This window comes from Eschrichtius robustus, chromosome 4 (assembly GCF_028021215.1).
Source record: "Eschrichtius robustus isolate mEscRob2 chromosome 4, mEscRob2.pri, whole genome shotgun sequence".
Lineage (NCBI taxonomy): Eukaryota > Metazoa > Chordata > Mammalia > Artiodactyla > Eschrichtiidae > Eschrichtius > Eschrichtius robustus.
The window spans coordinates 149465277-149529967 of NC_090827.1; the positions used below are offsets into that span (position 1 = coordinate 149465277).

General features: G+C 55.6%; 1 protein-coding gene across 2 annotated transcripts; it reads right to left on the minus strand.

Annotated features, from left to right (window-relative positions):
• Positions 1-14798: 14798 nt before the first annotated feature.
• On the minus strand, positions 14799-60584 carry ACOX3 (acyl-CoA oxidase 3, pristanoyl). 2 transcript variants are annotated; one of them, XM_068543497.1, is made up of 18 exons: positions 60468-60584; positions 53583-53738; positions 53026-53256; positions 52031-52105; positions 51449-51538; positions 50408-50551; positions 45822-45910; positions 40567-40663; positions 38560-38742; positions 36742-36864; positions 35096-35216; positions 32896-33018; positions 32542-32655; positions 27669-27784; positions 22079-22253; positions 20861-20928; positions 18462-18548; positions 14799-15402 (listed from the first exon to the last, which is right to left on the minus strand). In XM_068543497.1, the coding sequence occupies exons 2-18, from the start codon at positions 53724-53726 to the stop codon at positions 15283-15285; spliced, it is 2100 nt and encodes a 699-aa protein (XP_068399598.1). In that variant the 5' UTR covers positions 53727-53738; positions 60468-60584; the 3' UTR covers positions 14799-15282. The 2 variants fall into 2 exon arrangements, with proteins under 2 accessions (XP_068399598.1, XP_068399599.1); XM_068543498.1 differs by lacking the exon at positions 36742-36864.
• Positions 60585-64691: the final 4107 nt, after the last annotated feature.

Consider the following 64691-nt stretch of genomic DNA (forward strand, 5'->3'; position numbering starts at 1 on the left):
AGGCAGACAGGAGGAGGGGACACAGTCTGCCTCCCTCGGAGGGTCGCCTGCAGCATCGGGGGCCTCATGTGCTCCCCACTCCACCCCGAGTTGGGAGAGATGCACACCGTCAGCTACCTGAAGGGCCGTGGGGACCCGGGAGGCGGCTGATGTAGAGGTGGCTGGGCCAGGTGGGCGCTCCCGCGGGTGCATGGGAGGAGGATGCAGGTGCCCTGGTGCAGGGGATGATGGTGCTGGACGCTCCCCCTGCCAACGGCCACGGCGTGCCGGGCACTCCACGCAGCGTCCGCGGCCAGTTCTACAGCACACAGACCCACAGGAGTAAGATTCGTGACAATAAGGTTCACCCCCCCACCCTCACATCACAGTGCCCACTGGCTCCACACTAGATGGAACATAAAGCCAAGATTTACTCCTGAGATTAATCTGGGGCGTGAAGTCAGCTCCCCCGGACATATGTAAAACCAAGACTTGCTTTTGTCTGTTTGAAAGATGCAGGCGTGAGGGCCAAATGAGAGCATTCACAATTATTTTTTTAAATTACTTTAATTTTTGAATAAGTTAATAGAAGAGAAAAAGGTCACACGTGAAGTATTAGGGATCAGGATGGCTTTGGACTTGACAATGGTTATACCAGCAACTAGAAGATGATAGAGAAATTCCTGCAAAATTGGCCTCTGACCACCCTTTTCTATAGGGAAATGATTTCCAAATTAGAATTTTATACCCACTGCGATAGACTGAATGTTTGTGTCCCCCACCCCCAAATTCACAGGTTGAAATCCTAACCCCCAATGCGATGGTGTCGGGAGGTGGGGTCTCTGTGAGGTGACTGGGCCACGAGGGTGGAGCCCTCATGAGTGGGATTAGTGGTCTTATAAAAGAGACCCCAGAGAGCTCACACACCCCTTCCTCCACATGAGGTCACAGCAAAAAGATGGCATCTACGAACTGGGAAGCTGGTGTCACCGGACACTGAGTCTGCTGGTGCTTTGATCTTGCACTTCCAGGCTCCGAAACTGTGAGAGATAAGTGCCTGTTGTTTCTACGCCGCCCAGTCAACGGCATTCTGCTGTAGCAGCACGGACGCCCTGGGACAGCCAGCCAAGCTATCAATCAAGTGTAGGATGGCATGGACCTTTCCAGACAGTTGAACTCTCCCCTGCACTCTTGTTGGAAAGCCAGCAGACTACAAGCTCCCAAGACAAGGGAGTAAACCCAGACCAAGGAAGATGCAGAACACTCAATGTGTCTGAGGTCTCAAGATTTAGACAAGAGGCAGAGGGTCTGAAGCTGGATTAACAATAAGCACATGAAGAAAAAAAAAAAAAAACAGATAAAACAACATAGCGATTGATAACTGTAGGGGAAAAAGGTAAGGCAGGAAAAGTAATGATAGTATATTACCTGGCTCTGCCGTAGGCTCCATTTACATGATCGTGTAAATGTAACTGAAACCACGCTCTCTGCATCGCTGGGCTGGTGCTGGGAAGGAGGTGGTAGGGGTAGGGGCAGTGGATGAGGGGAAATTTATGCCTCTTCTCCATAAGGGAAGTCAGTAGATCCTAATTCAGCTGAAAAAACAAGAAGGAGCAATACAAGAATGTTATTTAGGAATACAGACAGAAATACCAAAAGAATTACTTTTTTAGAAAAGAGGAAGTGGCTGCCTCTGGGGAAGAATAACTGGGGTGGGTGGGGTGGGGGGTAGGGGACTGCTGTTTTTTTATAAGAAGCCCTGGGAATGACTTAACTCCTTAGATTATATGCACATACAACTGTGATTTTAAAAGACTTTAAAAAAAGGTTTTCCTGTGAGCTGTGGATAAGCGAGAGCTCAGACTGCAGCTCAAGGGAAGTAGGCCCAGGGAGGCGGATGGAGACCCTGACTTGCCTGAGAGGCACGGGGGAGGGAAGACAAGTGAGAGCCAAGGGCCCTGGGTTCCCTGGTGGAGACAGGGATCTGATCTCAGAGACCACCAGGCAGTGTGGCGGGTACCCGCTCCGTGGGGCATGTCCACCTCCCGTTGCAGGTCCGGAGGAAGACCCTCGGCAGCAGGGCCCCGAGATGCTCGGGGAAGTCACAGCGGACAGGCCGTGAGGGGTGGGACCCAGGTCTTCCCCACCTGGTCTTGCCTCCCCTTAGATCCTATCTGGAGACCCTTAGGGGTGGGGACACAGGCTTGGGTGACACTGGTGCCCCGTACTGAGCTGACTTGGCCGCCCTCAGGCCATTCCGGGGACTCTGTCCTCCCGTTTCCAGATGCAAAACCAACACTGGATTTTTGCCATTTGAAGGACGCGGAAGTGAGGGCCGAGATTCCTTTGTGTTCTGAGAAAAATACAACATCTGGCCCCTCTGCCCCCAGCGTGGGAACAAACAACCCTCAAAATGTGTGGGCGTGCGTGCGTGTATGTGTGCAGAATCACACTCCTAGGCCCCATCTGTCCTTTGGGCTTCAGGATAGTTTCCTCCACGTTGCTGACAAATTCTGCAGTTCTGACAACAGCTGTGAATACTCCGCTTAGTCTCTGTGAGCCCCATGGCCACACAAAGGGTTCAGTCTGCTGGCCCCTAAACCTGCCCCCAGCAGTGTGCCGGGCAGTGACATGGGGGGTGAGGGGCCAGCTCGGGGGCCTCGATATGCTGGGCCCGTGTCCTTGCTGCTTAGAGTGTGACCGCAGTTGGGCAGCTGGGTGTCACTCGAGAGCTTGTTGGACAGGGGGCTCGCCAGTGGCACCCCCAGATCTACCCACTCGGGACTCGCGTTCAAGCAGATACCTGGGAGGTTAAAGTTCAGGGCTACCTGGTTTATAGGACTTAATGCTCACTCCAATCATGCAAGGTTGGGGTGTCACCTGCGGGTGAGAAAAGTGAGGTTCAGTGAAGCTGGGTGACTGACCCCCCTCACCCAGCCATGAGTAAACGCACTGGCCTTGACCCCAGGGCCGGGCCAGCTGGGCTCAGAAGGGCTGCCGGCTGGTCTGGACATGACCTCTGGTGACATACAAGGGACACCAACTGTCTGGGGCTGTTTCCTCAGCTGGAAGGTGGGGAGGATTGGATCTTAGGGCACCTGCATTTCACACACCGTTATGAACCCCACTCCGCTGTGGGCCAGGCAGGCCCGGCCAGAGCCTCCGAGGGGCCAGACACAGTCACGGGGCAGACAGGCGGTGGGCGGGCAAGGACCCAGGCAGCCAGATGCACGCACCAGGTGCCTATCTGCATCCTGACTCTGCTCCCGGCGGGCTGTGTGACACTAGGCAAGCGACCTGCCCTCTCTGTGCTTCAGGTTCCTCCTCTGTGAATGGAGAGTAACTGGAGATGAAATACTTTACTACCTGTAGGGTGCTTCCAACGGAGCCTGGCTTGACAAGCACTCTATAGACTTGTTTCTTAAACAGATATTAAAATAAAAAGCGCTAGGCCAAGTTCAGCTCAGGGGCAAGAAGGAGTGGGGGGTGAGGGGGTGGTACGTAACAGCCAGAAGGGAGGTGGGATCAGGGGAGGCTTCTGGGAGGAGGAGACCCCCAGGCTGAGATCACCTGGGACAGAAGGAGCAGGGGTGAGGGTCCAGTGGAGACAAAGGAGACCAGGGGCCCCTCGGGGATGGGATGCACCCCCGGGAGCTGGCTGGTCCCAGTGGGGTGGGAACAGGCTCCCGGGCAGGTGAGGAGAGATGAGGGAAGGCGGGCCTGCTGGACCCAGTGCCCACCTGGTGGGTGAGATACCAGGTCCTCAAAGTCAGAAACGATGCCCGACCCCTAAGTGAGATGTTTCCAAAGAGCTTCCTTTGTCTTGTAGAAAGAGCTGAATGAAGGACGTTGCCAGGAGTGAACGCTGGGCTTGGGTTTGGACTGCTGACGGCTGCAGCCCAGGGCGCAGCTCACGGGAAGGATCCCAGGCCACTGTGGGCACAGGACCACACTCCATTACGGGCACCCTCTCTTTGGGCACCCCTCCCAGCCTCTCTTCCTTCCCAGGTGGGGCAGGTGTGGACCGGGAGATGCCCAGGTGAAGGGTCCCGAGGTCCAGGGACACAAGCTCCGGACTGGGCAGGGGCAGGGAGGTCATGCAGGAGCAAGCTGGGCCGCGGTGGTGGAGCTGGGGGACCAGAGTGACCCCTGGGAGCTCCAGGAAACGGTGCCCAGGGATGGGGCAGATGACCAGCCTTCAGAGGAACGGCACCAAGCACGGACGTGTAGGTGAAAGGCTTCCCGCGCAGGGGATGCGCCCAGACCTGTCCAGCGGCACGTGTGTCTCCTGAACTGTCAGGAAGCAGACTCAGGACTTGTCACCTGTCCCAAGTCACAAGGTAACAAACGGCTGGGCTCAGGTCCATCCGAATCTGCCTCCTGGCCACCTTCAAAATCAATCTATCCCTTTAGGGTCTACCTCCTGGAGACTGTCATCTGACCGGCTGTCACCCCTCTGTCTACCACCATCTCAAGCAGCTGACCAGCAAGTCCCAAAGGCCTTACCACCCGCAGACCTAGAACTTTCCCACCACCTCGCTCGGAGCCACCATCAGCTGGTGCCTGGCTGCCTGTCTCTGCCTGTCTCCCTGCTTCCGCCCTTGCTGCCCGCGGCCTAGCCCTGCCCCGCCTTTACTTTCCCCAGAGCACATGGCGTGCTCTGTTTACTGTTTACGCTTTAATCTAATTCTCCCCATGGGGATGTCAGCGCCATGGGAGCAGTGCTCTCTGCTTTCTCCCTTTGTGCCCCCATCCTACAACAGCATCAGAGAGGGCGCAGGCGCAGGCAGGGAGGCCAGCTGGGGGGCTGCAGTTCTGATGGAGAGAGTAGGGGTGCTGACCCAGGGGCCCAGGAGGGCTCCCTGGAGGAGGTGTGACTCAGTCGAGTGGGCTTGGCTGTGCACGCTCAGTGACTTACATCAGCAGAGGCTCAGGAAGGACGCCTCACCTCCCTGCTAATCAGGACGCAGCTTTGAAGGAGCATCTGCAGAGGCCCGGCCCTGGCCACTCAGCTTTGTGCCTCAGGAGTCAGCAGGTACCCAATGCGGTAGGACTCCGTCCCGCAAATATTAAATGGACTCTGTCATTTATATGAGAGGCTAGAAGAACCTGGAGGGGAACCACAAAGCCGACTTCCGCGAGAGAGCACGTCTTCCGTGCGAGAGCATGTTTCCGCGCGAGAGCACGTTTCCACGAGAGAGCACGCCTTCCGCGAGAGAGCTCGTCTTCCGCGCGAGAGCACGTTTCCGTGAGGGAGCACGCCTTCCACGCGAGAGCACGTTTCCGCGCGAGAGCACGTTTCCGCGAGAGAGCACGCCTTCCGCGAGAGTACGTTTCCACGAGAGAGCACGGCTTCCGCAAGAGAGCCGTCTCTGGAACGCAGGCAGGCCACCTGGGGCACAGAGACGGGGAGGCAGAGTGAGGGTCGGTCTGGGAAGGGGAGCTGCTGGGAGAACAACGAAGGGAATGGTGTTGGAGGCAGAGGGAACAGCCTGTACAAAGGCTCTGAGCAGGAGGCCCCAGCTGCCTCTCTGTCCTCCCAGGGACCTGGCGGGATTGTGGGAGGACAGCGCTGGGCCCGCCATACCGCAGTTGCAGCTCTAGGGGTGGGTGCAGGGCCCTGTCAGGTGGACTTTCTCCAGCACAGCTGTTGGCTTTGCTCACGTGTCCGCCAGCAGCCTGGCAAACGTGCTGCTGAAACCCCACTTGGTTGTTCTGGTTTGGGTTTGTGTTTTTCTTTTTAAGGAAAAACAGCTGCAAGGCCAGGAGAGAATGGCCGTTTTGGAGAAACTTCCGATGCCACGGGCCCGGCTTATACACTCAGGGCCAGGCCCCAGAGCCACCCCCTCCCGCAGGCCTGGGCACCGGGCTCCCCCGTCCAGCAGGATGCCAGCCCTGCTCCCTCAGGCCTCGGGCTCAGGCCGGCACGACATCGATCTCCCTTCAGCTTTCTCAGACGAGGGCCTCCCTCCGGGCGGAGCCCAGATCAGCTGCTCAGCGTGCTCTCTGAAGCCCAGCTCGCCAGGCCGGGCGGAGCCCAGATCAGCTGCTCAGCGTGCTCTCTGAAGCCCAGCTCGCCAGGCCGGGCTGAGCCCAGGGCCCGTGCGCAGCTGCCCCAGCCGGGGCGCCACCCTGAGCACCTGCCAGGCCTGGGGCCGCCCTCCATGCCCCCAGAGCCCCAGACGGCGCCGTCCTCCCCGCCGTGACCCTGCACAGCAGCAGGCGGTCACCACCTGCTAGACGTCTCATGGGAGCCCGGCCCACTATCTCCTCAAACCCTCACAGGAGCCCTGCCATGTAGGCGGGCCGCCCCATCTTACAGGTGTGGAAAATGAGGCACCAGCAGTTTGTGTCGCTCGCTTGATCCCGGGAGTGGGGGTCGGGACCCCTGATGTCAACACACAGGTTATCTCTCCTCTGGGTATCTGGGTCCAGCCTAGAAAAGGGACGAGAAGCGGCGGGATTTGGGAAGAGGCACGGCCCCGGAAGTCCGAGCCTGGGATTGCAGGCTGGGCTCTGACGTCACTGCCGCCCGGAGAGGCTGGGGATGGAGTCCCCACCTCCCTCACCCTCCACCTCTGCCGTCCCACGACCAGTGCGGGGGAAAAAGGGTCCCCACGTGCCTCTGAGGTGAAGCAGAGAGGGAGGGGCTATGGTGGCCCTGGGGGCGGAGGCAGGGGAAGGTCTCAGAGAGGGTCCAAGCCGAGGCTGGCCAAGGGCTTGGTGAGTGGCCTGAGGTGACTGGTGCTGGGCTGCAGGGGCAAGAAGGGGAGCAGGTGGGGGGTGGGGGGCGTGGAGGCTGCCATGAAGGGCCCTGAATGCCGTCCAAGGAGCTCCCCCCTGGCCCCCAGGGGCGGGGAGCACGGGGAGGCCTCTCCATCGGGCCCAGGTGATGGGCGCTGGCTCAGAGAGGTGCATGGGCGGGCACGGAGAAGAGGGGCTTCTGAGGGAGGGGGCACCCCGGGGCCTTGTCAGGACCAGGTCGCTAGGGGCCAGCGGTGACCCCAGGGTGTCTGGCTGGGGCTCCCACAGCTGTGCCCTTCCCTGGGGCAGGACCTGGGGAGCAGAGGCGTAAGCCGACCATAGCCATCGAGGTGGGTGAGATGGGACCCCGGGGCTCCCGGCCTGCCCAGCGCTCTCCACGTCCACCCTGCCTCCCTCTAGTCCTGGCCCACCTACTAAATTTAAATGTCCTGCAGTAGCAGTGCCTGCACTGGGGGGTAAGCTGACAGCCGCATCCCCAAGCCTCACTGTTGACTTGACAAATTGGGGTTTAACAAGTGTGAAAAGCAAACTTATATGAGCCGGTAAACATCAAAAATGTGCATGGACCTCGACCCAGAAGTCCCACTCTGGGAGGGCACCGTATAATCCCAAATACACAGGGGAGGACACGCACATGACCTTGTCCACCCCTCGCTGGGCCATTTGTCATAGCGGGAATCAGAAAACGGCCTTCACATCCAACCACCGGGAAATGGCTACAGCAGCCGTGGCCCTGCTCACTCGATGGAATATCATGCAGCCACTTGAAAAGATGGGTGTGAGCGCTGTACGGTGCCACGGAGAATACTTAGAATCGAATATTAACAGAGGAAACAAGAAAAACCACGTGAGCCCAGGAGTGTAATGACGTCCAGAAAACCCACTGCAGGTGAAGGTGCGGGGTAGAGCTCCCCACGATGAAGGATTTGCTGTTTGGAGGCGTGTGGCTCAGGCTGTGGGTGATTCTCTTCCTTGAGCTGAGAATTTTATATGATGTGTTTATGTTGTTTTTCTGATTTTAAAAAGAACCCTTAACAGAAGAGAGATGATGTCAGCTCAAAGGCTTAGGGTGGAGCTTTGAGTTCACACTCGCTCCTTTGGTAGACGGGGAAGCTGGGGTGCAGAGGGGAGGGGAGGTCCGCCCAGGCCGGGGGTGCTGCCGCAGCACCAGGGCCCCCCTCTCGCCCCCCGCCCTCCGCTGGGCCAGGAGCTCTGGGGGCCTCCAGGGGGCCCGACCCGGAGGCAGGGATGGGGTGGGGGAGATGAGCGCTCCCGGGGACCCACTCTCCTCCACCCGGAACCACATGCTTCCCCGACGCTGACAGGCAGGCAGGTGGGCTAGGCAGAGGGGCTTCCCAGAGTCTATCCCTCTCTTAAAACGTCCCCCAGAAACCCCACCCCCAAACTTCTGATTACACCTCACCGCCCAGACCCACCAGGCACGGTGTGCTGGTTTCCTGGGGCCCCCGTAACACAGGACCAGACTGAAGTTTATTTCCTCACAGTCCTGGAGGCTGGAAGTCCGAGATCAAGGTGTGGGCAGGGTTGTTCCTTCTGAGGCCTCTCTCCCTGGCTTGCAGACGGCCACCTTCTCCCTGTGTCCGCACAGGCTCGTCCCTCTGTCCCTGTCTGTGTCCTGATCTCTTCTTACAAGGACACCAGTCATACTGGACTCAGGCCCACCCTCAGGACCTCATTTTCCCTTAATTGCCTCTTTAAAGGCCCTAACTCCAAATGCAGTCACTCTGAGGTATTGGGGCTGGGGCTTCAACATATGGATTTGGGGGCAGAATTCAGCCCGAAACACACCGCCATCCCCAGCTGCAAGGGAGGCTGGGAAAGTAGGCCTGTCAAGCCCAGCCGCAGAGAGGAGACAACAGCTGTAAATCACGCACACGTGGGACTGCGAACCAGCCCTGAGTCTGGTGAAAGGCACACGAGAATCAAGAAGGGGGCCGCGGCCCCGCGTGTCTGTGTGACCCTCGTGCCCAAGGCTTACTGTTGATCCATTTAGGCTAAGATTTCTGTTACGATGCCGTGGTTTCAGCTGGACCATATTCGTGGGCTCTGCCGCGGTGGGAAGTTTGCACAAAGGTAGCAAGTCGTGAAATTCCATCGGCTTCCTTCACAGCCAGAGCTTCTGAAACTCCGCTGCTGTTGACGGAGCCCGTAGCTTGTGCCCGGCACGGCGGAGCGCTGGGAGCACAGAGGAGGGTCCCCGAGAGTGGCTTTCGCGAAGGTCCAGGGTAAGCGGGAGCTGTCCTGAGGCAGCGGGAAGGGTGTTCCAGGCAGGGGGAGCAGCCCGTGCAAACAGTCTGCGGAGGGGCTGGAAGGGGCGTTGGCTTGAGGGCAGGGGGAGCCCTGGGGAGATGGGAATCGGGCTAGGTGGGGGGGGGGCGGGGCGAGGTCTGGACAGAGGTGCCGTGGGGAGTGGAGGCGTGAGGCTGGGACAGAGGGACACTGGGCAAGAACCATGAGCGGCTGCAGTGAGAAGGGAGGCAGTGGGGGTTCGCCCGGACATCTGGCGTGAGTGGACGCACGGTCATCGTGGCTTAGTTAAATTTTTAAAAATTGCTTTAAGAGGCCCCATGGTGCTAGCCCTGCAGGGCAGTGGCGCTCCCTGCAGGTCCCCGTCCTGCTGCGTGGGGTCCTCTGTCTGCCTCTGCAGGCTCCCGGGGTGGAGGCACACCTGCCCACTCACCACCGTCCTCCATCCTTCTGGTGCTAGGAGGGAGGGAGACCCAGGCTGCCCGGCCCTGCCCACCCCGTCCTGACGCTGGCTTTGGGCTGAGCACCCGGCAGGTCTGCCCAGGCTGCTGAGTAGGGGACCCGAGGCAGCAGGCCTTGTCACGTGACCTGGGGTGAGTCTCGTGACCTTGCTGAGCATACCTACTGAAATCTGGGGGAGTGGGGGGTTCAAGCGGTCACTTAGCTCGGGGGTCTGGCACAGCCTCGGCGTGCCAGGTGGCAGACCGACTGCTGCAGTTCAGCTCTGGACCGGAGCTCGGTGGCACCTGAGTGGTTAATGTACTGCCTGGCAGGAGGCTGGGAATTCGCCAAAGGAGTTGTCAAAGAGTTTACCTGGGGCCTCTCTTCCCAAGACGCTCGCCCTGGGGGCCTGGGCAGTCTTAGAAGCTCCCCCCTGCAGGCGCCCTGCCCAGCTCCCAGGGTTGGACCTGACCCACGGTCGGGCCGATTAGCTGGACAGCCGTGACCTCACAGGGCGGCTCCGCACAGTGCCCAGGGCTCGGTGATAAGGGACGGACAGGGTCCCGCATCTGGGATGGATCAGCCACCCTGAACAGGCCGCGGGCCCCGGGTCAGGCCGTGCAGAGACCGCCGGGGCTTGGAGAGCGGATGCCGCAGTGCAGGAGTGCGCGGCACAGCCGAGGGGAGCCGGGCACGGAGGAGTAGCCTCCCCTGGCCGCCCTGGGTCAAGGGCTGTGTGTGGCTCTGCTAGATTTGGAAGTGCCAGGCGACCGTGCCGGTGGCAGATATGCTGCATCTCCTCCACGCCCACTGCTTGGGTGCACACTCTGCGTCCCAGACTTTGTCCCCACAGCACCCAAGAGCCAGTCAGCGGAGATGCGGAGCTGCAGCAAAGAGCGCTACAGCGGCCAGCCCCCTGCTGGGCAGTTCCAAGCACGGTGACCACGGAGCACCTCCACTTCCTCACCTGCTCAGAGGCCAGCACACAGCAAACGCTTAGTGGGTGTTTGTTAAATAAATGCTTGGTAGTGCAAGGGGCGGGGCTGGGTGGGTGTTGGGGAGGGGCTGGATGGAGGTGGGGGTGGGGCTAGGGGAGGTGGGGGAGGGGCTGGGTGGATGATGGGGAGGGCCTGGGTGGAGGTGGAGGTGGGGGCTGGCAGGTGAGGTGCCTATGGCTGTTGGCTGCCCCAGTCCCGCTCATGCCTCTCGGAGCCCATCACCCTGGAGTTTTCAAGGTTGCTTCAGGGAAGCGTGGGACCTGGTCTAAGGCTGAGATTTGTTGAAACCACTGTGGTCCTGGAGCAGAGCAAGGAAAGGAAACCTCTTCCTGGTGACCGGACTGCGGGGGTGCTTCTCCAGCCTGGCTGTAGGAAGACGTCGTGCAAACACAGACCAGACACCGTCTGAGGCCAGCAGCTGGGCAGGATGCCCGCACCTTCTTCCCTCCCGTCCCCACAAAGGGCTCTTGTGTCCCCCTGGCTGGGCCGGTGTCACCGCTTTCTGAGCGGTGTTGTCTCTGCTGCCTCTGGCGCCTGCGGGCCAGCCAGGCAGGGGTGGGGCAGGCACCGTCAGCAGAGCTGTCACCGTCATCGTGGCTGCAGACGGAGAGGTGAGGGTCCTGCAGAGGCGCCACCAGGCCCCCAGGCCTCCCGCCTCCCCGAGGGCATCCCTGGGAGCAGGGCTTCTTCCTGGAAATGCGCACACTCTCTGGGAGGATGTTTGCCTGGCCCCAGACCTGGGCTCCTCACGTGCGGCTCTCCCGACCTCAGGCTGCGAGCACGCCCTGGGGACCGGCCGGATGCCCGTGGTTCCTCGCCATCCTGGGGAGGATCAATCATCCCGAACCCCTCTGCTTTCCACTCCTAACATGGTCACTAGCGTGACTCTGAACACCCGCCCACCCAGCGCTCCAGACAGAACCAGCACACTGGTCCTGAGGCCCCTGCTATGGACGAAGGAACCTTCTGGAAGGACGATTTCACCGCAGACCACCTGGACAGAACGCAAGGCAGCCGGTTTCCTCTTCCACACTCTTCTTAGCACACGACGGTTCTGCCGCCACCTTTGGACTCACAAAGTTAGCCCTGGAGGGGCTGCAGCCCCCAGCCCGGGAGCCCCTCCCCGAGGGACGGTGGAAGCACTTGGGACTGCAGGCTGGTCACTTGAGCTCTCGAGCAGCAGTGTCCTCACCTGGAAAATGGGGACGATCCCTACCTCTGGCATCAGATGTACACGGCCTGCAGTTTCTCCCCAGTGGCAGGCCAGTGCGCTCTGGAGCCGGGGAACCTGAGTCTGCATCCCGGCCCCTGACTGTGGGCTGCCTGACCCGAGAGCCCACTTCCTCGCTGTGGCCACCACCCCCGGGGCTGGTGGAAGAGAAGGGCAGGCAGGGGAACACCGGCTGTGAGGTGCCACCTGGACACGGGTCCCCAGGCCAGCCCTGCACACGTCTCCTCCTGGCTTCCCTTTCAATGTCCCACGCCAGCCAGCGCCCACATGCCCACGATTTCCCCGGAAACACACACGTAGTCCCTGTCCCCTTAGCCTTTTCCCTCTGGGCGCTGGAAACACAGGTTGAAATCTGCCCACTCTGGGTGCAGAGTGCCCGCTGTCGGAGGAGCCCTGGACCAGCCACCAGGCCACCCGCTGCAGCAGGTGGAATCTTCTGGCCCCTGGCTGGGCTCGCAGAGATCATACGGGAATGGGTCCTGTGCATTTCCTTGCTTGGGCTTCCGAGCCACAGAAACTGATTTCCTCGCAGCCCGGGAGGCTGGAAGTCCAAGATCAAGGCGTGGGCAGGGCAGATTTCTTCTGAGGCCTCTCTCCCTGGCTTGTGGACGGCCGTCTTCTCCCTGGGTCCTCACGTGGTTACCCCTCTGTGTGTGTCTTGTGTGCTGATCCCTGCTTCTCATTAGGACACCAGTCTTACTGGATCAGGACCCACGTGTATGACCTCATGTTACCTTAATCGCCTCTTTAAAGGCCCGTCTTCAAGTACAGTCACATTCTGAGGTGCTGGGGGTAGGACTTTGGCATATGGATGTGGGGGGACACAGTTCAGCCATAACATCTTGTGTGGTCGTTACTGTGGGGAAGAAGGACATCAAATCCAAGGTGCCGTAGCACTGTGGTCACAAGGGAAACCCCCGGACTCCAAGTCCTCCCTGCTGAGCTCCCCTAATTCAGAAGATGCCAAGGATGCTCCTTCCCTGGGCTTGCTCTTCCCACCTGGACCTCCCTTCTGCTTTTCCCTTCCTGTAAGTTCTCGTGGAAGGTCAGCATCCGCTCGCTGAATGACCAAGCCCGAGCATGACCACTGCTGCTTCCCTGGCCAAGTCGAGTTCGTGTTCACAAAGCCTTTATCCAGCATTCTGTCATTTGATACATGATTTTCTACATAGGAGTAGAAATACGCTCGTTAAAAAAACGCTTGGTTACTGAGACAGGCAAGTGAGTAGCTCTGGAAGTAGCATTTGTTCATTTAATAGGGCTGGAGGGGAGCAGTGGCTTTGGCTTTTTTTTCCTTGTGATGATTTTTAAAGAATTTCAACTGCAATGATATTGCAAGATGAAAAATGGATTTTTCGCTGGCTGGTGGGCTCCGTCTGGTCACACTGTACTCCAGCATTATTTCCATGGCGGTTCACACATCCTGCCTGCTGTAGACGGGATGCCATTGGTCTCCAGTGTGAAGGACGTGTCCACCCCTCTGCTCACCTCTCCCTCCACGGAGCACCTCATTGGTGGGCGCCCTGTGAGGGGCAGAGCTAGGAGACCATCCCTGGTCCCAGGGATCCAGAGGGGAGGCAGCCCCACCCAGGGTAGAGACCCCTGGCTACTGCCTTGGAATGGGGCTGACCAGGAGCTGCAGCCAGTACTGGAGCTGGAAAGGTGGGCGGGGGTCAGCATGGGCTCAAAGCAACAGCACAAGCCCAGGGTGGAGACAGGAAGGCCCGAATCTCACACAAGAAGGCGAGCAGCCCCACTTGATGGAGTGATTGGGACCACAGCTGTACCTGCCATCACTGGGCACTGGGGCCAAAATGGTCCTTCCTTCAGCAGCATCTAAATCCACCCAAATCATTCTTGTACTCATTCATTCGTTCGTTCACTCATTCATACGTGAGTTTTTTCATGCAACTCATTCACTCATTCGTTCATCCATCCACCCACTCATCCACCCATCCACCCATCCACGCCTCCCTCCAGCACTTGCCAAGTACTTCCCCTGTGTGTGGCCTCGAGCTGGGAACTGGAAACAGGTGATTCAGACCTGGTCCCTGACCTCAAAGAGCTTCCAGACCAATGGGAAGACTGACTACAAGCCAGTCAGTGCTGTGCTGTCCAGGGAATTGGGCTACTCGTGTGGTAATGGCAGCATGTCACATAATTCCTTCTGGCACACGAGTGACAGCTCAGCAGGGCAAGGGACAGGCTCCCCCTGGCTCAGATACCAGGTGGGAAGGGAGTCCGCTGCCAACACCACATCCGTGTCCACACAGAGGCCGTTGGTCGGTCAGGGAAGGGGGACACGCCAAGGAAGGACGGAGGGAGCCGGGGTTGGGACGCCCCATGGTCAGCCCCGAGACAGAGCAGATCGTCCGTGGGGCCCCTGGCCCTCGACAGCCAGGTGTTGAGGGCGCTCACAGACAAAGACCACGTGACCAGGACTCCCCCGGAGGGCAGGCTTCTGTGCAGCCCAGTATTTGCAGAGAAGGGCCAGCCTGGAGCCACCTGAAGCTCCTCCTGTGGCCCCACTGGTCCCTGGTCCTCAGACAAGACCCTCCGCCCAGGCAAGAGGGCTGGAGGCCGAGGGCAGAGCCGGTCCCGGGCACATGCAGGAGGTGAGGGGGCCGCACCTGGTCAGCCTCCATCCTCCATCTCAGCCTCTTCGTACGGCCACAGGACGGCCCCTCCCCTGCCCCAGAGGCCAGGGGGAACGGAGACGGGGTGTCAAGTGAGAACCCACCCACCAGCCATCGTCCTGACCTGGGACACTCGAGTGACAGGTGGAGACGCCCATCAACCTCTTCCATCTGTCTCCCCCCACCACCCCATCAGGGCGCTCAGGACCGCGGAGCAAACGCCCCCCCAGCGGAGCCAGGCAGCAATGGTTGTTCCATTGCCTGTAGGAACAAACCGATTCATGTAACAAAGTGACAAAGTACACAACTGGGAGGTCAGAACTTAAGGGTGACCAGACGTTCAAATCATTATGCATTTTTTTTTCCTTTGGAAACATTTCTTTGATGGAAGCTTCCAGTTCCACACAACAAAGTAATAAAACTGATTTTCTTTTCCTTCAAAATCTTCAACTATGTCATTCGGGTGGTCCATGGTGCAAATTAGTAAGGTTATAATTTAATTACATGAGAAAGTCAAACCAGAGTGAACAAAGAATCAGACTGGCATCGTATAGGGCTTACTGAAGCAGAGCCTTGTAAGAAATCTCAGATGAAGGCAGAATATTGCCCAACGCGAATTACCAGCGGCCAGTTTCATAATTAGCATATGAAAATAGAACGTACAAAGCTCTAATTATCAAAAAGTGCTCAGTCCATCAGGAAGAAATGATCTTACAGGTTTTCTTTTCACCCAGCAAATCAGGATGGACCCAAATCAGCCCTGCCCTTCAGGCTTTACCCATCCTGCTGGGACTCAGGGTGGGGGGCAGGCCGGGATGAGCGAGTCCCACCTTGGGCTCGACAGGACGAGCAGCCGGGCAAGGGCAGAGCTGTGGGTTCGGAGAGCGGCAGCCATCTCTGGGGGCTCCGGAACTTGAACTCGAGGTCCATGTCTTCACGGCTTCATCATAGTTAGCCAGCGCGACTACAGCTTTGATTTCAAACTTCCTATGACGGGCTTGTTGGCAGAGAATTCCGACCACCACGATGCCCTCTCTAGCACCTTGCTCTCCTGAAGCACAGCGCTCCAGAGGTTTTTATAGAGCTGCAAAAAATACATACAGAACACACACGTATGTAATAAGAAAGATTTTGAGCGTGCCAGTGCAACTGTGAAAACCCAGGAAGTTCTCTCCTGTCACTTCATGGAAACATTTTAAGATGATTTAAATTTAATTTACGTAAACCAGTCTTTGTCAGTAGAGAACAATTGTGAAAATGCAACTATAAAGGACCATAATGTACACTTAATGATGAAGACATTCTGCTTGCCCTTTGCTTTGGAAATTCTCGTGGAAGGTGGGTTCTGCAAGTCGACGTTTCTCTCGCACCCACGTGGCTGCTGGCTGGCCGGCGGCGGTGCAGCCAAGCAGCAGGATGACGGCTTGTCTCCTGGGCCACAGGGCCTGGGCACGCACTGTCCCCTCTCTGCCTGCCCCGTCAGACTGCGCCGACTGGGCCAGCTGGCCGTCGCCTCAGGGCCCCCCAGGCGGAACTGCTCTCAGTTGTTATCTTAGAGGAAGGTCCCGAGCGTGGCAGGCAGCCGCCTGACACCTCCCTGCTCCCAGCACGGCCAGCGTCCAGGCTGAGGTCCGTGGAGACAGGGAAGGGGCCGGTTTTGTATCTGGCTGATGTTGACAAATGTTACTTTTAAGAAGCCACCCTCCCCTGCACCTGCTAAACACACTCAGCAATTCCGCCCAGGTTCTGCTATTCTTGGCTCCCAGGGAGACACAGAGACAGGCTTTGTCTCCACAGGTCATCAATCCGAGGCGACACTGCACGGCCTGGAGCGTTATGCTTCACTTACTGATGATCTCAATCTCCTACAGCTGTGCTTGTTCATCTAAAATGAATTTCTGGGACTTGCCTTGTGGCGCAGTGGTTAGGAATCGGCCTGCCAATGCAAGCGACACGGGTTCAAGCCCTGGTCTGGGAAGATCCCACATGCCGCGGAGCGACTAAGCCCGTGAGCCACAACTAGTGAGCCTGCGCTCTAGAGTCCGTGTGCCGCAACTACTGAAGCCTGCATGTCAAAACTACTGAGCCCATGCTCTAGAGCCTGCAAGCCACAACTACTGAGCCCACGCGCCACAACTACTGAGCCTGCGCTCTACAGCCCGTGCGCAACAGCTTCTGAAGCCCGCGCACCTAGGGCCCGTGCTATGCAAGAAGAGAAGCCACCGCAATGAGAAGCCTGCTCACCGCAACGAAGAGTAGCCCCCGCTCGCCGCAACTAGAGAAAGCCCGCGTGCAGCAACGGAGACCCAACACAGCCAAAAATAAATGAATAAATAAATTTATAAAAAGTAATGCCTGACATTAAAAATAAAACAAAATGAATTTCTTACCCAGGAGCACCTAGTTCAAACCTCAGCCCTTACACCAGGAGGAACACGCGCTGTGTAAGGCACCCTGTTGGGTGAAGCCTCGGGCTGGCTCTGGTGTCAGCGTGGAACCCGGGGCCCCCGTCTCGGGACAGGACAGGACGGGATGGGACGGCCCTCCCCTACTCCTCCGCCGCCCGCCCGTGAGTCAGGGCCGCCGGGCGCCGCCTGTTCGGGGCTAATGCTCCCGTGTGTGCTGCCTGCTGCTGGGAGCCCCATGTCGCAGAGGCCGGCCCCTCTCCTGTGGCCTTGTGAGCACGTCCTCCTCGTGCTCCCGCTGGGGCCCTGGCCAAAAGCGAGGTTCACCCTCTCCTGCCTTCCCTCCAGACGGTCCATCTCGGCCCCAATCCTGGCTCCGCTACAACCCGCCCGGCCCCTCCAGAGGCTGGGTTTCTCCCTGGCGAAGTGGATGTGGTAACACACACGGTGAACGGGGATGCCCCGCCCAGCTGCGCAGCCAGCGGACAGCAGGCCCTCCACAGATGCACGGTCCTCGCCGTCCTGAGTTCGATGGGGGACTCATCCGAACTGCCCACCCCAGTGCCTGGTACTCCTGTCCCAATCCCAGGTGTGGCTTGGGCTGGTCAGAGGTCCAGGCGCCGGCGCCCCCAGACTGATTGCAGTGTCCCCTGGGGACAGACGGAGGGTTCCTAGCACCCTACGTTCAGTCTCCCGGGTCAGCAGAGGTCTCGGCAGAGAGAACACGACAGCCTTGGAACCTCAGCACGTGACCTCAACACTTTGAAATGCCACGTCTCCACGGAAACACAGGGACAACCACCCACAGGTAGTGGGCGGCATCGAGCAGACCCGTGGGTGTCGTCCAGCACAGGCATCTCCATGTGGTGGAGGAGAGGTCAGGTAGGGATACCTGTGGGCACCGTGAGGGTCCCACAGCAGGACAAAGTGGGGGCACTCTTGGGGCTGGCACTTCAGCTGGAGGCCGGAGAAGACCTCTCTGAAGAGGCGGCATTCCGCTTAGAATGAACAGAAGTGCTCCGGCAACAGGAACACAGGTGCAAAGGCTCTGGGGTGGGAATGAGCCCAGTACGACGGAGAAACGGGAGGACAGTGAGACTTCAGTCCAGAGGGTGGGAGGGGCGCGGTGTGAAATGACCTTGGAGAACCGGGCAGAGGTCAGGCCGCGTGGGCTGGGGACACAGGAAGGGATTTGGGTGCCATTTCAGGTGTGGGGCGTGTGCAGGTGCAGGGCTCCATCACAGCAGCTGTCTGACAAGGTCTGCTTTCTAAGCCATCATTGCGGAGCGTGGGGAGGAGGGGGAAGAGAGGAGCTTGGGAGCCACGTGCGGGCTGCGAGGGAAGCACAGGGAGAAGGGTGAGGGGTTACGAGCTAGTGCCGTGAGACGGTCAGAAGACCCGGGAGTGGAGAGGCTCCCAGGAGAGCGTGAAGAGAGCGAGACAGCTGCAGGGCCCCGAGCTTCGCACAGGCTCGGGCTGACCTCGGCATCACGGCCCAAGGGGGCGGCAGTGCCATCCCCTTTCTCGGAGGAGGGCAGGCTGGGGGACGGCTAACCCGCCCACGACCACCCCCACTTCTCCCAGCCACTCCCTCCCTGCTGCCCACGTGTGACCAGAGACTCCCGAGCCACGCCATCATCTCAGGCTCTGCAACGACCGCCATCAGGCCCCAGAGAGCCCCCGGCTTGGGGTCCCGAGTGCAGTGCCCCCAAGCGCCACGGGAGCGGGCTGCCCTTACCTCGCCGTCAGCTCTGCCAATCGGTGAGTCCAGGATGAAGTCAGGAGGGGCGATCACATCCACCAGGGCAACAGAATCATCTTTCAGCTGTGGGAAAACAAAGTCCGTACACTTGGCAACTCCCGGCGTCTCCATGGCGACCACCGAGCAACAGAGCCTACAACCCACTAGCAACGGCAACTCCAGCAGGCAGGCGCACGCGGCTCGATTACTAAAGCATTATCTTTTCATTGGCCTGGATTTTAGGTTCCCTGAGTGTGTGTCTGAATATTTTCACCATGTTGCTAGCCACTCAAGACTTCCAGTGTTTTATTTTTTTTCAGCAAGGTACGGACCGCTCGTAAAACTGACGATTCTGTAGCTCGTTAATTGGCAACTGTCTTCAGAGGTTTGTCTCTGAACCCTGACTCATCTGGGCAATTACTGTTCCAACAGAGGAAAATATGTCCGGAAAAAAATGTAAGAGAAAAAGCATTTATGAGCACCTGGAAAAGCCATCATTCCAACGCTCTTCGGTTCCCAGTAGTTTTATCACCCTCCCGCCCCATTATACCAATTATTCTTCAATATGACAAGTGGAATTTATATGAGAAGACTCCCAAGAATTTCCTTGAAATGCAAAAAATAATTTTCTTAAAATAGCTATGAAATGCCGTGGCTGAACTGAAGAGAACGCTGGAACGGAGGCGACTTCAACAATGTATTGCAGCAACTGTTGAGCAAAGAGTCCACAAGAACAGAGGAAATGCAGCCCGCTTCGTGGTTCACACGCTGCTCCACGGCCCCCGCACACCCTCGGCACCACGGTGGGTGAGGGGAGACGACCCTGCCCTACTGCAGGGGGAGACGTCAGCAGAGCAGGGTCCTGGTCTCGACCGGGGTCGGCCAACGTTTAATGTAAGGGGCCCACAGGAAAAGAGCCCGGCTTTGTGGGCCGCAGGGTCTCCGTCTCACCCTCACCGCTGCTGCGACGGTGTGGACAGACCCACAGACGATGCACAAGGGAATGGCTGGACCAGGGAAGGAGCTGGCGCCCTCCGCCCGGCCGACCCCGGCCTCCCCGAGTCAGGACGAGCCTGGATCTGCCAGGCGGCTCGGGCTGCATTATGGCCCAGGACCGCCAGCCACCAGCTCCGTGGTGTAAGTGTCACGTTTGAGAGCAAGGAGAACGACGGCTGTATTTTTTATAATGGCAACTCACCACCTGTGGAACACACGAAGGAAAACCCCCTCCTGTTTAAGCAAACGTGGCCTGTGTACACAGCACGATCGCAGAGACACCCTTACCCAGAGCCCGCGTGGGGAGAGACGGGCGCTTAGGAAACACACCCGGGGAGAGCCTTCATGCCAACCACAGAGCCATCACCTGGAACTACATCAGCTTGAAAGCCCTGACAGGGGAGAAACGGAGCGGCCTGTCGCCCGTCGTGTGAGACACTGGGCAAAATGCTGGGGACTTTGGTTCGTGTCTTACCATCGAAAGTAGAGAAATGCCTCTAATTGCACCGCCCAATACGGCAGCCACGACACACGTGACTGTTTCGTTAAAATGAAAGAAAACTGGACTTCCCTGGTGGTGCAGTGGTTAAGAATCCGCCTGCCAATGCAGGGATCACGGGTCCGATCCCTGGTCCAGGAAGATCCCACATGCCACGGAGCAACTAAGCCCGTGCACCACAACTACCGAGCCTGCGCTCTAGAGCCCACGAGCCACAGCTGCTGACCCCGTGTGCCGCAACTCCTGAAGCCCGCATGCCTAGAGCCCGTGTTCCGCAACGAAGAGTAGCCCCTGCTCGCCGCAACTAGAGAAAGCCTGCACGCGGCAACGAAGACCCAACGCAGCCAAAGATAAATAAATAAAATATAAATAAATATGTTTAAAAAAAAATTAAAGAAAACTAAATATCCTTGGTCACACCGGCCGCCATTCTACCACCAACAGCCCCAGGTGGCCAGTGGTGATGGTATGGGACAGCGCCGCCCCAGAACACGTCCACCCCCGCAGAAAGCTCCAATGGACAGAGTGCCGCCAGAACGTGATGTGGGGCTGAGGCCATCTGACTCTTCTGGGCGACAAAGGTAGAAGGATGCAATAAAAAAGGAATATACCATGAAACGAACTAAAATTGGAGGCTAACTTGAAATGCTGGAGAGAATTATCGATTTTGCTGTAAAAAATATTATTAGAGCCAGCTGAACGTGTACAGATTCTATGACAGTCCCTGAAAGTGACGCTTCCTGAAATTTCTGACATAAGCACGTTCTCTGTAAGTTTCCTGGCTGTGCTAACGGTTGCACGCACGCAAACGAGTGGGAAGCTAAGGTCAGTGAACGTTAACATACAGGTGATGGCATGTAATGTGGAAATCGTATAAGGATATAAGGGGATTTCAACTCACCTGGGCACACAGGGCCAGGATGGCGTTCTCTACCATTTTACCTGCTTGTTCACCAGAAAAGTAGCCACCTGTAAGCAGAGCGCTGGTTACTCTGGGGTCTGCTACCCTAACTCCCAAATTACCCACAAATTGCAAACATGCTGAAACAGCTTTCCAAAATAGCCCATTCTGTGTGAAAATGCCTCGCTACTGCTGCCCGAGCCCCACTGCGACCCCTTCACAGAACGGCACCGGCCAGGGCTGGGTTCCTGTGTCCCCCTTCCCGCCAGCTCACTGAGCCTGTGCTGGGGGTCAGAGCCGGGAGCTGGGGAGCTGGAAGCCCAGGAAGGGCGGCCTCGGGGGGCTGGGGGGAGACCTGCGGGGCAGGGCGGGCGGCAGGCAGAGCGCAGCATGGGCGGTGGGCAGGAGGCTGGGCTGGGGGCCGACAGGGGCTGCAGGCACACAGCTGCACCTGCGGGCACGTGGGCGTCTGCAGCCACCAGGGGCTGGGCACGAGACCCAGCTCCTCCGCCTCACCTCCTACACTGCGGCGGGCTGTGCCGTGCCGTCCAACAGGCCTAAAGAGGTGGCCCCGATTTTGCCGCGGGACTCGGGACTGGTTTTTGTCTGACTTTTGCCACAGAGAACGGCGCCCGCTCACTCAGAGTGGGTGGGGTCCTCGCGCCACACCCCGCTGCTCCCTCCACCCGGGAGCCCTCGGGCACCACCTCCCAGGGGCAACACCAGCCCCAAGAGGGAAAACATGGGTTCTTGGCAAGGGGGAGGGGGAAAATCTACTCCTCACACAGCCCAGATGTACGCACAGAACATGAACAGATACACAGAATAGCTGTAGTGTTAACACGTCATGGGGGTGGTTCGGATAAAACGTCTAAAAGGGCTCCTTGGGGGATAATAGTGAAAACGAAGGTTGAGAAACTCAGGTTTACCCCCTTCCCACCAATCTTCCAGGAATCAGGCCATTCATCACCACCTCCAGGAAGCCCTCCCGGATCCCCGGTCTGGGCATTCCTGGGGGTGCTGCCCCAGCAGCCCGGGCTCAGCCCTGTGGGCGCCACCCTGCTGCTGTGCTTGTCTTCTTGTGGCCGCTGGGCTCCTCTGCTCCTCACTCAACATGTGACGAGTGCTCCGTAAATGGCACGGAAGGAGCACCACACGGGGAAAGCAGAGTCTCCTGGGTAAAGCGGAGGGCGCCCAGCTCCTGGGCAGGGGGCTCACCTCGGTAGAGCAGGGCCGTGTGCTGGTTCAGGGACCACAGGGCGTAGAGAGCACTGAGCCGCCCGAGCACAGCCCGCAGCGAGGGTGGCACGTGGGGCTGGTGCACGTGCTCGTGGAACCTCCGCACGACCGTGAGCTCCAGGAATGCCAGGGCCAAGGGGCGGCAGCAGTACACCTTCAACAGAACACAGCGCACCGCGTTAGGGAACACACACCAAGGTCTGCGTGCCCGCAGCACTAGTGCAGCAGGGGACAGACGGGGCTGGGCAGTGCCTCTGGGGAAGCACCATGGAAAGGCCTGCAGGAACACAAGCCCAGCTGCAGCGGCTCTGGACCTCAGGCCCGGCGACCCCTCTCAGCTCAGTCCCATCTGGGACGCCGGCTGACCCCACAGCCAACACACAGGCACGGCGGGCTTGTCCAGTGCGGCCTGGCACTGCGGAGCAGTGGCGTCTCCAGGAGGTGGGCTCCCTGAGAGCACAAGGTCAATTCTCTTGTACCCGGGGCCACAGACAAGGCTACGCCGGGGAATCACCTGAAAGTGACGTCAGCTCGTCCAAGGGTGTGGCCGCGCCCCTGCCTCGCAAGTTTCTAAAGATCAGCCTTTCTCTCCCACTCTCCTATCACGTCCAGGAATAAGGGAACCGCTGAACAGGGGCCAAGATGTGCAGCCGTTCCCAGCCGAGTTTTACTTGCGTGTGAGTTCTGATGCCGGCTTTGTTTGTGGAAGCAGGAAGTCACCACGGATCTGGTGACCAATATCCAAAACATCTGCTGCTAATCATCAGCTTTGCTTGTCAGCTTTTCTTTCCCCATCTCTAATTTATCAGTTTACTGTTTTTTTATTAGAACAATTATAGATGCGTTCCTGATTTGTTATAATGATCATGTGTTGCTTGTGTAATTAAAAAAATAATCCAGCAAGGAGGTGACCGGGGATGGGGCAGGGTGAAGACCTTTATTCAGTGCCTGCCTACTTTGCCCCCGAACATCAGCCAGAATCAACAGAGCGCGGTCCAGAGTGCGGTCCGGGGTGGTGGGGGGAAGGGGGCGCAGTCACCAAGGGGCAGGAGCTATGATTTCAAGGCCTGCTCTCGACTTTCAGAGCAAACACTGGGTCGTCCCTTGGTCACTTCCGAGGCCGAGGCTCTCCCAGGGCCTGCCCGAGACTAGGCGCCCTCAGGAGAGAATTCAAGGGGAGGAAGCTTCCCCGGCCTCATGCCAGTCTGCCTGGTCCGACCCCAAGACCCCGCTGGGCTTCTGAAGCCGCGAGGGCACACATCCTGCGTCCCCGTGTCCTGCCTGGAGGGCCAGCCTGGGGCCTTCAGAGCGGCTTTGTCCCCTTCCCTCTCGCACACGCCGTGGTGTGTGCGCCCTTGGCTTTGGAGGGTGAGCGTTGGGGGAGGCCGGGTGAGGAGACCTCACAGGAGGGAAGCTGACCAAGCTGACGGCAGAGGTGGGCAGGGAGTACCCGACCCTCGCCCCAGGCCAGGCACTAAGCTAATAAGAGCCAGCAGTTTATCACCTTGATCCTCCCTGGACCCCATGGATGAAACAAGGTCACGCAATGGGTAAGAGGTGGAGACACAGTTGAACCCAGGCAGGCTGGCCCCAATGTCCACCCCTTCACTGTGTCGCTAGAGCATGTCATTACAGTAACCACCAGCACCCCTAAATGTGCTCACGCGCTGTGGGCCCCGCTCTGCGTGGGGACCCTTGCGAATCCCAGAGGCCGGGCTCAGAACTGAATCCAAACTCTCCATGCTCTCCACTTTACTCTCTCCTTTTCAACCACGTGGACTTTCTAGTATTAAATCACATTGCGTTCATCTTATTTTCCCGTGCAAGCAGCGCACGTCCATTTCAGCTATGGCATCAGCTGGTGCAGGCCTGGAAAGGCAGCGCCACCTCTGACCTCGCCACCCGAAAGACGCATCCTGAGCCCCGCTGAGCTTTGAGTCACTGAGGCAGAAGTGATTCAGGGTCGAGGGGACCAGCTTCCAAATCCACCCGGCTTTTCCAAATGTGCACGTGTGGACAAGTGGTTTCCGCCCCAAGCCCAAGCTTCTTGGTCTGAGAAGAGGGAGCGTCAGGGTGCAGCCTCCGAGCGCTGCCGGCAGGAGCATCGGACAGCATCTCACGTGTCCAGCAGCTGCTCGGGGTCCTAGAAGCTGCTCTGTGATGGTGGCTGGCTGCTACTCTACTCTGTCTCAATCCCAGGACTCGGACACGCACGAAGCTGCTACGTGTGCTTCTGGAAACGTTCAGATGAGGCCATCAGCTAGCTGCCTGGGGGACATGGGCTTTGGGGGTCCGCCCCACCGTGACCTCCGTGCCCAGGACGCCCGATGCAGCAGCGGGCTCAGGAGCCCACGTCTACTCCCCACCCCGCGGACTGGGCGCCAGGGGCTGGCTGGCTGGCTCTCCGGGCCGCTCGCCAGGCCACCTGACCTGCTGCCTGAGAACCTGAATGAATAGCCGTGGAGAACACAGTGCACGGGCAGTATGTGCTGGGCCTGGGTGGTCACGTGGATGCAGGGTGACGGCCACGCCAGGCCATGGGCAGGCAGGAAGTGTCTGAAGGGAGACATGGCAGAGCCGAGATTCCACGAGCCACAGAGAATGGACCTGCTTCCGCTTCCCATCAGCTCCCCGCTCCACACAGGAGGCTCCGCTGACTCAGGGGTCCTTGACTGGGGCCGGTTTGCCCCCTGGGGCATCTGGCACCATCAGGAGACAGTTTGGGTTGTCACGGCTCGGGGGTGCTGTTGGCATCTTAGTGGGTACAGGCCTGGGGTGCTGCTGGGCACCCCACAATGCACGGACAGGTCCCCCAAAATCACACCGCCCGAACATGCATAGGGGTGAGGGCCTCACTCCAGCTCCCGTGCCCTCAACTTCCCTCCCAAATCCTTACACACGGTGCCCGTCCTTGACTTCTCCCGGACAGCCTGTCCTTGCCGCCAGCAGATCTGACCACACTATTAACAGACGTGGGCCAGTGCCCACAAAGGGTCCTGTATGGTGTCCACTCTGGGGCCGTGGTGGGGACAGAAACACTCAGGGGTGGTCCTACCCCCCGTGGCACAAGCCGCTCCATACTCAGTGTTTCTGCCGCTCTGTCATCATGAAAAGCTCCAGAGAGAGACCAGCAGTCTGACGTGTGAGGCCAGGAAGGTCCGTTCCCCTCTCCCTGCACGGGTCCCAGTGCCAGGCTCCTCCCTCTCATGAATCCCCGCCCCCAGTAAACCTACAGCCCCAGGGAAAAGATTCGGATCCAGGTATCAGTTTCTGGTGTGCTCTGATTTCTGAGTATATTTGCATTTTAACAAGTAATAAATATTTTAGGCAGAAAACAAACTCTGAACTATCTAAGTGTGGACATCAGCCTTGCAGTGTGGGGAAAGAGCTGGGCTCAGGGGTCAGCTGGCTTGGGTTCAATGCTTGGGGGTTCTTACAAGCAGCAGCAGATAAGGAAAAGTTTATCAACTCCCCCCCCCCCCGCCGCCCCCCGCTGAGTCAAAGCGTGAACACGCTTTATATTTTCACAAAAGCAGCCAGTTACCTCCCCCAAAGGGCACAGAAGTTCACACCCTCGGCTGACGGCGCATGGAGTGGCCCTTGTCCGTCAGACACTGTCCTCTGACCCGCGCATCCCTGGCCCTGGTTCACGGTCAGCGACTGCTGTGGCTGCCGCCTCGGGCCAGTGGCTGGTTTCCGGGCCAGGCTGACCCTCAGTCTGTAGGGACTCTTTCCTACCGTCGGTTACGTACGTTCCATGCTTCCCCAGACTGGAATCTGTGTCCTGACTTCGCTTGTAGTACCTTTTGCTGTTTAGAAAGGGTGAACGTGTGTGTAGTCAGAGCTGACGGTTCTCTCTTCTTTCACAGCCTCTGAGTTTCCTGTCATGCTTGAGCAGCTCGGCCCGCCGAGGGCACGTAAACACTCGCTGAAGTTTCCCGCTCAGGCTCTGCTGCTGCTCCGATCACCGTACGGGCGGGGACCACATCCCCACAGGACCCTGAACGTCCAGCCCAGGGCTCTGAGGCGCTCTCAGCTGGCAGGATGACCCAGCGCTGACTCCCAGTGCTCCGTGATCCAGACCAGGTCTGGAGAATGCAGCCCCCCTCTCGGGTCACCTTCCCCTCCAGGCTCCGCGGCCACCTTCCAGCCCACATCACGGCCGCTCCGTCTGGCCGCACCTCGGCTCTGAGGCTCTCCCCAGGGACACCCGTCTTGGCTGGACCCAGGCTGGGTACGCCGGCCCCTCCTGTTCTCTGCCACGAGGCTCACTGAAGTGCCCTTACCAAGTTCTCAGTCGAAGGTCTAAATGTGAACTCCTTCTCAAACGACCAAGCCACACACTCGGGTTCTGTCTTCTGTGTGTGCAGGTGCCGGGCACAGGCCGGCGGGCACGGCGGTGTCGCAGAACGGCTCAGACGAGACCTGTGGTGACCTTCTGGGCAGCTCTGCGGGATGCGGATGTGGTGGGAATGGGCGACCTCTGTGTCCTCCAACTCTTCGGGGTCTTGGGCTACAATGCAGAGAAAGGAGGAGCTCCGCAGCCGTCCGTGTCCGAGTGACCGAGTGTGCCACGGCCCCAGCCCACGTGGAAGGATCGTGTTCACACCTCCTCTCTCGGGTTCCTGGACTGAACTAGGGTTTCACCGACCTTGACGTCTGCTGAATTCATTTAAGACACAGGTTTGATCTTGGTTTATTCGCCCTCGGTCGGAGCCTTTCCAGTCAAGACCCATCCTTGTGAGCCCCTCTCCCTCCCTGGGGCAGGCATGCCCAGCCGGTCCCTGGATGCCTGCTCTGCTCTGGCTGCACCTGCTCAAGGGCTGAAGCTGTCCCTCGCAGCACAGGGGGCGGGGCCCTCGGAGGTGATGGGCAGACGTGGCCCCGGGCTCTCGGGGGAGGCTCCATCGCCCAGTGTCCAAGGAGAAGGGGTGACACCAGTTTTAGAAGCTTCCTGGGCTACGTTTTTCCCAAACGACACCCGCCACTGTAGATGCACGGGGCCCACGGACCACAGCAGGACCAGATCCTGCGTAAAGAGGTGTTTAGAGCGGCTGTTTTCGTGCTGGGGATTCCAGACACGAGAGGCAGCCCTGTCCCAGAGTGAGAACCAGAGCTGCCCTTGGGCCAATCTCACCAAGCCTCCTTGGAGAGAAGCACAATGACTAAGGAAGCAAATGCAGACGGAGCGCGGGTGGGACCTCACAGGAGTCACCGAGCCGTCACTCTGCTGGTCGGGAGGGACCCTGGCGGCTGATGGGCTCCACTGTGTACCTCAGGCTCCCACAGCCCCGGGTCCCCCCTCCAACCGGCACAGCTCCGGCCGACGGGCCACACACTTGTCGGGCACCTTAGGTATGATGCCCACAGCCTCTTCCACACGGGGCAAGGGCGGCGCCACCGTCCCAACAGCAAACCAAGGCGCGGAGAGGTCAGGCCAAGCGCCCGAGGTCACAGGGGCTGAGCACCAGGGCCTGCCACCACCAGGACGTGCAGCTCACCAAGGAAACGACAGTGCGGGAAGTAGGAGCGAATCGTTAGAAAAGCAACTTTTAAAACAAACACATACCTGACAGTTGTTTCTTGCTTCAAAGTCGTTGCTTCCCGATTGTTTCTCTTGATCTAATTTCTGATAACTCTCGTGGAGCAGGTAACAGACCAACCACTCGTATGCCGCCAGCGGGACTTCAAAACGAGAAACAGAGAGAACTGTAACCGATGCAACCGCAGGGCACCTCACCCTTGTCGAGAACTCAGTTCTCCAGTTTACAGGTGCGGAAACTGAGGCCCAGAGACGGGGGACTGCCTGCGGCACCCCCCCGGGGGGTGGCCGGGCTGGGACAGGCGCAGGTGAGGGTATTTCCTGGCTCTGCTGTGAGGCCAGCCGTGTTCTACACGGTTCTAGCGGCCACGGAGTCCACAGGGCCACGGAGTCCACAAGGCCACGGAGTCGCTCTGGGGGCAGCCACCTGGTTTACGATGAGGATACACAGTCTGGAAGGAGCTCGGATCCGCACGGACGTCGGGACGACTTTCCAGCAGGTGGTAGGAGGAGGGGCTCCCTGTCCACCTGGCCAGCCCGGCCCTGGGGCCCTGGGCCTCACACCGGCCCCCCAAGGCCTCGCCCCCCTCGCCCGAAAGCCCTGAAGGGGCAGAGAGGAAGCACCACGGCAGGGGTGTAGACAGACAGGGGCGGGCTGGGAGGGGCTGGAGGGAGACCGCCGTCCTCCTCCCCATCCCCCAGCGCTGTGCCCGCATCTGCGGGTCCTTCTCGTCACATCTCCGCTAGTTCCGAGGCCTCGGCGACCTCAGAACACCCTGCCCGGCAGGACTGCTACCGCCTCTTCCGTTAAGGACACAGGGCGTGAGGAGGAGCCCAGGCACATGGCGAGTGAGCAGGGTAGGGGTTAGGAGTCTGAAGCCACCACGCTTTCACCCCCGACCCAGGCAGAGGGCCCAGGGCCAGGGCGCCCAGGCCTGCGGGACCTGCAGCTGCTCTCGGCTCCAGACTCCCGGGTGGGATCTGGCCGAACTGGGTCTGGGCACAAAGGCGGGACACAGGGGACCTGGGATTTCCTTCGATGTCACACAGCCCGCTCCCTGGGAAGATGACACATGGTACCCACTGGGGTCCTGCTACAGACCCCCGACCGTTCCACGCTGTCGTATCCGTTACCGCATAGCACAGCTGAGAACTTCATTAAACAGCAAACGATCCGTCTCACTGGGCTGAGGAATTGAAGGCTCCAAGGCTGCAAGCAGCCTGGCCGAGCTCACACAGCTGTTCTCAGGGAGCCCAGTGAGGCGGGGGCGGGGACCTGGGACAAGGCACCCCTCCCAGAGGCCTGCCAGGTGGGGTGGCTGGAACGGGGCCCCCCGAAGTCACATCCATGTCCTAACCCCCTGAAACCTGTGAATGCGCCCTTACTCGGGCACAGGGTCTTTGCAGATGGAATGACGTGACAACACGGGGTCATCCTAGATCAGGGTGGCCCTGAATCCAATGAGAAAAAGGAGACGCGCAGACACAGAAGAGAGGCCGTGCGAAGGCAGAGGCAGAGATGCGGGATGCGGCCACAAGCCCAGGGACGCCTGCAGCCCCCATGAGCTGCGGAGACGAGGAGGGAGCCTCCCCGGAGCCTCCGGAGGGAGTGCGGCCCCGTCCACACTGGGACTTTGAGCTTCGGTCCAGGACACATTCCTGCTGTTTTCACACCCGGTCCTGTGCCACGGGACGTCCACAAACCAGTGGCCCAGGGCGCTGCCCTTCAGGACATCCCTGAAAAGCCAGGTGGACGCTGGAAACCAGCTCTGATGCCGACGGGGCCCACTCTGACGCATGTGTGTCCCAGGGTCTTTGTGGCTAAACTCTTCCTGCCGGATGGACCGTCACCAAGACGGTAACAGGTGGGCGCCACGGGGACTCAGATTTTCCATGATTTATTGACGTGGCAACAAAACCCAAGGAAGTCGCCAAGGCCAGAAGCCGCTCAGGCTAATTCCTGACTCCAGCCAGAGGCCCCACCATCCCAGGACGCAGCAACCGCGGCTGCTCCGGACTGTTCCCAGATGCTGCCCGGGCAGGCGACTCTCTGCAGAAGTGACCCGGCTCCCCGAGGGTCCCGCACCATGTGGAGCCCCCGTGCCTGATGTCAGCAACCCGTTCAGTTTGCTCTGTGCTCCGAGTGAGAAGCAAGCTTGATACATGAGTTGCTGGAACGTTTTTCTTTAGAAATTCCACGTTTAGCCCTTAATTCTTTACAGAGAAGTGGGTCACGCTGCTCTGTGCCCACACGGAAGGGGGGAGCCCCCAGTGAGCACACAAAAGGTACAGTCATAGCCGGGCGGCGTGTGGGCCACTCGGAGAGTCCGTCTGGGCGTGAGGAGTCATCGGGAACAAACGGGGAAACTGGCACAGGTGGGCAGTAACGCTGCTGCTTGGGGGGCTGCTGAAGGCCCAAGACAAATGCTGCTTCAACTGCAGTCCTCAAGGCCTTCCCAGTCTCCTGGGTCACAAATGGCCTTTGAGGCGCTGCCACACGGGGCCTCCTCGGGGCTCCCCTGGCTGCTTCCCTGCATCCCTCGAAGGCCCTGAGCGCTGCCTGTCTCCCCATGCCGGCCCCCCCAACCCAGGCGTGCTCCCAGGGCGGCCACTGTCACTACCGTCAATCACTCCGAGGTCTGCCCACCTGCATGGCCTCTCAGCGTCGGGGCTCCCCGACACGCCCACCGGGCACTCAATGTGGGACACCTGAACTCCCAGCTTCACCAGCACCCACCCCCCGGGGGGGGGGGGTCTCACCTGGCCCTCCATCGAACATACCACTCAAGCCGTCCTTTCCATCTGACCATCTCCCCTGCTCTCACCCAGCTCTCCCAACTCTCTCCTGCACTGCCCCTGCCCGGGTTCTGGTTTCCTGGCTGGTCTCCCGAGTCCAGCCTTGCTCTGCGTCGGCACCAGAGCATGCCTTCCAAAGTGGGGCTCTGGCCCAGGTGCGCCCCAGAAAGCAAGGCTTGGCCACCTGGCCCCAGATCCTCGGCTGGCACACAGCCCCAGGTGTGGGAGCCACCTGCTCTCCCACCACGCCCACCCCACGGCTCCTGTGTGGCTGACTGCCCCCCCCCACACTCCGCTCTGAACCTCCAAGACCCACCTCGCAAGCCGCCTTCCTGGGAAACAGCTAAGCTCACGCTGCAGGGGTCGCTCTGCACCCACCATTCCCAAGGGAGGGCCCCAGCTCATGGCGGCGAGCCCCCCACGAGGGCGGGGGGTACCGCATTCCCTCCTGATACCTTACAGGGGAAACTGAGGCTCAGAGAGGTTAAGCATCTAGCTCGAGGTTACACAGCTGACTCCAGACCCTGAGCTCCCAACCTCTGGGCGGTGCGCTGACCGCACCACGTACCCCTCTGAACACGTGATGCTACACAATCCTACTGTCCTGTGTATGTACACAAGGGTCAGAGCAGCCAACACGCTGAACTCCAGTTATTTAATATTTTTGCAAATAAGCCAACTAAAGGAAAGAACTGGGCCTCAGTTATTAAGCGACGTGCAGCTCCTCAACACTCAGGACCATTTGTTACACCCATCCTCAGCACACACGCACCCTCAGCACATAAATCAGAGGAACCAGACAGAGAAGTGCCCCACCCGGCCCCTCCCTCTCCAAATAAACCTTTTAATCCCTGAAGGAAAAATCTCCTGACCTTGCAGACAGCCCTCGCTCAATACTGGAAAGGTCTTGAATGTCCAGCCCTACGGAGCCCCAGGGTCATATGTCATTTACGGACTTTTTACCAAAAATGCAGCTGAGACAAAGGCTGGCCCCGAGATGTGGGATTTGATGATCGAATGCCCTGGAGACCAACGGCTGGCCGTGGGCTCCCTTCTCCACGTGGAGAAGATCATCAGTGTTGGATGCCAAGCCCCTGTTGTCAAATGAATTTTGTTTGCGTTCTTTGCTCCAGAAAATGTTTTCACTTTGTTGGAACGAGCAGAAATTAGAGCACCCACAGGAAAAACAGATGACACTGCCCTGGTGTGCTTCCTGATGCCGGTGCACAAAACAGCTTCTGCGTCCACAGTTCCAGCGAGAGGGGAAGGGACACAGCAGGCATAGCGGACACATCCTGAAGCTGGCACACCACGTGTTTACATTCTGATTTTACAGTGGGGGACAGTATTAGGGGAAAAAATTCCGGTGGGGTTGATGTTATTAGAATGATTAGGTCATTCCCGGGGGCTTCCTGGAGCAACATTTGGGGAGCTCTGTAACCATCAGAAAGAGATCTTCAAGTGTGTCCCTGCGTCCTCTTAGCGCTTTAAAAAGGGAGATGAAGGAGGTGAGTTATTGTCAGAAAAGCTGTAACAAAGTGTGGTGAGGGAGACGAAGCAATTACTAGCAGAAACGTTTCTGGCTGATGATGGCGATGAAGAAGATGGAGGAGAGACGGCTGGCAAGTCAGCCCAGCCGGGGTCTGACGCCTGCTCCGGCCGCTGGCACGCGCTGGGGTGGACTGGGCAGCCGTGGTCTCCTCTCCTGGAGACGTGAGCAGTGGTGTAGCCCGGCGGGGTCCCCCAGAGACGGCACGCCCAGTGCCCGCAGCTGCCGATGCTGCGATGTGTCACATGCCCTCCATCCTCCGAGTAAGGGAGGGGGGGCGGCTCCTTCACCCGGAGGACCCAGCGACCCGCCCCCAGGGGACACAAACACTCCGTAAAGCCAGGTGCCCTCCTGCCACGCCGAAGGCTCTCTGCTAACAGCGTTCCGTGGAACACACAGCATCTAGACAGCGGTTTTTGCGATTAAAATCACAACCGTTAACACGGTGGGGGGCCAGGAGCAGACCCAGCGCCCCTTGCTCTCTGGCAGATGGGCTGCCATTCCGGCTTCTGCCGGGCACAGTGCAACCTGGAGACACGGAGGGAGTGTACTTACCTGAGGAGTTCAAGCAGTCCTCCGGGCTGCAACCCTCGAACCTGTGGCCAAGGATGTTGGGATAGGCTTCCAGAAAGTCCACGGTCTTCAGCGGGCTCTCGATGCGGGCACCGCCTAGGAGCACAGCCAGTGACTCAGGAGAGCCAGGGACCCCCGCCAACCCCAGGGGACGTCTGGCGGAAGGACCCCACCTGGCCCAGCCCATCACTTCAGACGCTGGTCCATCCCCATTTGATCACACATTTCCTTCCTAAAAAACCCAGGGTCCATCCTGACAGAAGAGCTAGCTCAAGGGGGCCTGGGAACCGCACCCTCCTGCCCCCAACTGGGCTGCAGGGGCGCCAGCCTCCTCACCTTGGTCCCGGCGCACCAGCAGGCCAAGCAGGTAGTTGCTGGTCTGCTGCAGCAAGACGTTGTTGTCGCCTTCGTATGTGCAGTTCGGGTCGTTGTCATCTCTGAGGTCTCCCAGACGGTTCACTGCAAGGAGGCCCCAGCATTCTCGTCACTGGGGGTGCACATGTGAGAAGTGCCCCCCAACCCCCAACTGCCACCTGGGACTCTGAGGTCCCAGGCCCGGCTGGACCGGATGAAGCACTTCCCACCCTGCTCCCAGTGCCGACTCCACCCCCGACCCGCGGTGTGCCCTCTCGATCCAGCTGCTCCCTCTTTAAGGACATATTGGTGACACCCGCAAGGTCCCCAGGAAGAGAAGCGGGTGGCTCCCCATGAAGTCCCAGTGCCGTGCTCAAGAAGCATCCGCTGGCATCAGCCTCCCTGTCCCTATCATGAGCCTCTCAGGTCACCTGGCAAAGCGCCCTCCAGTGGGGTCACTGACAGAGCTGACTACCTGAGCGGCGGGAGGGTGCCCTTCTTCCTCTTCCAACTGCAGGAACCCTTCTTTTGACACGAGACATTTCAAATGTCTGAAGACAACTCTCGTTTTTCTCTTGTCTTTCCTACCAGTGAAATAACCCAATTCCTTTGCAGATTTTATAAAGTATGCTTCCCAGATCCTCACCACCTAGGTTTCCATCCTCTGACAGAGAATATTCTCCAAACGTAAGGCTGAGACGGGAGAAAGAGTAGGACCCTAACTGCTCACACTCACTATTGCTATGAACAGCCCAAGAGGGTGTAAGATGTTCTGCAGCAGACGTGAGGCTTGTGGTCACCTATGACACGCTGATCGTCTTCCTCTGACTTGCTGCCCATGCCACAGTTATACCACTGAACATGAAGGGCTAAGAGTGCCCTTAGAGAAATGATTTGCAACTGATATTTAAATCTAGATAAACGGCTTTACATTTATCCCTGCTGAGTTGGGCCTCACTGGCTTCAGCCCTGCTTGTATTATGCGATGACACTTCCTTTAGTCATTTTTGTTGTCTGCAGGGCTGCATGATTCAAGTTCCTCCTTCTAAACTATTTATAGTGTCTCTATGAGCTATAACAACAAATAAATACTACAAAGAGCATTGCACAGAGGACAAAACACATGGATGAGTAACTTCTGCAGCCCCACGGTTACCCACACGTCAGTAAACGTGGAGTGTGGAGGAGGGGAGGGGCCCCCCTGCCTGCTGCCCCCGCACGAGGAGTAACTGGGACACATCCCAGTTACTAAAAGCTCCTAAAAGGCTTCCGGAGGAATAAACTGTCAAGAAGGTCTCTGCCAGTTCTGTTGTTGCCTTCTCTGAGTAACCAGACTTTAACCAATCAGTTATTGAAGATTAGCACATGGGGAGTTAGGCAGGTAAGCTGCAATAATGATGATGACCACAATAATAATGATAATAATAACAGACCAAAATAACCGGGCACACGCCATATGCCCACACTGTGCTAAACCCTTCACGTGGGTTAGTTCACTTACTCGTTGCAAAAACCCCCGTTGTGCTATCCTATCATTAGTCCCATTTTATGGAGAAGAAAGCTGAGGAGTGGTGAGGGTGGGCAGCTTGCCCGCGGCTATGAAGCCCGTGACCGGCAGAGCCGGGATCCGGTCCCGGGCTGTCGGTCACCCCTCTCTCCACCATCCACCAGCTGACCGAACAGCTGCCAGTGTCAATAAAAGCCAACTCTCTTTTTCTAAGTTTCAGAATTTTTCTTCGGAACAAAACTTGGTGCCGGTTTACTGCCAAAGTCATTAACTAAAAAGTTCCAATTCAGATGAACAGATAAGCTCCTTTCTGTTCTGGTTTTCGGTCTCCACGCTGCCTCGTGACACCCGGATTTCGACAGAGGAACATCAGGTGGCAGCGAGCCGAGGGATTGGACTAGAGCAGGGGTTGGCAAACTTGCTCTAGAAAGTTCCAGCCAGTAAATGTTTTAGGCTTTGCCGAGACGGCTCAGCTCGGCGAGTGGAGTGGGAACACGGCCACAGGAAGTGTGTAAACGAATGGGCGTGACCGGGGGCCAATAAATCTTTATTCACAAAAACCTTTACCCACAGAGACAGCCTTTGGCCCGCAGGCTGTCGTTTGCCGACCCCTGGCCGTGAGCCGCATGGTGCGGGCGAGGACAGAAGACCAGCCCACGTGTCCCCAAAACCTACTGGCCAGATAGCCGTGTCCTCCGCACGCCTCCCGGCACTCCTGGATTCCGCGCTGGGCCATCCACGAGGCCAGGGGCTTGCCAGCCGACGCCAAGGCGTGGATCTCGCGTCCCAGCTCTGCCTTGGGAGAGAGAAGCCAACGAGAACAGGTGAAAAAAAGGCTCCGACCCCAGAGGTCGGGGTCAGTTCAAGCACAGCCTCAGAGGCTTACGTCCCCTCCAGTCTAATCCGAGGTACCCGACAACTACAAAGGAAAGAAACCCAGTTTTAGTTTAAAAAACAGGATTCAACTAAGCACGGATACCCTGCAGTACAGTCACACACCTTCATGACAGTGAAAATAAACGACCACAGCTCTGCCTAGCCGGTAAACACGGGGTGGGAGTGCGGGGGAGCGGGAAAGGCTGATCGCAGAAGAACATAACGTTATGACTCGGTTTACGCGAAGTTTGCAGCGGAGACTAAGAGGAAACCCAAGGGGTGGGAGGCGGTGCTGAGACACTGCCCCCAGGGGAGAGGGTGGCAGGTGGCCCAGAGGACTGCACAGACATGGCCACTCGGTCCACACTGCGCGGAGGGCCCAGCCAGCATCCCCAGCCTTAACACGTCTAGTAAATACTCTTGCGCGTCGACTCTATGTTCGATGCAAACAATTACAAGAAAGACACCCACGCACACCCGCTAAATAACGTGATGTGTTTTACCAGCATTTTCAACTTCAGAGAAGGGATACTTTATAACCTGTGCCTGGGTTGAAGCACTGAGTTTCAGAAAGAACAGAGCTCGATGACACTTCAAAACATTTTTAACAGGACAACTCCATTGTCAGCTGGCAAAAGTTTCAATGACTCACGCTTGGGAGAAAAAACACGCGTAACCCTGCACTCCTGATGAAACGGTCTTCAGGGTCACGGTCGTCGCGGTCGGTCTGACTGCTCAGCAGTGCACACTGCCGGCAACCCCCCGCCACCCACCCCACCTCTTGACTCCTGGATGTTTACGCTGAATATTCCAAAACGTGCTAATTTGATACAGGCTTTTCAGGGTGTGGTACATAACCCCGATCTGCAGCATTCCTAATCAGTTTTCAGACGCCCTTGGTGTGATTCACATTTCACCGCTGCCCATGAGGCAGCATAAGGGGGGAAGAAAACAACACGTGAACCGTCCACATAGAAATTAGCGGAGGACCCCTTTCTACGAAGGGGCCGATCTCAGTGGATTTGCACGCTCATTTCTGGAGCAAGGCCTCGCCTGTCAAGCCAAATCCAGTCAGCTGGATTCAGACCTTTGTCGGGTTGTTTACAAAGGGATCAGAGCCGTGAAATCGACGGAGGGGCCGGTAATGTGGATTTTGCAAAACCATCATGTTCTCAAGAGGAGAACAGCAGCTGAACTCACAGACGGGAACCAGGAGACGTGTCAGCACATCCTTGAGAATCGGGACTGTGGACACGTGCCTGACACGTTCCCATCGCAGTGAGGGCTCCGAGAGGACACAGCCCAGGGGTCAAGTCGGACGGAGCCTTCATCCCCACGAATCCGCGCACCGAGGTTGTTTTGAAAGAAAGGCTGAATCTGTGCTGTCCAACCCCAGTGAAATTTAAAGGATGATAAACGCTGCGGAGAAAAGCGGAGACCCTCACCTGCCTGGCGCTCCGGTCTTTCCCCACAAGGCCTTGCTGAAGCTCCACCAGATCCAGGAAGAGCGACTTGGAAAAGTGGTCCAAGGCATAGGCCGCGGCCAGGTACGGAAGTAAGCGCCATTGCTGAAACAGACAAATCCCTGCCTGGAGACCTCCAAGTGCCCCCAGGGCCCGCCTGCCTTCCCGGGTGGGCGACAGGGCTGGAGCGCCAGGAACCCGCTGCCCACCGTCCCCACTTGTTGTAGAAGGTCCTGCATGTCTCCCGGACCCACCCCTGTGACACCTGCCCCCCGACGCTCTTCCAGTGCAGCCAGGTCTCCTGCACCACCCTGATGACCCCACTCAAGGAGAAACTGTGCCGTGTGCACCGCCCTGCACGGCCCCCTCACCACTCTCCCATCCACGTGACCCCTGAGCCAGAGTAAATGCTGATCTACAAGAGAACTAAGAAAGCCAGGCGGCCGTGCCCGAGCGCGGGGCCCACGCGGCGATGCCTGTGCTTTGGGAGCCTACGGGGAATGAAGCGACCAACCCCCGAGCCAGACGGGGAAACAGGCTCACGGAGAGCCGAGGGAGGGTGTCTCTTTCACCAGTGCACATCCGCTGTTGCATGGATGGAGGGGGCGGAGCCTGAAAGGACCTGGGAGACAGGTGCCACCATCGGCAGCACGATGGTCACCTGCCGTTTCCTGGGTGTGGTCACGGTGCCAACTGCTTCTCATGCACTAACGTATTTAACCCTTACAGCCACTCACAGAGAGGTCTTATCATCAGTCCCAACTTACAAAGGAGAAAACTAGAGCACAGAGAGGTTCAGTGGCTTGCCCAAGGACACACAGCAGGGAGGGGGTGGACCTGGGGTCAGGAGCCCAAGCATGTGGCTCAGGTGGGCTCTCGTGACCGCTGAGCCAGGCATGATGCCCAGGCAGTCGGACGTGCCGTGACCTCACCAAGGCCACGGGGTTAGTGGTGTGGTGGACACTGTGCCAGCCAGGCATGAACCAGGCACTGGGCTTTTCCTTACTTGTTTATTTGGCATTAAAACAGGTTCACGGCCATAGCAAAAGAAGTGTTAAAAGAAACAACTTCAATTCAGTTACAATTTCCTGAAACTTTCGCTCAGATACACCTTTGCTCACGCCTAACTGGCCAAGACCTGGGTCCGATTTAGCTGTTGACTCTGGCAGGAGCCACCGACTCGATCCTCGGGGACCCACCTGGAACCCGGGGACAACCACCAGCCCACCTGGTGTGCAGGGCAGCTGCACGGTGTGCACAGAAGGGCTGGGGGCGCAGGGGCACTGGTGGGGGCTCGCTGTGATAAAATGCATGCCCCGCCCCGCCCCGGCGTCCAGGTGAAGCTCAGCCTGGGTTGCACCTTTGCCATCGAGGGCTGCCTCATCTCGGAGGACCTGGGGGGCGAGCATCCCCTCTGCCTAAGGACGTCACCACGAGCAGTGTTGCCCACGCAGCCGCTGGGTCCTGGGGTCACTGCCCAGGGACGGGACGGGCGCGTTGGAGCGCGGCCCGGACGTGCAGGGCCCTGCAGGTGGGCTGAGCGTGCACACCTGCTCCCTCGGCCTCACCAGCGCGCCTCCTGCTGGTCGTACACGCTCCTTTTCAACTAAAGACCGCTCATCGAGACCACGCGGGGCCCCAGACGCCGCACTCCTTCCCTGGGAGTGTCTGTCACTCCCGCTGTTAACTCCCGAAGAGGGCTGAGCAGCGACCAGTAACCCCGGTGCAGCGACCTAAGAGAGAAGCTATGTCTGCACGCGGAGCAGAAAGGAAGTGAACTCACGCCTGCGGAAGCTGTACCTGCATCGGATACTCCAGCACCAGTACTTCCTCCTCGTCTGCTGGTCCAAACTGACGCCTGGTGGCTGAGAAACGCAGAGCTATGGACACGGCCAGCTTCAGGTTCACGACGGACATGCCCGCGATGGCGACCCGGCCGGAGGACAGGCTGCCCAGGGACTCGCTGAAGTGCTGCCTGGCGTCCTGCAGGAGGAAAGCAGGTGAGGGCGGACCCGGGACCCGCAAGCTGCCTCGGGGACGGGCACAGACGTGGAGGGGCGCTCCTTTATTCACTCAACCCTTCCAGGCCCTGCCCCCGGGGCGCCCCAGACACAGGCCCCTGGGCCCAGGACGCCAAGCTGCATGGGGGCCGGCGTCCCCGTCACGGGAGGCTGTGGGGAGGCACGGAGGATGCCTAGCGACAGGAGGACGGGGCCCCGGGCAGATGCACCACCTGCAGAGACCTGCAAGCTGCCCCCTGGAAGTACGAAGCCCTGCTCCCGATCCCACCGAGGACCGGACAGCGTGCTGAGAGCGAGGCAGGAGCCGAGGGCAGAGGGCACGGCGGGCACCGACATTTCGTTTGTAGAACAGGCTCCTTCCCCCACCCCCTCACCCCCCACCTGGGATTCCTCCCGGCCCATCAAACCACCATTCTAAGGGGTGTGATGGTCATCTGTTGTCCTTTGTGATCTTTGAAACTGGGTAATTGCCTGCGTGCATCTATTTTTAATGTGTGGTCAATCACAATGCACTTATCGCTGTTTCCAACAGTGGCTTGTGCTTTAAGGGCCGTCGGCGGCGTTTGGGTACGTCCGCCCGTAAGCCTCACCAAATTATTCGATCACGTGCACCTCCCTTACCCTCTGCTACTTCTCCTGGGTTCACTTATTTTACTATTCGGGCTTTTCTTCCAAAATTATGTCCACTCTGGTATTTGTATGGCAACACTTCAAGCCTCTGGCCGAGAATATTTATTATGTTCCCACGCACGAATGACAGTCCAGTTGGATTTAGAAGAAGCATGTTTACAGTTGTCTTCCCTCAGTGGTTTGAAATGTCATCTCGCTGACTTCTTGCGTCCGGCGTCGCGCCGCAGAGCTCTGAGACGAAAGGGGGTTTCATTCCGTGGGAGGTGGCTCAGCGTCCTGTCTCCGGAAGACCTCAGCATCTTCTCTACGAGGTTCTGCCATTTCTCCGCAGTGAGTGTGGGATGGGAGATCCTGACTCCCCCTGTATGCGCCCCTCCGTCAAGGTTTTCTTCCTTCCTTACTTTAGAGACATTTATCTTCATCGCTTCTGCAAGACATTGTCTCCGTGGTTCTCTCCATCCTTTCCTGCCGCCTCCTTCACTCTGATTTCCAACCGCTAATTCACTCTCCCGCTGTATGCACCCCATCTGTTGGGTTCTCTCAATGACTTACTTTCGTACTTTTTGTTCATTTTTTTATATCGCTGTTTCCATTCTTGAACGGCTTCCTGCGTCTCCTCTAGCTTCTCTCGTCATCTGAAGGTACTTGTCACACTCGTTGAAGCCCTGTTTTCTAGGCTGCAAGCAGCCGAAGCTCAATGTCAGGCAGGGATCTCACACGCACACGTGCTCCCGGGACGCGTCATCCTGGCCGTGGGTTCAGGACCGGGAGGGCTCAGCTACCCTGACTTGGCCACGTCTGGAAAGCGCCCGGGGCCGTGCCACTGCATGTCTACACTCAGTGAACTTAGGGGCGTGGTCACCCCCGTTGGTGCACAGCCCACCAGGCGACCCTTCACTCTTAAGCCCCTGATGGGAAACAGAACTGGCGGGGGCCACCTCCTTAACTGAAGTGCCGGGGGGCTGGCAGGGGCGGGGCGGGGGGAGGTCATCGTGCTTGGGGCCCTGGGGGTGTGGCTGACCCAAGCACTCCTGTCCCTGTTGGCGGCACTGGGACCTGATCCTAGGCAGGTCTGCACGGGCCACGGGCTCCTGTGGTGACTATCCCCCTCTGAGCACAGGGGCTGGGTGTCCTGTGGGCCTGGAGGCAGCTGTACCTTAACATGGGTGACGTAGGTGCCCTCGGGGGTGATATCTCCTGAGCGGTTCAGCAGGTCCTGGCGAGGAATCCTGACCTTGTGGAACATGGCAAATCTGTGCGGAGACACAGCGCTTCTGGTTAAACTGGGGTCGGCCCCCGGGGCTTATCTCCTCTACCTCCTGAAACTCAGTCAAATGAAAGCAAAGGACAGCTCAAAAGGTGACATAATCCCCCCCAAAAAAACCCAAAAAACCCAACAAGACAAAAACGCAGGAGAGAGAAGGCACCAGTACACAGGACATTTCAACAAATTGTTCTATCCAAAAAAGGAGGTGTAAGCAAAAGGTGGTGTGAGTGATGGGCTCTGTGTGAGATAAAGCGGCCGTCTGCCGGTAATGATGGAGGCCAGCCCCCCCACCCCCCTACCCCCGGTGCTCGGACCTCAGGGCTGCAGGCGGGCTCCCGCTACACTGCACGCTGGGAGGAAACGTCCTCACTCGCTGCGGCCAGAACACCCGGGACCGGTCATTCAGCAGAAAAGGCGGGACCGTTTTCGTAAAGATGAGAATCTCCGGTTCTCACACTTGAATCCCACACCAGAGTCCACACACGGAGTGACAAAGTCAGCAATCTGAGGTTTTAAACGTCCCACGTCAAACAGGAGAACCGCAGCATCCCATTAGGGCTCCAGAGGCAGGCGAGTCAGCTCCCCTGAGCAGCTGAGAACACGCGTGCACACGCATCCCTGGGGATCACGCGTGTGTCAGTAATCGAAGGTATTTTCCATGGTTGTCAGGAAGGAAAATCTGTCTCACGATAGTGCAGGGAACAAGGTTATGCGAAGTAACGGGTGGTACAGACACTGTGCAAAAAAACCCAAACCATCTTAAAATATCAACAGTTCCGACGGTGCCTTATCTGATTTCCAAGCAGTTTAGATGTCACACAGAACATTCTTTTACGGAACCACGGGAAGCGGCTCTGGGAAGAGCAGCGGCGCCCCGCGGAGAAGGGGGGCAGCTCCTCGTGCCACCCCCCAGCTCCTCCTTGGATCCCAGGCTGCGCGGCTCCCCAGGCACCGTCCCGAGCCACGGTGCTCCCCCCACCCCGAGCTGTGTCTCGATGGTCTGTACCTCTTCTTGTCCCATTTCCTGCAACAGTCTCCCCCTGGCTCTTTCCAGACCCCACCTCGTGCCCCTGTCCCGCACACAGGAGCAGAGGCCTTTCTAAACTTCAGCTCGGAACGGTCACACCCGGCACGAGAATCTTGGGTCCCTGGGGCCAACAGAATCTAAACCCGTAGGAAAACGTGGTAAGCCCTCCGGCGGGACCCCTGTCAGCTGCTGCACCAGCACCGGCCTCCTGGTAGCCCGCAGCCACAGCTGGGTCACATCTGCCTGTGACCATCAAGCCGGCCAGGCCCTCTCCTGGCCTCTGGGCCGACAGCCCTCAGAGCGCTGCCACCTCCTCCAAGATGCCTGCCACGATTCCCACCCCTGCCCCGAGGTGAGCACCCAGGGGTCCCACAGCACCATTAAATGGCGGTCCTGGCCACGTTGCCCACTGAGCCACTTGCTTCTCGGTGGCAGTTAGTGACCCTGTTATGAGGGGGCCACGTGCCTGGCACCTAGCAGACACGTAATAAGTGCCGGGGATGAATCAACAGCGGCGAGACATCGTCCTTAGGGCGCTGGTGCACCTCCACAGAACCCCGAGTCCCGGGGCAGCCTTGAGGGGTGACACAGCCAGTGCACCTGGGGAAGAGCTGAGACCCGGGGCTGGGCGCGGGGCGGCTGGAGGGGCCCCTCCCCAATTCCTTCGGAAGCGACTAGGATTTCTGCACGCGAGGCCACCAGGCCCCCACCAGCATCCAGGCCAGGGTCTCCCTCCGGCGTGTGAAACGCAGGCCCGGCCCAAGCATCCGAAGGCACTGCCTGGAGGGAGCCACTCGTCAGGGCCTTTGTGGGGTGGCTCTGACTGGCCCCGGGAGCCTTTGGGGGGTTCAGACACCCACGTCTCAAGAACGCCCGGCCTCAGTGCCGATGTCCCTGGTCTGGTCCAGCTCGTCACTTGAAAGGCAAGGAATGCTTCTCCAAGTCTGATGTTGTCAACTCAGAGCGCCCTTTTTAAGGAGTGGAAAATCTTCACCCCTCCCTGCCGCACAGGGATGCAACAAGGCTGAATATATTTATAGTTGCGAAAATATTCGCTCGAGTTTAACTGAAATCAAAATTTTACACATTCTCTTTCGAGCACTGCCATGTGGCAAAGGCTGTTCCAGAAACAGTCGATGCTGGCCAGCCTGGTCAGAATCCCCAGTGTCCCCAGAGGGCACGGGGGGGCGGGGGCCCGCATAGGTTGTATCTGACATGGGGTGTGCGTGACTTGGGGTGTGTGACACGACAGTGTGAGCATACGGCAGGGCTGGGGAGCTTGTGGGCGGCAGGCCCTGCTCCCAGGCCCCGCACCCCCTTCCTCCCGGGCCTCTCGCTCCACGTCCCAGTGACCTCCTCGCTCCTGGGGCCTCTCACTGCTGCCCCAGCCCCACCGGGGCCCCAGTGCCTCATGGGACGTCCTCCCAGCCGCTCTCGAGATGCTTCCCCGCCTCACCTCTGAGCAAGTGTGAGGAAGCCCTGCAGCCCACCTTGAAGGTGAGGTTCAACAGTTCACTTGAGGGATCTTTACTGGTTTGCTTTCAGAGTTATTTGGCTAAAAGTAATCCGTGCGATTTACGTCTGCCTCTGATTTCCAGACAGCCTTCCCACAGACGCGCGAATTCTTGTGACCTACCTATGAATTGTTAACCACTTTTTCAAAATAAAAGATCTCGGACAAAACTCACTCAATCGCAACACTGCTCCTCAAGCAGCAGGCAAGCAGGGAAAGCCAGGGACTCAGACCCGCGCGCCCTCTGCTGGGCGTGCGCCCCGAAGCTGGCGGGGACAGCTGCGTTTCTGGCGGGGCGGGCACTGCCTGCGTCACCGCCCCTGGCCCACATCCCAGCCCCAGCCCAGGGGCCGAGGGACCCCAGGCACCACTGAACCTTCAAAGGCTCAGGGACCGGGTACGGCTGCTTCCACGTCCCGTCCGCCGGCCTCCAAGTGGCCCCGTGGGAACGGCGACTCTGGTTTGGGGGGGCCGCTCTGAGCCGGCTTCAGGGTGGTCACCATGCTGCCCCCTGGCGGCACCCGGGCTGGCACTGCTGAGTCTCAGAAAAGCTTGGCTCCTCTGACGCGACATGTTTATTTAGGAGGGCCTTTGCGACATCGGCGTGACTCCCTGGGACCATCGCCATAAGAGACAAATACTCAGGCTCTAAAACGGGACTTGATTTGGGAGAACCAAGTGCAGAGTTTTTCACGGATGTCCCAAAACAGTGTTAAAGGTTCTAACTTGTAAAACCAAATGAACGGAGACTGGAGATCTGTGACCTCGCCCAAGGCCTTCCTTGGACAGCAGTGACCCGGAAGCACTTGTTCACAGCTGGAGGGTCATTTCCCACCGCCAGGCGCCTGGAGATACACCTGCCCGGCCTTACGTGTGAGCACAGACCCTTCCACAGACGGAGTCACCACACACGCATTCTCCGGGTCCCACACTGGGACGCGTGGATCTAATAAAAGGACGCTCGTGCTCAGAGCCCAGAGCAAGACGGGGCCTTCCACCTCCACCTCCCGCACGGTCCTCCTTGATGCTGGCTCACCTCGGCCAGATCGGGTGCATCTTCTCAAACACACCGAGCCGCGTGGCGGCCTCGCTTTGAGGGCTGCAGAGCTTCCCCTGCCCCAAGGACCACAGGCCACATGGCCCGTCCCTGCCGGGGGGGGCCCCATGCACCCACACAAAGCAGTGATGGAAGGAAACTGACACCCTCCTCCCCCCACCCCAGGCTCCAGCGTTAATTAACACAGGCCAGCGAGAGAGGCACTCGAAGCTCTAGACAGGTATTGGATAGAAGGGCTGTGTGTGTGTGTGTGTGTGTGTGTGTGTGTGTGTGTGTGTGTGTGTGTGTGTGTGTGTGTGTGTGTGTTTCTGGTTTCACTTTTTAGCGACATCCTTCCATTTTCTCCTCCAGCTACACAGAGTGAAAATCGATGGTTCTCCCGCCCTGTCTGGTACAGGCTGGGGCCCCACCTGTTCTGAGGGTCCAAGCAGAGGTTTGAGACACTCTCCGTGCCCCCAGCTCCCCTACCTCTGGAGAGGGGCGACAGCTGAAAGGAGGTTTCTCCACGCTTAGGGTGGTGGGAGACCACCTGGCCCAGCTTCTGTCTCGGAGATGAACTGCCTCCTGATTTACACTCAAGATGACCGGGGTCAGGATAACCAGCTCAAACTACGGCAAGGCGGGCTCCTCTGTTCTCTGCCCCCCGACGAAGTGGCAGGTATGCAAACGTTCCCGAGACGCAGTGTGAGGTACACGACTAAGGAACCCCCGGCTGTGCTTCCCCCCCCAGGTAGAAAGCATCTCAGGAGAACAGAGGGGCACAAAGCATCTCAGCCAGGCTTTCCGGGAGACGGCATGTGAGTCCCGCCCGCAGGCGCAGGTCGGGGAGCGCTGACAGGTAGCAAAGGTCGGTAAGACCGTGCCCGGCCCCCAGGCAGGGCTACGCGGGGGCCCGGCTTGCAGACATCATGCCTGCCCACCTTACAGACGAGGAGACGGCCAAGAAAGCTGGTCAAGACAACACAAAGAGGCAGAGGTGGACCCAGGATTTGAACCCAAATCTGTCTGATTCCAAAACTCATGCCATGAATGAGCCCGGGAATCCCTCAGGGAGACTCCAAGGCCCTTCCTGACGTGGCTCCCCTGCCCACCCGCCCCCCTCCAGCTCCCCAAGCCCAGGTCTCATCTCAGACCACTCTGACCCCGCTACCCGGAACCCGGCTCTATCCCCAGAAGCAGCGTGGACACCTGTTGGGTGCCTGAGCTCCAGGATGGGGAGCAGGCCTGGGTCACAGGCTGAGGCCCCACGGGATATGGGTGTCCAGCCTGAGCCTGGCCTGAGAGCTGGAGCGGCCACCTGCTGGGGAGAAGTTTTTGTGCTCTGCACTTGGGGCCACTTATGTCTCCTGAAGCTGGAGTACAAACAGGACCCGGCCCTTTCCAGCATGATCTCAGGTGCAGAGGTGAGGCGCATCCCGCAGGAGTCTGGGAGGGTACGGGGACAGCACTGAGGGACCCGGTGGGCTCACAGGTAGGACGTACTGAGCAGGCAGCCTTGAGGAACGACCCCTGGAGGAGTGACCGTCAAGCACAAGGTACGCGCTCACCCATTGTCCAGACCGTTCTGTCCAAGCTTCTTTCCGATGTCGCCAACCATCACCCCTGGCATGGGAAGAAGGGTCTTCGGGTCCCGAATCTGCACAAACCACAGATGGCAACTCTCAGGACCACACGAAAATCAAGATGAGAATGTTCGAAACCCCCAGTGACCGAGCCACAGGCTCCCTCCGTGTAGCTGCCGTGGGTTAAAGTGTCCTCCAAACATGTGACCTTGATGGGACACAGGGTCCTTGCAGGTGTAATTAAGGATCTGGAGGTGAGGTCCCTCTGGGTTACCTGGGTGGGCCCTGAGTCCAATGACCGCTGTCCTCCAAGAGTCAGGGGAGGAGAGGGCATGGAGAGAGCGGGGCCACGTGCAGACGGAAGCAGAGACGGGAGGGAAGCGGCCACAGCCCAGGAACTCTGGGGTCACCAGAAGCTGGAAGAGACAGAGGAAGGACCCTCCCATGGGGCCTCCGGCGGGAGTGTGGACTTTCTGACACCTTGATTTCAGACCTCTGGCCTCCAGACTGTGGAGAGTAAATTTCTGTGGTTTCAGGCCCCTAGTCTGTGGTGCTTTGTTTGGTTATGGTGGCCCCAGGACGCTGACGTAGGAGCTGATTAGTACGTGCTGCCTGGAGAATGCCAGGCATTTCCCAGTCACATTTTAGATGGAGGACTTTCCACTGGCTTTTAACGAAATGACAAAACGGTTGTGCACATGCTTGCTGTGGATTATTTCTGTAAATCTCTGCTCCCCCAAATGAGTTTCCAGTAAATATACTTACTAACACACACACAGACAGCTAGCTGACTGGCCCTCGCTTCGTGCGCCCTAAGCGGACAGTATGGAGTTTCGTTCTCAAAGACTTTTAGTGATTCGTACCAGGCGTGACTGCGCCACCCTCCCCTCCCAGTGTCATTTGCCGACGTCTGCTGATATTTTTGGTTGTCATGAGTGGTGGGTACTACAGACGTCTCGTGGGTAGAGGCCAGCAATGCTAAGCATCCTACGGTGCATAGGGTGGTCCCGCAGCCTGGAATTCTCCAGCCCCGAATGCCAACGGCACGAAGGCTGACAAAAACATCCGTGTTAAAGAACTACTGAATTTGCACTATTAGAAATTTAGCTGTTTGTATGAATTGCTAGTTTTTCTTTCTTTCAGTGGAACAGTTAGCTAATTTAGTTGAACTTTATAATACAGATAAAATAAAATTGGAAGCTAGCGACAAACAATAAGGCTCAGTAAAGATTCAGATAAGAACTCTTGAAATCCTTAGGAAACAGAAAAAAATAGTTTTACAAAAAAGATGGAGAGGAGAAGAGATATAAAAAACAGTTAGTGATTTTCAAGTCATCAAACAGAAAAATACTGCTAATGCCAGTTTTCAGTTCATCTAGAAAGAAATGATAAGATAGTCCTTACAAACTTCATGTTAACCTCTCAAATCAAGGAAAGGACGCTCACTAAAGTCAAAACCAGAATTAAGTTAACGGTCTCCTCTTCTCAAAAGTATTTAATTGTATCAATTTACATATAACATTTCCCACAATATTTGGAGACTGTCCACCTGATATGATAACAAACCTGCAATAAATTATGCCCTCCGGTAGGTACACACTACTACGTATAAAGTAAATAAGCTACAGGGATACATTGTATAGCACAGGGAATATAGCCAATATTTAATAATAACTTTAAATGGAGTACAATCTATAAAAATTTTGAATTACTGTATTGTACACCTGAAACTAATATAACGTTGTAAATCAAGTATACCTCAATAAAAAAAAAAAACAAAACTTTTTTACTTAAAGAAAAAGAAGTATTGGTACCTAAGCAGTGTAAGCCACTACACTGTATTAAACTAATCCTGTTGAATTTTCCAATAAAAAAAATTATACCCCTCCACTTTATCAGCTAATGACCTATGGCACATATCACATTCTAATTAAATAGTTTTGTGATGACTTATGTCAACCTCTCTTTCTGAGTAGACGGTAAACTCCAGGAGGACAGGATTCACGCCACCCTCGAGCCTGCACTGGATATGCACTAATTACACAGAGAGGATATGCCAGATGGAGGGGCGACAACATCCTACCGAGTGTTTAAGGCACAACGTGTAACAGAATCCAGAACACCATGGCTCTATAGTCTAAGAACCAGAGACACTGAAAGACGTTGCATTCAAGTCCAATTTCCATAGGAAGTTCACCTCGGGTACAAATCTATACTCCAGAAACAGTGTATGGTGGCCTTAGGTATCAAAAAATACACCTGGTCTGCAGGGGTTCATTGCAAATTGAAAAATAAGGACATGAGCACCAAAGGGAAATGGGTCAACTGGACGTTGTCAAAATTCAAGCCCTTGTGCACAGAGGACGTTATCGAGAAAGTGAAGATAATTTTAGAACAGGAGGAAATCTTTGCACACCATCCATCTGATAAGGCTTAGTATGCAGAATATATAAAGAACCCTTGTGACTCACCAAAAATCACAAACGATCCGATTAAGAAATGAACTGAGAGTCTGAACATACAACTGGATGATGACCAGACCACGTGTGAAAGCAGGGCTCTGACCCTCGGCCCGCAGCCGCCAGCACCGGGAGCCAGCCTGCTGGGAGTCAGACCTGCAGGAGGGCAGACTGCTGTCTCTAGTGACAAGCCAGGAAGCCAAACAGCCACCCCTGAACAATCGGCCGGGACTCGATCAATACTGACAGCCTGCCTAATCGCTGTCCTGCTTCCAACTCAGGACCAACCCCAGAAGGTCCAACCTGCCCCCCGAATAGTCACATGGATGGGATGCCTCCCTCTTCCGGTAGCCCCTCCCCCCAACCAGGCCTCCAGCCCCATCAGGCACCCTGAGCCCCCTTTTCCCCACTGGGAAGCTCACCCACTCCTCTGCCTGCCTCTGGGTCTCTGCCAATCACAGTGACGAAGGCTGACCCCCGGCTCAGCCAGCTCTGAGCAAACAGCCTTTGCTTTCTCAGTCCCTGCTTGGTTCCGTAGGGCAAAGGATTTGAATAGACATTTTGACAAAGAAGATAAGCAAGTGGCATAGGAAAATATGTTCCACATCGTTGGTTATTAATTAAGAAAATGCAAATCAAAATCGCAACCAGATACGGCTTCATACCCACTAGGGTGGTTATGGGGAAGAAAAAGGAAAACAACAAGTGTTGGTGAGGAGGTGAAGAAACTGGAGCCCTCGGCATTGCAGGTGGGGGTGTAAAACGGTGGAAACTAGTATGGGATTCTACAAAAAGTTTAACACAGAATGACCATACGACCCAGCAATTCCACGCCTAGGTACCTACCCCGAAGAACTGAAGACTGGTGTCCAAACAGACACTGCTCATGAATGTTGACAGTGACATTACTCCCAACAGCCAAAGGGTGAAACCACCCAAGATCCATCAAAGGACGAATGCATACACAAACTGTGGACCACCCACATAATGGATCATTCAGGCTTAAAAAGGAAGGGGGTTCTGGGACAGGCTGCAACGTGGATGAACTTCAAAAACACGTGAAGAGAAAGATGTCAGACACAAAAGGTCACATAGTGCATGATGCGTTTTATATGAAACATCCAGAAGAGGCAGATGCATAGAGACGGAAGGCAGACCACTGGTTGCCAGAGCTGGGGAGGGTGGCAGGGAGGCAGTGCTGAATGAGTGCGGGGTTTCTTCTAGAAAGGAAACGCTCTGAAACTGGAGAGATACAACATCGTGAATTCCCGAAATGCCACTAAATTGTTCTCTTTAAAATGGTTAATTTTGATAATTCCCTGGTGGTCCAGTGGTTCAGACTCTGTGCTTTCACTGCTGTGGGCCCGGGTTCAACCCCTGGTCGGGGAACTAAGATCCCGCAAGCCACACAGCGCAGCCAAAAAAATAAATTAAGTTAATTTAATTTAAATAGAAATAAAATGGTTAATTGCATGTTACATGAATTTCAGCTCAATTAAAAAAAAATGATTATTTTCTTCTCTCATGAGAGCACCGCCCCCATCAGAAAAGCCTATGAGAATAAAAAATGCCAGAATGGGTCTGGGGGTGGGGGAAGCAGGGTGTCATTCAGTATCCAGTCAGCCCAGATAGAAAGGTCCTGGAGAACCTCCCAGAGCTCCAAGTCCAGGGACACTGCAGCCGCCCTTGGCAGCGGGAAACAGGCCGGCCATCCCAGGCACCCCCGATGGCCAAAGCTCCGTTTGTGACCCAGGAAGGGGCTACATGAAAGCCCCCAAGTCAGACTTCACGTCGGAACGCCTGGAGCCCCTGAGACCGGCTGCCGGAGCCTGGGGGGTGGGGGCAGGTGTCCCCACCATGCCAGTGTGGCCCCCAGGAGGACGGAGATTCTCCCCCAGATGATCCTGGGCTCAGGGTTTCTCAGCGGCAGCACACTGACACGTGGGGCTGATCAGGCTTCTGGCGGGGGGTGGCAGCAGGGCTGTCGCGTGTACTACAGGGTGTTTAAGGCACCCTTGGTCTGTACCCCAGATGCCAGAAGCATCCCGTCCCCAGCTGTGATGAAAATGTCACCAGACTGGCCAGACACCCCCGGGTAAAACCTGCCCCTACCTGCACGACAAAGGGGTGCAGCCCGTGGCACTGGCCCCCCGGCGTGTACAGCTGAGCGAACACCACCGCGTGCGTAGCCGTCTTGCCCATATTGCCAACCCAGAACTTGGCGGCTTCGAAATCAGGGGAATGTATGATGATTTCCTGCACGAGGAAAAAAAATTAAAGTTACAGTTGGAGACTAGGGAATACACGGAATTTCTTTCTCTCTTTGACACACTCGATTTTCTCTGTTCAAAATCTTTTGAGGCAAGAGCAAGAACGGGCTGAAGGTTATCTCCTGCATGGCACAGGTAGCCCTGCTTTTAAACAGAGCATATCCTGGGTCTTATGACTTAAAGAAGCACCTTCCTATGGAAAACGATGACCAGTATGTCGAACAATAAAATATACGCAAACTATCTTGGAAGCAGGATGCGAGCAGCAGAGGTCACAGATCCCCCGCACGCCCCGTCCTCTCCGCCTCCCTCACTGCCGTCCACAGTGCTGACCGCCCCACACACCACAACCCCATCTGTTCACAGGCTCGCCTCCTCTAGAGCACGTGCCCCCTGACAGCAAGGACTGCCGGGGTCCCACGGGCACGTGCCACGAGAATCCACGAATGCAGGAGGAGTGCCAGGACCGGAGGGGCCGGGCCACTGCCCGAAAGAGCCTGGCCACAGGCAGGGGATGCAGACAGACAGCTAGAGAGGGACAGGGGTCACAGAGAATCTTCTTTACTGTTTGATCTACAAAGCAGGAGCAGATTGAACAGTTTACAAATCATACACCAAACCTGGTAAACAAAGAAATAAATTTTACCAAATGATAGCTCGTGCCTTCACCACATTCAAATTCCACCCAAATCCAAACCAGGACAGATCTCCGGGTGGGACTGGGTTTCACCTCTCACAGCCTTTATCTCCTAAGCTCCATTGTTCTGCGTGACAGCTCTCAGTGTGCACTCATGTAGAAAGACGGGTTTCTTGGTCTAATTACATGACAACACCACGTTTCATGTGCTCGAAGCCCACAGACAGACGGGCGGGTATCACCTACCTCAGTGGTGGGGTCATAGTGAGCGGTCGTCCGCATGGCCTTGGTATTACTCCCGTGACTCACTTCAGTCAGAGCAAAACATCCAAAAATCTAATGTGGAAACAGAAAATGATGTAAGGCGAGGGTCCCCTTCGTGGAGGGACCCTGTCAACACCCTTCCCTTACGGCCTAAACCACCCATCAACGCCCCAAATCTCCATTTCCTATCTAACAACCAGTGACCTTACTGAGCCATCCCGCCGTGCCGGCCGCCGGCCGCAGCTCCCGCCTGTGAGAACAGCAGGTTGGATAAGCGGACGGCGGCCTCGCTAAGTCAGCACGGCGGCAAGAACGGCTCCGGGGCAGCAGGAGACAACGGAAGGCTTTACCTCGATAACAAAAACCTAAATTCCTATAACGCTGGGAATCTGGCACACCCCAGTGTGGTAAACAACAGCCTTAGCTATTTGGTGAAAAGCCTGAGAACATCATGAAATAAGACGGGCATCCCTACCCTCTGCTGCAAGCTGCCCCTTCCACAAACCTCTAAGGGGAACAGGGAACAGGACATGAGCTCACGACTTACCACGAACCTCCACTGACCTCCATATTGAAGATCTTTGGAAGGTATTTGAAATGCCTTTCAGAACCAGAGTTGTAGATCGCTGATCCAAAGGTCTGAAAATATAACATCATGATGTAAAAGGGTGGAAGCTAATGAGTGCTGCCCCCCTGGGACTTCACACCCACCCTACCACGGTCCCTCAGCACCACAGCGTCCCACAGCGAGGTCACCAGGTTCCCAGAGGTAAGGGCACTGGCGTCCAAGGTCCAGGGTCCCCTGAGACACAGCCTTGAGCTCGTGCAGTGGCGAGACCTGGGTCCTTGTCCCAAGCAGTTTACGTGAGTTACACAGAACTGTGAGGGTCCATGAACAGCAAGGAGATGGGGGTGGGATGAGGGATGAGGGTGCAGGAAGGGCAGAGTGAGCCCACCTTTCCTTCACACAGCACGTGGATGAGGCCTCCGTCTCAAGTTCAGCTCTACCCATGTATTTGAGGCAGAAACACGGGCTTCACCTTTGACCTACTTTCTCTCTCTGTCTCTCTCTCTCTCTCTCTCTCTCTCTCTGTCTCTCTCTCTCTATCTTTCTTTCTCTCTCTCTCTCCCTCCCTTTCTTTCTTTCTTTATTTTTTGGTATAAAGCAAAAGTCCCAAAGCTCCTGTTCCTATGGGGCTTTAACTTCACAGCACTGCACTTTATCCAAGGACTTAACGCGTAAATATTTGCATAAATGGCTGAAAAAACATCGGCCTTCTCACTAAAAGTCACAAGATCTGCCCACACATTCTCATCTCTGCTTTTGTTTCCTATCTTATTTTCTAGAAATCGCTTTAAATGAACATTTCCCCAACGCACAGATCTCCCAAAACTTTAGAAGCAGGCAAACGCTGACAACCACGAACCCACAAAGGCACCTGTCTCCCTCTCACGGGCCGAGTGTGCCTTAGGTCCACGTGGACAGACAGCCGTCGTGGCCCCGGGGCGCAGGGTGAGAGTGGGGATCTCTCTCCTCTCCTCTCCTGGGGCTGACTCACCAGCGTGTGCAGGAAGAACTTGGTGGCCAGGGACCAGTCATACATGCCCAGGCACTGGATCAGCGCCAAGACCCTCTGCGGGCTCCCCAGCAAGTCCTCCACGCGGAGGAAGTCGTATTCGAAGACCCGCTTGCAGCGCAGGAAGTTCAGCTCCCGGTACTTCTCCAGCGAGAGACTGCCGGGGGGATGGGCGAAGAGGGGGTCGTTCTCCAGAGCCGAGAAGATGTTTTTCTGGAAACGCAGGGGGCACGGAATGGCTGATTTGGAGGTAAAGTATGGAATGTCGCTATGCTCTGGCTTATGTGGATTTCTCATGGCCACGTCTCATGGCCTCAGACGTGCAGTCTAACCCAGAAATGCAGGGACAGAGGTGAGCGTCCTTCCCGGGGGAGAGCGGAGGGCCCCAGGCTTAGGAAGCTCCACCTGTCTGTGTTCATTCGTTCCCAGCTCCCTATGATTCCCCGAGGACCCGCCCCACCTTTCTGCCGAGGAACCAGCCACCCAGCAGACCCTGCCCGACCGCGAGGGTCCCCCGGCGCCGCCCAGCCCAGCCTCACCTTGAAGCGCAGCATGTCTGGCCCTTCCCAGAACAGCGCCAGTTCCTTCCAGGGGAAGGAGGCGCGGGCGCGGGCCGCATGCAGGGGCCCCCGGGGCAGGTCTGGCAGCAGGGGGTCATCGCTCCCTTCCCCAAGGGGCGCCATCGCTCCCGCCACCTGCACAGACACATGAGCCAAGTCAGCTCGTGTCCTACTCACACCATCACCAACGACGGCATATGTGCAGCAGGACGTGAAGGACAAACGAGCTCTGACTCTGAAGGGACAGCCAGCGGGGACCACAGAGCTGACAGCCATTCTCCCAGGAGAGAAGGTGAGTGCTCCGCGTTTCTATTCCTGAACCAAGGTGATGAGGAGTTAGTTGGACAGGGGCAAAGGGCAGCCCAGGGCCGGCGCTGTGAAGCACCAAGGTCCAGGGCTCTGTGTGCTACGGCCTGGCCTGAAGACACCTCGCCCCCACCGGGCCATCCAGACCGGCGGCCCAGGAAGCCTCGCCCTGGAGTCGAGCCAGTGCTGGCCAGTGCACTCTGGCCACACCCCCTAGGGTGCCCTTGAGCCCGCCTGGACGGGGGATGCCTGCCCAGAGCCTGGACGGGGGATGTCTGCCCAGAGCTTGGCCGGGGGATGTCTGCCCGGAACCTGGATGGGGGATGTCTGGTTTCTACTAACAGAGCAACCCAGCTCTCTTGACCAAAGGTTCGATCTGGAATTTTCTGAGCAGCCTGGCTCCTTTTCCACAGTGCCTGGGCCAGTGAAGCCAGGGACGGGAGAGGCTTGTGAACACAGACCTTGAGGGCCACCAGGAGAGCAGAGTCCTGGGCGTGAACCCCCAGCTCAACTCTCTAAGGCCCAAGGGAACCTTTAAATCCTTCTAGTTAAACATTAGAATAGTCTAGGATGTCGGACTCTGAGTATGATGGTCAAGGTCGCTGATACACAATGGGAAAGTGGTCTCTTTACTGGTGAAGCACCTTTGTCTTCTGTGTGTGTGACAGGGGAAAAGATGGGAAGGGGCACATCTGACCACCCACTTATGTGTCAGGGATGACGCCTCGACAGACTGCAGCTTATTTCACCCCCCAAACTGTGAGCCAAGTACTACTGTCCCTCTCGAAAGATGCAAGAACCCCAGCTCAGAGAGGCTTGCTGTCTTTTGGGAGCTCCCACCACTGAGAAGTGGTAGAGAAGGGACCTGAACCCAGAGTCGGACCCCAAGGCAAGCTCTTCAGGCACCACTTTAAGATGCTGGGAAAAAAGCACAAACTAAACCTAGAGCAAGCAGAAAGGAAGAAGATAAAAGATTAGAGCCAAAATTATGGAATAGAAAAGAGAAAATCAACAAAAACAGTGGTTGGTTCTTTGAAAAGACTGACAAAATTGACAAACTTCTAGCTTGATTGACCCAGTTAAAAAAGAGGGAAAACACAAATTACTAACTTCAGGAACCAAGGAGGGATTATTACTACTGACCTTAAAGAAATAAAAAGGATTCTAAGGGAATCCTATGAACCACTGTATGCCAACAAATCCGATACACTCCATAAAATGGACAAATTCCTCAAAAGACACAATCTACCAAAACTGACTCATGAAGAAATAGAAAATGTGAATAGACCTATAGCAAGTAAAGAGATTGAATTAGGAATCAATAAACGACACACAAAGAAAAGCCAGAGGCCTTCGGTTGTGAATTCTACCAAACATTTAAAGAAGAATACCAGTAATCTACAAACTCTTTCCCCCATCCCCTGCCCCCCAAAAAAGAGGAAGGAACATGTCTGTAAAGTGTTCCATTAAGCCAGTATTGCCTTGAAACCAAAACCAAAGACATCACAAGAAAACTACAGACCAACACCCCTCATGAATATAGCAAAAGTCCTCAATAAATCTTGCAAACTAAATCCAGCAACATACAAAAAAGATTATACACCATGACCAAGTGAAATTTATACCAGGAACGTAAGGCTGATTCAACATTTGAAAATCAATTCATGTAATACACCACATCAACAGAATAAAGGACAAAAAATACATGGTCACATCAACAGTTGCAGACAAAGCATTTGACAAAACCGAACACCCTTTCATGATAAAAACTCAATAAACTAGAAATAGTTTGATAAAAGCTATTTAACCTGATAAAAGGCATCTACGAAAACCCCATAGCTATCATTGTACTTAAATATGAAAGACTGAATGCCTTTCCCCTAAGATCAGGAACAAGACAAGGATGTCCACTACCTCTTCTAGTCGACACTATACTGGACGTGCTAGTCAATATAATTAGGCAAGAAATGAAATTAAAGGCATCCAGATTAGAAACCTATCTCTATCTGCAGATGACATGACTTTGTATATAGAAATTCCAAAAAACGATTAGAATTAATAAATCAGTTCAGCCAGTTTGCAGAGTACAAGATCAGTAAGCAAAATCAACTGGTTTCTATATACTAGCAATGAACAACTCAAAAATGAAATTAAGAAAACAATTCCATCAACAACAGCATTAAATATGATAAAATACTTGGAAATAAATTCAACAAAAGAAGTGCAAAACTTGTACTCTGAAAACTATAAGACATTTTTGAAAGAAAACTAAGACCTAAATAAGACTGCCCTGGTGGCGGAAGTCTTGTACCCCTTGTTCACGGATCAGAAGACTTAACATTGTTAAGATACCAATATTCCCCAACTCATCTACAGATTCAGTGTTATCCCAGTCAAAATTCCAGCTGGCTTTTTTTGCAAGAATTAAAAAGCTGACCCTAAAATTCATATGGAAATGTAAGGAACTCAGAATAGACAAAAACATCTTGAAAAACAAAGTTGGAGGGTTCACACTTCTTCTTGATTTCAAAATTTGCTACAAAGTGACAATAATGAAGACACTGTGGTACTGGCATAAAGATAGACATATTTACCAATGGAATAGGATTGAGAGTCCAGCAATAAACCTTAACATGTAGGGTCAATTGCTTTTTGAGAAGGGTGCCAAGACAGTTCAACAGAGAAAAAGTCTTTTCTCCAGTGGTGCTGGGGCAGCTGAATAACCACATGCAAAGGAATGAAGTTGAACTCTTTCCACACGCATACACAAAAATTAACTCAGAATGGATCACAGATCTAAATGTAAGAGCTACAACTATAAACTCTTAGAAATATATATAAGAGTAAATCTTTATAATTTCAGGATAGGCAAAGCCTTCTTAGAGATGATACCAAGAGCACAAGCAACAAAAGAAAAAACATACATATTGGACTTCATCAAAATGAAAATGTTTTGCTGCAAAGGACACCATCAAGAAAGTGGCAAATCAAAACTACAACGAGGTATCACCACACACCGGTCAGAATGGCCGTCACCAAAATATCTACAAACAATAAATGCTGGAGAGGGTGTGGAGAAAAGGGACCCCTCCTACGCTGTGGGTAGGAATGTAAACTGGTACAGCTGAGACAGGCCTGGGACCTGGGACCCTTTGCTGTAGTGCTTGCACATGGACACACCTCTCCTTGAGCAATAAAAGACAAAGAAACTATATGGGACTAAAAATAACTGTGTGCACGGGCAGTTGGGGCAAATTCTGGACAAAATATACAAAAGACCAAAAAACTGAAATGCCACTTCTGAAGAGCCGGGAGCAAAAGCAGGGTACTGCGCATGCCCCCTGCACTCAACCCCACCTAAGGGGTGGGCAGACCACCTAAGCCACCCCTCCGGCTCGACCCCTGTACACACCCCTACCCTCACCCCATATACGGAACCAGCTCGCACCCCCTCAGGGAGCGAGCCAGCAAGGGAACCTGTCGTTTGCTCCCCCCTGCTGCAGCAGAGGTCCCAATAAAGCCTTGTTTGAATTTCTTGTCTGGCCTCTGATCAATTTCTATTGGCTGGGGAAGGCCAAGAACCCTGGTCACTATCACAGCCACTATGGAAAACAGTATGGAGGTTCCTTAAAAAACTAAATATAGAGTTGCCATATGATCCAGGAATCCCACTCCTGGGCATATAACCGGAGAAAACCACAATTCAAAAAGATACATGCACCCCAATGTTCGTTGCAGCACTATTTACAATAGCCAGGACATGAAAGCAACTTAAATGTCCATCAACAGAAGAATGGATAAAGAAGATGTGGTACATATATACAGTGGAATATTACTCAGCCATAAAAAAGAACAAAATAATGCCATTGGCAGCAACGTGGAAGGACCTAGAGATTGTCATACTGAGTGAAGTAAGTCAGACACAGAAAGACAAATATCATATGATATCGCTTATATGTGGAATCTAACAAAAAGGGTACAAATGAACTTATTTACAAAACAGAAGTAGAGCCACAGATGTAGAAAACAAACTGATGGTTACCGGGAGTAAGGGGGAGGGAGGGATAAACTGGAAGATTGGGATTGACACATACACACTACTATATATAAAATAGATAACTAATAAGATAACTAATAGATAACTAATAAGTTCCCTGCTGTATAGCACAGGGAGCTCTACTCAATACTCTGTAATGGCCTATATGGGAAAATAATCTTTAAAAAAAAAAAAAGAGTGGCTATATGTATAACTGATTCACTTTGCTGTACACCTGAAGCTAACACAACATTGTAAATCAACTCTACTCCAACAAAAATTTTTTTAAAATAGTGAAATGACAACCCAGAGAATGGGGGAAGAGATCTGAAAATCATATATTGATGAGGGACTTGTACCCAGGCTACATGAAGAATCTTAAAACTTAATAATAAAGCCAAATAACCCAATTTAAAGGGCTCAAATAGACATTTCTCCAAAGATATACGAATGGCCAACAAGCTCATGAGAAGACTCTCAACATCATTAGCCATCAGGGAAATGCAAATCAAAACCAAAATAAGATACCACTTTGCATACGCTAGGATGGCCATGCATCAAAAAGATAGATAATAACAAGTGTTGATGAGGATGCAGAGAAACTGGAACCCTTATACGTTGCTGGTGGGAATGTAAAATGGTGCAGTGACTTTGGAAAATTTGGTAATTTTTCAAAAGCTTAAGTATACTGTTACCACATGACCCGGCAATTCCGCTTCTAGGTATATAGCCAACAGAAATGAAAATAAATATCCACACAAAAATTTGTATAAGAATATTCATAGCAGCATTTATAATAACCCAAAAGTAGAAACAACCCATATGTTCATCAATAAAATGTAGTCTCTCCATACAATGAAATGTTATTTGCCACAAAAAGGAAGGCAGTACTGGCAGATGCTACAATGTAGACGAACCTTGAAAACATGATGCTGGGTGAAAGAAGTCAGACTTGAAAGATAACAGACTGCATGATCCCATTTAAGTGAAATGATTAGATAGGGTAAAAAGAGAGAGACAGAAAGTAGGTTAGCAGCTGCCAGGAGCTGGGGAGGTGGGAAGATAAGGATTGTGACAACTAATGTGTCCAAGGTTTCTTTTGGAGTGATGAACATGTCCTGGAATTAAACAGTGGGGTTGGCTGCACAACTCTGTGAATACAGGATAGGGAAAACCACTGATCTGTACACTTTAGATGGGTGAATTGTACAGTGAGTTATAGCTCAATAAATAGGTTAAATTAAAAAAAAAAAAAAAGTAAGGCACAGCTCTTGGCAGAGACCAAGTGCCCCCAAATGCAAGCTACAAAGTCCAAGGGAACTTTGTATCTTTCTGGACTTCCCTGCAGGTGGCCCCATCCCTACTGCTCCTCAGGGTCCCTCCTGTTGGTTGGTCCAGACACCACACTTCTCCCTCTGCTGCTCCTCTTCTGTCTCCTTGCAGACTGGGCCTCAGCCACTCTCGCCCTGCATCATCTCATCCGTTTACATTGACTTAATTCGCCAAGGGCTCCCAACTCCACACCTCCAGCCCCATGTGCTCATTGGCAGCTTCCTGGACACCCCTCTCCTCTCATGTTCCAGAGGTCCTCAAACTCTGAATGTTCAGCACGGAACTCACCCTCAGCCCCCGGCTCTACCTGTCCCCCTGCAGGGCCAGTTCCTTGCTGCCAGTGGCCCAAGGGTTAGTTGATCTATAAACCCAAGTGTCATCCTGGAACTCCCCTCTCCCTTGTGCCCCATAATCCAATTCGTTTCCAAGCCCTCCTCCCCCCACCCCGATCCCCCATTGCACCTCTTTAATGCCAACCAAACCCTTTCGTTTCTTGTTGCTCCTATTACATCTATCATAATAACCTCCAATTATTGAGCAAACATTGCGTGTGGGTGGGTGTGTTAATCTCACACGTTGCTAACAGAGATTGAATAGCTGATGTCCATGGTGCTGGCAACCCCAGTATAATCAGTACTCTCACTTTCTACGTGAGGAAACCGCAGCTTGTCAGAGTGGAGTAAATTGTCCAAGGTCTTAACGCTGTCATCAGGTACATCCCACCCCAAATGCCAAGATCCTAAGCAGCAAAATGCCGCCTGAGGTCACCAACAGTACTGCATGATGGTTCAGCTGTTACATACAAGGATCTGAAGCCAGTCGCCTGGTGTCAGATCCCAACTCTAGAGCTTACGCGTCGGGCGAATTTGGCAAAGTCACTTCACCTCTCGGGGGTGATGACAACACGGTAAGGCTAGTCCTGTATCTAGTCTGCAGGCTGTTGCCATTCACGGGGGCACTTGGAGCAGTTCCCCGCATGGAATGTCCATACCATTACTGTGGCAATAGCCGCTTGCAGACAATTTCAGAGGTGGCCCTAACATGCGGATCCGATCATTCTCCCTTTAGGTGACCTCAGGGGACAACGTCGTAACTCCTCAAAACGTCTCGCGCAGTTACCCGCCCGGCCGCCGGCCCTTGCAGCCTCTGCACCCAGCAATCCCGCGCGGGACACACATTTGCCCCCGGACCTTTGCACGTGCCGCCCCCGCGCTAATGCGGGCTGGACCTTCGGAACTCGCCAGGCCCTCCGGCTCCCGGGTCCTCGCACCGCCCAGCGCACACAGCAGGCACTCAACGCTCTTCCCCAGGACGGAGGCCGAAGTCCCAGACGAAGAGAAGCGCGCGCAGCCGCAGACAGGCCCTGCCGTCCGCGCCGTCCCGCTTCTCCTCCCCCGCCCCCTGACGTCATCTCGCCGCGCCACCCCGCCCCGTCGCCCGGGAAACGCAGGACGCGTCCGCGCGCAGAGGCCGCTGAGGCTGCGCGCAAACGGGGGACTTTCCTCGGACGGTCCCTGGCGCTCTTCCCAGTGGACCTTCCTGCAGAAGAATCCCGGGGATTCTGTTCCCTCCCTGGTTTTAGGGCACTGCTTGACGTGCATTTGACAGGGAACGTGCTTTGGACATCTCTAGGTGGAATTGGGTGGACATAATGACTTTTTGGGCGGTGGCGAGGTGGGGAGAGAAGAAGGGTTCACACACTACTCAGGGTTGTTTTGCTGGGTAGATAGAGATGCCATGGAGACCGACATAGGAGGAGCCACTTGGGGGAAGAGAAAGGGAGTTCTGTTTTGCACATGTTTTCTTAGCTGCTTCCTGGTAAAGCTGCCAGGAGCTGGTGTGAGCAGTAGGGCAGGGTGCGAGCTCTTTCGGTAACTCAGCTGGCGATGATCTGGCTGTCCTCTGCTGGGGCTCTGCTGTCAGTCCCCAACCGCCCACTCTTGTCCTTTTGACATCTGTCCCACTCCACCCTGTTGGGCGCACCCATTCCCTGCTCATTTTGAGTCATTTGCTCTTTTGGCCATTGTCGGTAACTGCAATTATTTGAACACATTGTTAACAATAAAGTCTCCTCCAAAACTCTGGCCACTTGTCTCTCCTTATCCCCTTCCTCCTTTCTCTCCCACCACCACCACCTCCCTTACCAGTTCAGGATCCGCAGAAGAGTGGTTGGAAAGGAGTCACCAGGTCACTGGGTTGGGATGGGCCGTGATGATTTGGTACCAAGTATGGTCCTGTCACAGCTCTGCCAGGACCACAAGCATCAACCTCCTTCCCCGTAGTAAACCTACATCAAGTACTAGGCAGCTGAGAATGGTATTGGGAAAGAGTTATGCAATGCAATATGGTTTTGTATGAGATGCACACACAAAGGGCCGAAGCTTTGATCTTCATGGCAAATGTTACAGGCATGAGTCAATGAAAGAATTTATTTTTGGAAACCATAAACCCAACAGTTCAATCCAAAGGGTTTAAACACTGAAGGAGGCTTGGCATCAGGGGAGTGTCTGGCTGAGGACCTAGAAAGTAATGGGGAGGATGGGCTCCTACTGAAGTGGCGTGAAGCCCACGTTCAGTCAGCATATGGGGCTGGCACTCAGGACACTCAGAGCCTAGAGGGCCTTCCCGCTGAAGCCTCAGCCGCTGCTCTCCCTGAGCTCCACCCGGCGTCCAGCACTTAGATGTTGAGGACCCAGCCTGGAGGGTGTTTGGGAGTCCCACTTGGGTCTCTCTAGAGCCACACTGTCCAATACAGTAGCCACTAGCCTCATGTGCCTATTTTAATTCAAATGTGCATTAGTTAAATACATTTCACATTAAGTTCCCCTGTTGCATTAGCTACAGTTCACATGCTCCAGAGCCACATGTGGCTACTGTTTCAGACAATGCAGACATAGAACATTTCCATCCTCACTGGAAGTTCTCTAGGCTAGCAGTATCCTGAGACCACTCCCAACCCCAGGCCACGGCTTACAACCTTGACCTAAGCCTGGCTCTGACACACTGCCTTCCCTCACGGACATTTTCACTCAGAAATTATCACTGGGTGTATCCAGTGTGCCAAAAACTAAGCTAGGGCTATGGTGGCAAACAAGCCAGAGTTCCTGACCTAAGGACGCTTGTGTTCCAGAGGAAGGAAACAAAACACACTACAACGCTTGGATAATTATAAGAAAACAAAACAGGGCAATAAGATATGAGGTGTCTGGAGGGCTCTTTTTTTGGCGGGGGGCGGGGGGGGGGGCGTTCAGGAAGCCCCGTCTCAGGAGAGGACATTTAATCTGAGCTCTTAATTGGGAGAAGATAGGGAACGAGCATTCCAGGCAGAGGGAACAGAGTGGGAGAGAGGGGAATGAGCTTCCAAGTTCCAAGGACGAGAAGCGCCCCGTGCAGGGCTTAGCAGGTGAGGGAAGGGAAACGAGGTGGCAAGGGAGGCAGGAACCAGCCTGTGTGGGACATCGGAGGCAGGTGCCCAAGAGTCAGGTTACCTGCAATTTTGATTCAATGTGTGGGCTTCTGGCAGGGAACCGGCATGAGCTTATGCAGGGATACTGCCCCCATCGAACTGGAATTTTCTACCTCCCCCTAAACATTGGCCTCTGGATTTATGACCTCACATTGCTGCACTCAGGTCCAACTGCTTGACACTTGAAAGCTGATACTTGAGAGGCAGGTGTTGGTATAAAGGAAAGGTTGCTTTATTCAGGAGTCAGCAACCAGGGGAAAAGGTGGACTCCTGTCCAAAGGCCAACTACCCACTGCCAATCAGTGGGCAAGGGCTTTTATTTTTATTTTTTATTTAATTAATTAATTTATTTATTTTTGGCTGCGTTGGGTCTTTGTTGCTGCGCGCAGGCTTTCTCTAGTTGCGGCGAGCGGGGGCTACTCTTCGTTGAGGTGCATGGGCTTCTCATTGCGGTGGCTTCTCTTGTTGCGGAGCACGGGCTCTAGGTGCGCGGGCTTCAGTAGCTGTGGCGCACGGGCTTAGTTGCTCTGTGGCATGTGGAATTGTCCCCGACCAGGGATCAAACCCGTGTCCCCTGCATTGGCAGGCGGATTTCCTGCGCCACCAGGAAAGTCCCAGAGGAGCCTTATAGTGTAAAAAATCTTCCCCTCCTTCTGCAGCCTCTGCACCCCGTATATCTTGACTGTTGCACTTTTCATATTCCTTGATCATTGTCTTACCTGTCTGCCTCCTCTGTCGGCCTGAAGGTTCCTCAAGGGCAGGATCTTACTTCACCCTGCATCCTCAATACTTAGCCCAGGTCCCTCCACATGTTAGCAACTAATAAAGTTTGTAATTATTAATCTTTTGGCTGCCCCACCTGGCTAAACATCTTTGGATAGTGGCGGAGGTTGAATTATGTCTCCCCCAAAGACATGCCAAAGTCCTAACCCACCATACCTGTGACCATATTTGGAAAAAGGGTCTTTGCAGGAGAAGAGACACAGAGAAACACAAGAAGGCCACATGATCATAGAGGCAGTGATTAGAGTTATGTGGCCACAAGACCAGGAACACTTACAATTGCTGGCGACCACCAGAAGTTGAGAGGCAAGAAATAGATTCCCCCTCCAAGCTTTCAGATCTGTGAGAGAATAAATTTCCATTGTTTTAAACCACCCAGTTTGTGGTAATTTTTTATGGCAGCCCTGGGAAAGCAATACAGACGGCATGAAAATCAACTCCGTGGTCAAAGACTATGAGGTTTAGTATTCATTTATCTTTTACGTAATTCAACAGACATTTGGTTTTTGCTCTTCTCTCTGATAAATCACATGATCTGAGTTAGTTTTCACTCCTTGATTCTGACAGAGACCCTTTAGGGAAAATCCCAACTGAGGGACTATAATGTACAAAAAGAATGAAGAATCTTTGAGGTTTTCGGGATATCACTAGATTCTGCAGACTGTGCAGGTGATGTTGGCCTAAACCCACGGTACCCGCCCTTCTCTGCTCCTCCTGGGAACACGCAGGTGACAGCTGACGTTCACCTGTCCTAATAAACACCCCAGGGCAGTGGTCAGACGCAGGAACGCACCAGCTGCAACTCTCCCACACGAGAAAGCACGCCAGAGTAAACATGGAGACGCGCGAGCTTTCATAAGAGCACAACCCTGAACATTCACAAACGTAGGCTCCATGACTTTGATCGGTAACAATACGGAGACAATCAGATGTCAGATGCAGGATTGACCTTTATGATTCCATAAATACACCATCTCCAGAATTCTCCAAAACTCAGCTCTGGTCATGTTACTATCCGGCACCGACACCCTTGGATGTTTCCCCAGAGAATAAAGCAAAGGTTAAATTCCTCAGCCCCCAGAGTGAAGTAAGTCAGAAAGAGAAAAACAAATATCGTATATTAACGCATATATGTGGAACCTAGAAAAATGGTACAGATGAACCG

Excerpts from the sequence above, each read along its gene's own strand:
- ACOX3 (XM_068543497.1), bottom strand. The coding sequence starts at position 53,726 with ATGGCGCCCCTTGGGGAAGGGAGCGATGACCCCCTGCTGCCAGACCTG. Across the intron at positions 50,552-51,448 it reads ACTATGACCCCACCACTGAG|GAAATCATCATACATTCCCC; the intron begins GTAGGTGATACC and ends TTCCTCGTGCAG. Across the intron at positions 20,929-22,078 it reads CACGGCCCTGCTCTACCGAG|GTGGCTACTTTTCTGGTGAA; the intron begins GTGAGCCCCCTG and ends CTCTGCTTACAG.